Raw genomic sequence first — 72,089 nt, forward strand, 5'->3', positions numbered from 1 at the left:
ATCGAAGGTTGTTCGGCTCTAATTTCGAAATTGTCTTGCCCTTAGTGGTTGCTTGGCCTCGAGTCTTGTCTAGCTGCGCACTAGGAGGCGAAATGAAGACTGAACTGAATGAAATAGTTAAACTACGACTTCCTACTCTGCTCTACTCTCTGCTGTGCAGCGCTCTAATGAAACGCACGCAGCAACGGAAGCACCCATGCGATCAAGGACGGGCGCTCTTCGCTGGACCCTCCAGCAACGGACTGCGATCTCCGTTACAGGCGTCGACAACTTCGAGTCATCCGCTGTCGCAAAAGCCAAATCATTTTCATCTAAAGTCGAACTCTAGCTTATTTTTCGTCTGCAAAATCATCTAAGGCGATCTACTTGCGTAGGGTCACTTGTTGTCCTAATACCTTCGGTTGCTTAATCGCCATTTGCCCCGTGAGGTAGCGCAGTGCTGCTGGGTTGATAATTGCACGCTCGTGAGCAGGGGTGATTCCCTCCATCTGGCGATGACGAGAAGCGCGCGCATCACGAAGAAGGTGAGATAAGTCGACTCGACCGTGGCCTGGCGGCCATGTAGTATGATCTATCGAAGTTGCTGGGTCGACATCATTCAGGCTGATGTGGCGCGAAGGTTGCGCCAAGGAGAGTTACGCGCACGCAATTAATCCGTTGGGACTGCCCCCCCCCCCCTCATTTTTCGGGTGTTCCCAGTATAACTTTTTTTTTCTACTGTGAGTTGGCACTTGCTGTTTAGATATGTGTTTCAGACACCCTCAAGGAACATAGTTACGATGAGAAGTTTGCGGAGTTCGAGCTCTGAAGGGATGCTCCCATACAGAAAACCGTAGCTACGTGCACTCCTAGCGACGCGTTCAGCTAGATCGAGCAAAAAGAAGCACTGCAGCGACTGGAGTTGGCCTTCCATTGCATAGTTGGTTAGTGCTGTTCTCTGCGGGTTCTTGACTGACTCAAGACGGTGAACTCGCTCTCAACTGAGTGAGTGCCGGGCGATATCGCCGCCACTCCAGCGACGAATGAGAACAGTCACCTGTAATCGCCCTCGCGGTCCACATCAGACCACGCATCAAAAAACGAAGATCGCTCAACACTGTCAACGCGGCGATGAAAAGAAGTGTCGACCTTGTATCGCTCGATCATATCATGTCTCTGCTTCCAAATGTCATGACTTGCTGTCGGACCATACGCAGCGGTCAACCGAGCCTTGTGCGTCTCAATGAGATCGCGAAACTGGAGATCGTTGCAAGTCATCACATTTTTCGCGTTTCTGGCACGCGATCAGTAGTTTCTTGTTTCCTGGTCAATCTCGATTCTGATGCGGCTCACATTGCTGATCAATGCCTCTATTGCCCGGCTCATTCCTTCAATTAGAGCTTGTTTTGCAGACTCTTCCAGCACATCATACAACTCGTTCTTTGTCAATGGCCGGGGCGGTGCCGTCTTTCCTGTCTGATTTATATTTGAGCTGCAGTGCATTTACTAGGTTGGAGAGTGCAGAGTATTGGCCCCGCATGGTGATGTTCTCGTACTGCATTGTGCGGAAACAATGACGAATATGCTGGGTCATATCCGCTACCATAAACAAACACAGCCATCACGGTTCCGACGTGTGAGGAGGCTTCTTCTCGGTTTGCATCTTCAGCAATGATTCGTAGTGCTTGCTCAAAAACTGGCAGGAGTCGCGTTTTGCACCAGTGACTTTAGGCTGTGGTGCGGTCTGTTGGTCTCCACGAGCACCCTTCTTAGACCCTCGCATTGATCCTTTTGTCTTCCCCATTCGAGCTAAGAGGTGTAGAGCGCCGAAAGGTGGAATGCACAGGCAGCGACGCGAATAGACTGCCTGCTAGGGTGGTTTCAGGCATCTCCGGAATTAGGTATTTAAAAAAAATAGGATTAGGCGTTTTGCAATTTTTCTTCACACACTGCCTGATTTTGAGAGCGTGGCTACTCGGAGTATACAGTAGGTCGCTAAACCAGATATCGGTCTCGATCGCTACTGCATTATTGCAGACCAAAAGCTAGGCAGTCTACTATAGTACCGGCTATCTGATCATATAGCTTGCGAGATGGTGCGGTCCATGACATACAGTATTGTGGACATGCAGTAGAGCAATTGAGGCGCTGTTTATTAAGCAAACTAGTTTCTGATCGAAAGCTATTAGATCGCGTTTGGTAATATACAGCGAACCAATTATACCTCTAGTACGCGGTACTGTACTGCGTCATCAAGTCGTCGCTGCCGCTGCTGTTCCCTTCGTCGACAGCCGGCACTTCCATGGCAAGGCGGAGCAGGCGGCGTTCGCGAGTACGCCGATTGGCCTCGCGCCTCTTGTTCAGTCTCGTAGTTCCAATGTGGATTAGACGACGCAGATAGTTTTTGTAGTTCTCTCCGTCGTCTGCGCGGAGCGGATGCGCACGTACTTGCACATTGGTGAGCGCTACACAAGCGCGAAAGTACATATGGTGCTTCGCCTCTTTCCACCGATACTTGTCATTGCAAAGGGCCCACAGCGTGGATAGTCTTCCGAAGTAGTTTTCAACTACAATTCTGTCAGAGGATATATTGCGGTTGGTTGCTTCCTCCTCCAGCGTGAGCGGCACGGTGGGACGACGACGCGTTGGGTGGACAACACGATACGTGTCGGCAAGGCCCTGGTAGCCTTTATCCGCGAGGATGATCCACGATGACGGGAATCGTTCGAGGAGCGGGCCGTCATTCGGTATACCCTCTTCTGGGACCTCTTAGTTGCTGCAGCCTCGTGGAACGCCTTATTGTCGCGGAAGAATGAAATGTCCGCCGCTGATTCGCGCCTATAATGAAAGCAGTTGATAGCCAAACCCGTAGGAATGACAGAGATCTCGGTTTTGTAACCGTGTAACTTGTGCTTGGCGCTGTAGTACTCAGCCCGATCCGACTGGGTGCCGCTGATCATGCTGCTCTGCTGAAACGTGACATCTACGGCGTAGCGTGCAGCAGGGTAGTGGCCGAACGCATGTCCAAACAACACTACTTTCTTCAACGTGTCGGAGCGCGCACCTTGCTCCACGTACAGGCTGTAATGAGCCCTCCGTTTACATAAGTAGCTAGACCTATTTCTGATATTGCGTAAGGAGGCATGCTCGGCACACGACTAGTGTGTGCTGATTCGTCACCCCCTGATTGGCTGAAAGGTGGGGAAGCCAGACGCCACGGTCAGCTAATCAGCTGTCAACCTTTATTTGAGTGGTTCACATTAGTCCTAAGGGCTCGCGCCCCGGTCTAATAATAAATCAGAGTTGAATTTACATCGGACTTAATACTTAGTTCTCAGTCTTCCTGGGAACAAGACGCTTCCTCAACAGCTAGGTGTAAGCCAGTGACGGGCATACACCAGGCCCGTCACACCTGGTAGCACTTTGTAGTCCTTCCCATGACCAAGTTCGAGATGAGTGAGTACCAGCCCGCCGGACCTCCAGCCATGACGCTGGAGCATGCAGCCTTCACCCATCTCACGTCGATCGAGTGGCAGGCGCTGCACCGCCTTGCGGCGGTGTCAGGAGAAGTGGCCGTCACGTCGCTGCTGAGCTCAGCGACCCCCGACCGTCATCGCCAAGCCATCCAAGAGGTCATGGTCCGCGAGCTTGCCGAAGCAAAGCGGCGAGTACCAACTCCCTCGCAACCCTCAAGGAACGACGCGTGAAGATGGACCTCTTCATATTCTGGGACGGGCCCAGAATGTCTTCCTGTGAACCGTCGGTTCCGAGATATTGACATCGCGATCGCCTAGAGGTTAATCGAAGTGTCCTCGGCCAAAGTGAACTTCCTACTATCCCGCTTCTCCGGCAAGGCCAAGGAATGGACCCTCGGCAAGCTCGTCGTCAACCAACACGCGTTCCCGACTCTGGAGACACTCCAGAGTGACCTTCGTCTCGCATTTGAACCACCACAGGACGAGTCACGTGTTCAGACGACGTTCTTAGCCCTCAAGCAAGGCAAGATGTCCATGCGCGACTATGTCTAGAAGACGCGCCATCTCGCTTCTTGCATCGTCACGAAGCCGATCGACATGGCGTCCCTAGTCCATGTCTTCGTATCCGGGATGCGCGAAGGGATGACGCGATACTGTCTTACGCGGGCCGACCCCGCCACCCTGGAAGAAGCTTTCGCCCTCGCGTAACGCGAGGGCTATGTGGTGACATCGTCGTATGCAAGGACAACCCCCCACAAAGACTAGTCAGTCGGGTCCTGAACCCATGGAGATCGACGCCGTTGAGGCGTCGCAGCGTCAGCAGTGGCCGTCCTCGAGGCGAGGACGAAGCAGCCGAGACGACCGTCCGATGGTTTTCTTCCGGTGCCGGAAGCCTGGACATCGCGCGGCGGTGTACCGTGAGCCGGCTCCCGTCATTACCTACGTTGAACATTCCACGTCCGGCGAGGCAACCCCGGCCGCACAACGAAAAAACGGTCGGGACCAGTAGGGGCGGGGTGCCCTACTGGTTGGAACGGAGGCCTGGGTCCACCGGTGGCAGATCGACCTCCTAGCCCCTCCCCGTGCTTCACGCACACTTCAATGCCACAACTGCCAGCGGCGACTCGAGACTGATCATCGTCAGTCTGCTTGTCGCCGGCGCCCGGCGACCCCTCCGCGCGTTCCTGGATTCAGGCGCGACGAACAACGTCTTCCGCGCGTCGTGCCTGTCGGTGCTCCCCGATAGTGTTCGCGTCCGGAATGGTCCGGGCGAAGTGGTAATCGAGCTTGCTGACGGAAAGGCTCGCTGCGTTGCGCGGCGCGAGGTCTCATTGCCGTACACGTTCGACGGCTTTCACAGCAACGACGCTTTTCTCGTGATCGAGATGAATTACGCGTTTGACTGTATCCTGGGCATCCCATGGTTGACTCGGTATCAGCCCCAGAACGACTGGCTGGCTCGTTCAGTCAAGCGTCCCCAAGACTTCGACGTGAGCGAGGTATTCACACATCTCGTGGTTGCACCAAGAGACTGGCCCCACGTCACAGTCATGGACGGGGAATCCACGACGCACATTGTGCACAGAGCGAGCGATGGCCCTCTCTGCACGACCTGCGCAGTGCTGTTGACTGGCGAAGATGAAGAAGAACGCGCGCGGGTGGGCGCGCGTGAGAGACAAGCAAGCGATCACCCGCGCTTATCGTGGATGAAGAACGAGGAGGTAGAGCAGTGGCTCCCGCAAACTATTGAGGCGGTCGAGCAGCGGCCCCGGCACGACGATGCCGCGGTTGGTCCGCAGTTACCACCGCGCACGACCGGCGCGGTCGAGGACGAGATCTCGCGCCTAGAGGAGGGTGCATCATCGTCCAGCGGGAGCGAAACCTCAGCCTCGAGCAGGGGATCGAGGCGCACAAAGACCTCCCGCAGGTCGCGGTGACGATTGAAGCCTCGCCGGAGTTTCGCTGACCTACCTCCTGGACCGACTTAATCGGTCTGCGCAATCGAGTATGCGGACGGCGCTCCCAGCCAGACGCGCGTCATCGAAGTCGCGAGCCCACCTCGCGACGCCAAGTCCATCACCAGCCTCCCAGGCCTCTCCTGGAAGAAGTTCCTTCGAGACCTTAAGGCCGGGGACATCGAGCAAGTCTGTCTGATCACTGACGCTGACTTGGTGCTTCACGAGATTATCTCTGTTGAGCTCGAAGATGCGTCGGTAAGACCAAAGAGCGCTGAGCCAAAGTCAGCGTGCGAGGAGCGCTTCGACGCGCAGTCTTGGGAAACCCTGAAGGCGTCTGGTAACCCGGTCTACGAGACAGCCCCCGAGTTTGCCGACGTCTTCGCAGACAAGGTCCCTGCGGCTCTGCCAGCGGATCGTGGCGTTCGCCACGAGACAGACCTCGCACCCGGCGCGAAGTATTGCGTGACATGGCAGTGGCCACTGCAGCGCGATCAAGTCAAGGCCATCGACGACTTCTTCGAAGGTCGCCGACAAGCCGGCCACGTCCGCGAGAGTACCTCCCCACATTCGAGTCCGACCTTTTGTGTGAAGAAGGCCACGGGTGGGTGGTGCATCGTCCACGCTTTCAACAAGCTCAACGACGCCACCATCCCGGCACAGACTCCGATCCCTCGCAAGGACATGGCACTGGATTCCATGTCGGGCAGTGTCGTCTTCGGTGCCATCGACCTGACCGATGGCTTTTATCAGATACATATACGCGAGAGTGACATCCCTCTCACGGCCGTCAGTACTCCCAGCGGAATGCGCTGGGAGTGGCTCGTCATGCCCCAAGGTCTGAAGAGCGCACCCGCCACGTTCAATCGCATGATTTCCCATGTACTTCGCCCACTCCGCGACTTCGCGCCGAGTTACTTCGACGATATCTTCGTCCACAGTAGCGCTGAGGATGGTCTCAGCGAGTTCGAAGTCCATATCCGGCACTTGAGGCAAGTCTTTCAAGTGATGAGAGAGAACAAATTGTACGAGAAGTGTGTATTTTGTGCACCGGAGATTCCGGTGCTCGGCGGTTACGTGAGCAAGAAGGGAGTACGAGCTGACCCGGAGAAGGTTTCGTTCATTTGCTCATGGCCTACGCCCACAAGTTCCACTGAGCTCCGTCAGTGGCAGGGTCTCGCGAACTATATGCACAAATACACGAAAGACTACGCCGGACTGATCCAGCCTCTATCATCCCTGTTGAAGAAAGACGCCACGTGGTCTTGGCGTCCCGAGCACCAAGCCGCATTCGACTCGATGAAGCAGAGCTTAGCGTCTGCGCCAATACTGATGCTTCCGGACGATTCAAAGCCTTTCCACGTTGTGTGCGACGCTAGCGATTTCGCTATCTGGTGCGCGCTCATGCAGTTCGACGATGAAGGTCATGAGCGAGTCGTGAGTTACCAGTCAGGGACAGATGAAACCGGCTGGGCGCAACTACCCCGTACACGACAAGGAGCTCCTTGCGATGCGGTATGCCCTGATAAAATTCAGAGTGTACCTGCTGGGCGAACAGGCATTCGCCGTGTACACAAATCATGCATCCCTGCGGATAGCGATGAAGTCGCCGCATCTATCCCAGCGTATGGCGCGCTGGTTGGCGTTCTTCGCCGAGTACAACTTCGTCGTGCACTACAAGCCGGGCAAGAACAATATCCTCGCCGACGCGCTGTCTCGGCGACCCGATTACGATTCTCGAGTCGTGTTGGGTCATCAAGTGATTGGCGACGAGGATGAAGGTGATGATTACTGCGCAGTGTGCGCCGCGTCAGGTATCAACCTGACGTCTGTGTCCCCCGAGATAGATTTACGCGATGAGATCGTCGCGGTGTACGCAGACGATGCGGTCTACGCCAACATCTTGGCGTATCTCCGCTCTCCCAGCGACGAGACACTGGGAGCCCTCTCGCGCAATACGCGCAACCAGATCGACCGCTACCATCTTGTCAATGATCTGCTGTACTTCAACATCGATCGTTTCGATGCTCCGCGAGTCATCGTCCCCAACGACGATGATCGGCGAGTTCGCATCATTCACGAGTTCCATGATAGCCCCATGGGCGCACACTTGGGCCGCGAGAAGACCTTCGCGGCAGTATCCCGCAAGTTTTACTGGCCCCGCATGTACCAATGGGTGCGTAAGTGGGTCCGCACCTGTGAGACCTGCCAACGAGTGAAGCCGTCCCAGTCGTCACAAGTGCCCCTGCACCCACTGCCGATCGCAACTGAGGCCTGGCGCTCAGTTTCCATGGGCTGTGTCTTCAGGCTCCCTCCCGATGCCGACGGTCGGAACGGCGTCTTGGTTTTCGTGGATCGATTCACGAAGATGGTGCATCTCACCCCCGTGAGTGATACGGTCACCGCGGTTGAGACCGCGGCGCATTTCGTCGATTGCGTATTTCGCCACCACGGTTTACCGGAGTCGATCATCTCCGATCGTGACCCGCGGTTCACGTCCGCGTTCTGGACCGCCCTCTTCCAGCTTCTGGGGACGATGCTGTCGATGTCGACGGCGGCCCATCCGGAGACGGATGACCAGACAGAGCGGGTCAATAGGGTCCTCGAAGATGTTCTTCGGAGTTACTCAACTTCTTTCACGAGTTGGAACAAGTTCTTACCCCTCGCCGAGTTTGCACTCAACAACGCCGAGCACGCCTCGACGGGGCTAACCCCGTTCTTCACGAACAACGCGCCGCACCCGCGCGTACCAGCTCTCCTCGCGGTGGGCCATCCCACGGTGTCTGGCGCCTCCACTCTGGGTGGGGTGATGACGGTGGCAATGATGAATATGCTGTGACGAGTGGGGTTCACGACCCCGAGTCACTGAACGCGGTCACCCGCTCCAAGGTGAAACAGGCTCTCGCGACGCCGAGCTCCGCGGCGTCTCCTCTCGCAGCATGGACTGCGCGAACCCTAATTGACCCCGGTAATACCAGTACTCAAGTCGCGGCCAACTACGAGCCGAAGTCCCCGGCGCGCCAAGTCGATAACGCCGCCGTTTCGGCATTCGTTCACCGACGCGCGTCAATCGCCCGTTTTGTGCGCGATGCACTTCAACATGCAGTGGATAAAAAAAAGAGAACGCGGACAGGCGCGGACGCAAGAATATGGCTACCGGACAGCAGAGCAAGTCCTGTCGACCGACGGCATTCACTCTTCCGCAGTTACCAATCTTGGCGCGAGCAAACTCGCGCCTCGTTTTATTGGACCCTTCAGAGTCGTGAAGGTCAACGGTGAAGCCTACACGTTGGATATTCCTACGTCATTACGATTACACCCGACGTTCTACGTCGGGCGGCTCAAGAAGTACCACCCCGCTGCTATCCCGTCGACGCTGAATCCTCCGGTGCCGGCGCCGGAGCGTAGGGCGAACGCCCCTCTCGGCGCGCTGTCCGCGCCGTCCGCGCCGCCGACTGCCGCGGCTGTGCCCCCGTCCGCGGCGCTCCAAAGACGCACATCTCCAACACCCGAGTCCGCGCCAGTAACTCCCGGTCCGACTGGCGCGCCGCTTCAAGCTCCCTCCAGGTCTGCGCGATCTGCGCAGTCGTCTCCTAAGCCTCCACCTGAGCACGATTCGCTACAGCCTCCACATCCCCCTAGAACACCCAGGCGTACGCCCTATCGCCGCGAACCCCCTCCGCCGATTGTTGACTCGGCTGGCCAAAAGTGCTGGATCGTGGATCACCTCGTGGCGCACGAGGACCCTCCTCGTGCAACGCCTCGTACCCGCGCTCGTACGAGTAGAACATCCACCCGCGGGATTCCCCCCGCGCGGCGCTATCGAGTCCGCTGGCTTGGTTATCCGCCGGACGAGGATACGTGGAAACCACGTTCATCCCTCCTCCGGGATGTCTCGGATGTGGTCCTCGAGTACGAGAGCGAGATTGCGAACGAGAGCGCCGCTGTCGCCGACCACGCGGCGACCAAGATCGCGACCGAGAACTCCATCGACGCCGACCCTGCGGCGACCGAGATCGCAAACGACCACGAGCCGACGGGGATACACCCTGCCGCGAATAGAACCCACCGAGACCTCATTGAATGCGCGTCGATACTTAGCGATCCACGACTGCTCCGCTTCACCGAGCGGCCGCTCGGCGACCTCGCGCGTCCAGTCCACCTCGGAGTAATGCTCCGAGCTGCCGCAGACGACACAACCCTCGCACACTTGCACGTAACAGATCCGATCCTCATTCCACGCGTTGGTACACACGCGCGAACGAAGCTCCCGCAGCGAATGTTCACCAATGACTTCCTCGCGACCCGCGAGCTACGCCACGAAGTTGTCGCCCTCCCGAAGCATCCGATTCCATCGGATGATCATGGCACACCACGAGCGCTGGAGCGAATCATGCCCGACGCCATCAATACCTTTCCCCCGCAGCGCTCGAAATCGACGGAAGTAATCTTGCATCGTCGCCAGCGGTTCTGGCGACTCCGCGCCGGACAAGTCATACAAGTCCCACGGCTTCAGCTCTCGATCCATCACGCGCAACGATGATGGAGCTCGCAGCGCGGGCACGCCCGCGCTGATCATCGCCGTAGAAGCTTGTGTCGTCACTGTCGTTCTCGCGGAGCTCGTCCGCGTGTCTGCCTTCGTCCCCGTTGTCGTCGCCATCTCCGCAGACATCACACCCGATATTTCCGCCATCTTACTCGCACTTCGCTGCGTCCTGCCCCTCGCCGCGCAAGTCTGGTTGTGCTCCTGCGGTGCGCAGGGGCCATGGTCCGCACGCATCGTGATCTCCCAGTTAACGCCGCGCCAAATTCCAAGAATTTCCCGCTTGCACACACCTATCGTGAGTGCTGCCTCGAGAGGAGGGTGATGTAATGAGCCCTCCGTTTACATAAGTAGCTAGACCTATTTCTGATATTGCGTAAGGCGGCATGCTCGGCACACGACTAGTGTGTGCTGATTCGTCACCCTCTGATTGGCTGAAAGGTGGGGAAGCCAGACCCCACAGTCAGCCAATCAGCTGTCGACCTTTATTTGAGTGGTTCACATTAGTCCCAAGGGTTCGCGCCCCGGTATAATAATAAATCAGAGTTGAATTTACATCGGACTTAATACTTAGCTCTCAGTCTTCCTGAGAACAAGACGATTCCTCAACAGCTAGGTGTAAGCCAGTGACGGGCATACACCAGGCCCGTTACACAGGCGGTACAGGTGCGGGGAGAGCAGGTCTAGAAAGTTCACTATCATCTTCTCAAATGTAGGTGCCTTAATGCCAACAGAATTAGCCAGGACGGCTCAGTCGCCTCCGTTCTTCAAGACACTGAGCGTCATGAAGAACACGTCCACACCAGTAAGCTTGCTCTTTTTGCCGCGTCCGACATTCCACCTCGTCGCCATGTAGTCACCCACATAGCCGTAAATTCGTACGATCTCGGAGGGGGTGAAGTTTGTCAGGGTGAGCACGCCGCTGCTGCCTATGCTCTCTCAGAACATGTCGAGGACCGGGTGCGGCGTATCCTCCTCCCCATCGCTCGATGGCAGCGAGTCGTGGCGGTGGAGCGCGCGCTTGCTGACGCGGTCCGCCTCACGCTCCTCCAGTTGCAGGAACGCACGCCGAACATCCCGGCCGTCAAACTCGCGCTGAGTACCCTCCGAGGGGCGTGGAGGCGTACGTGCGGGGCGCGATTGAGCGGGGGCCCGACTCAACGATGGACGGGATGATGGGCGTGCGACACTGGCGCGTGTGGCTGCCGGGGATGAGCTTGAGGCAGGGGCGGAGGGCAAAGAGTGGGCGCGATGCATGGGGCTGATTCAGGAGGAGGCTAATTGCAAAATAAGCAGACTTTTTCACAGAAAAGCCGACTGAGTGCGCGTGATGCCAGGGCGCACTCACAGACTCGGCTCTATAGCATTTCCTAAGAAACGATTGGATAGTACTCAGTATATATGCACCTGTGCTTGTACCGACAAGACTGTCGTGCAATTGTGTCACAGGGGGTGCCCGTTCTTTGGCCGGTGTCAGACCTGGGCACCACTATTTAACAAAGAGGCCTAGTAAGAGTCCGATTTGGACAATCTGACTGAAAGGCGTAATAGGCACAGCGTAATGTTATTTACTGTACTTTTTTGCCCAATTTGTCCTAATCGACTTCTAATAAAAACGTGGTCCACAGGATATTTTAGGAAAAAATCTTAGGGTTAGGACGCTTTTAGGTGCGCATTAGTTTCTTCCCCTATTTCCTGTTATTAAAGAAAAGATGAGAGCAGTACTAAAGCAATAACCTACCAATTGTTGTCCGCAAATCAAAACCCGGCTGTCCCGGGCGAAGCGCGGCTTTGTCAGAGCTTGCTTGTGACCGCGTCCACGCCGCGTAGACTACGACAAATAATGACGTCGAGACAGGGCGTAGCTTTGTTTCACCTGCTTCTTCAAATTTATGTGACGAAATTTCAGAGCTGGCGCACAACTTTGTTTTCTTGGCCATTGTTGGGCTGCTTCGCCTGGTATCGTTGAAGGATGTTCCTTGTCTTGTTTCTGCAGTTTCGGCGCGCAATCTCGGTGTCGGCGCGACCTGGACTATCCTTGGGATAAACATCAGCATCCCTAGCCAGAAGAAACTCAATCGTTTATACGTGATCCCTGTATGCGGCTTTCATCAATGGGGTCTGGTTCTCTGCGTCAACAATATTTATGGCGGCACCATTATCCAAGAGAGCACGAACGACGTCGAAATGGCCTTCTTCCGCCGCAAGAAAAAGTGCCGTACGCCCATCGCTCGATTTTGGGTCTACCGCGGCGCCCTCTACAAGAAAAAAACTTGCAATCTCCATTTGGCCTCGTTGGGCTGCAGCAATCAAGGTGTCCACCCAACGCCGTTTTCTGCGTTTACGTTTTCGCCGTGATTCAGCAGAACGCGTGCCACCTCGGATTGACGCTGGTGAATGGCTTCACAGCGTGCAGTATCCCCGTCATTATCTCGACAATTCACGTTCGCCCCACGCGAGATTAACAGCTGGACTACCTCTATGTGACCAGGCGCAACAGTAAATTAGAGAGCTGAGCATCTGTTGTTTCCTGGTATGTCGACAGCTGCGCCATGATCCAGTAGCCATAATAGACACTTCGCATTTCCCTTTCTTGCAAGGACGTGAAGTGCGCAATCTTCGTTTTCAGCCTTAGCATTAACATCAGCGCCGGTCTTCAGCAGTTGCTCCATGGTCTCCATACGCTCGTTTTGAGCTGCCAGTATCAATAGAGTTCGCCCATACGAGTTTGGCAAATTCACATTGGCGCTGTGATTAATGAGAGCGAGGGCTGCGTCATTATGACCGAACATTATTGCGACCGCGAGAGGTGTAGAGCCATCATTTTATCCAACGTCAATGTTGGCTCTATTATCCAGAAGAGAGGTTACAACGTCATCGTGACCACTTTCCCTAGTATAAGCTAGAGCAGTGTGCCCTTCGTTGTCGAATTTGCCAGTATCAGCTCCTTTTTGTAGCAAACGCCTCACGATGTCAATACGACCAAACAACGACGCACGCATCGGAGCAGTACACCCTTCGTGTGTGGGCGGGTTGATGTCGGCTCCGTTCTCTAGTAGCACCTTAGCACCTTCTAAACGGCCCCATTCTGCTGCATAGCCGAGAGCAGAATAGCCTTCGGTATCGGTCATATCCATGTTAGCTCCATGCCTTTTCAGAACGCGCATGACATCGGTATGTCCGCTCTCAGCAGCTTCCAATAGTGGTGTTAAACCATCCTCTGCCGGTCTGTTAACACTTGCTCCGTTGTTCGGTAAGAGCTGCACGACTCCAGCTTCATCTTCACGGACAGCAGCAACTAGAGGTGAGCAAGTGGGCGGATCGACACAAGCCCCTTTCTTTAGCAAAAGTTTAACTGCTTCAAGATGACCCCACTCAGGCGCACAAACGAGAGCTGTGCACTTGTCCTTATTGGTTTTTATTGAGGAACACTTGTGGTGTTGGTGACAAATGCCGAAGCGAGTTGATTAAAGTTACCAAAGTTGGCCCACGTGTCCTTCTTGTTGTCGTTTCGCGTGGGCTTGTGCAAACACCGCTTCCTGCTCCCTCGAACCAACCAATCCGACAGACCCATGGTCGGCCAATAGAAAGCGTTCTAGGGCGGTTCAGAAGGGTGAACCGTTTTACACGTTCCGAACCATGCTAGCGGAGCACTTCAACACTCCCACTCACCGCTACTACACGGTGACCTTCGCCTTTATCCCGCTGGCGCCCCTCAAGTACTTGAGCATCTTCGTTCCGAGCGCCTTCGTCAACATGTCGACCGGCTGGTGCTTTGTGTCGATGTAGTTCACCTTGACCGTTCCGCGTTCCACGTTCTCGCGGATAATGTAACGGGGTTACACACACAAGTGACAACAGTCACTTGTGCATGACAACTGTCACTTGTGCATGACATTTGTCACTTACGGTTTAACAGATAAATATCTGTTAAAGGTTTTAGATACTTCCTCACATTGGTGTAAGGCACACCAATGGATACATTGAAGTGGGCCACCACACTGAGTGGTCCACACCTACCCAAAGATCCTATCCCCTACAACTGACCGAGTCTCCGGTGTGTTTGTCTGGTGTCCGTCGTATTCCGCCCTTGGGGCATCAGCCTGTCACAGAGCATCGTCCTACTGCCCTGCATTAGCGCATTAGTAGCCTGTCCTATGGCTTCTCACCATCTTCCGGACTGCCTTGTCTTTGCTCGATATTACAACGCATAGCCATGCATGATATCTATTCGTCCTGTGATTGGCCGATTTTGCCTCTGCGCTCACATTTCCTGTTTTGAATTTCCCGCGCCGCGGAGCGAGGAAGTGTTCGGACGTCGGGCGCCGATGCGAGCCCCACAGGACGCGAGCGCCGCACAGCGACGACGTGCGCTGTGTGTGCGGCATAGCAACCTGTACTTACGCTCTAAAGTTAATAGACGACTTTCTGTGCCTGAGCTAAATACATCATATATATTATTACTGCTCTGTGATTGGGCAAAACTCTCTCTGTTAGAATATATTGCTATTCGGGGTGCCACACACATTTCGCGATACAGCGCGCGAAATAGAAGACGTGCGCTGGTCAGGGGTAAACCCGGACCTTTAAGCACTCCATCCAGGACCTTCAAGCACGTCCGACCTTCCAGCACATCGGACCTTCAAGCACACCGGACCTTCAAGCACACAGGAATTTCAAGCCCGCCGAACCTTCAAGCATGCTGGACATTCAAGCACCGAACGCGATCTCGTAGTAGTGAAGCGAGCTGGCACAGCGAGACGAACAGTAGGCGACGTAGTCAAGAGAGCTGGCACAGCGAGCGTAACGGGTCGGGACGAAAGGTATGTATAGTAGTGGAGCGAGCTGGCACAGCGAGCGTAACAGGTTGCGAGCAACGATCTTAGAGAGCGTTCTGCAGGACCTTCAAGCACGCCGGACCTTCGAGCACCGAGCGCAATCATATCGTTGTCGAGCGAGCTGGTACAGCAAGCGTAACGGGTTAGGACAAACAGTATGTTTAGTAGTGGAGCGAGCTGGCACAGCGAGCGTAACGGGTTGCAACGAGCGGGATGTTAAGTAGTGTAACAGGTTGGGAGCAATAGTAGGCCAAGTAGTGGAGCGAGCTGGTACGGCGAACGTAACGGGTTGGGACGAACGGTACACCCACCGGAGCGATGCGGAGGTGTCATGACAAATAGTGGAGCGAGCTGGAACAGTGAACGTAACCGCCTGTAACTAACCACACACCCACCGCCGCGAAGCGGCGGCGATCGGCTAGTTGGTAGAAAGATGCTGTTTTCTACCAATTTGAGACGTGCATATTGGCGGAGCTCTGACAGCCAGCCGCTGTCAACCCCTTTCATAGATGATACACAGTTTTAGCAGATTTAGGAGGAAGATCAATTTACAAACTAGACAGTTCTGATTTTACCTTAAACTAGCTATTTGGTGTTTTATTTTATTTATATTTGTGTATTCAAATATAATTAACCTAAGCAATTACTAAGTACTTACGCTTCCTCATACACGTTGCGCAACGTGTAAGCTAAAGTAGTGAGTCAAGTTAGACCTACTACACCTGGTAGCACTTTTTGGTCCGTCGAACGACCGACTGCTTGACGTTCGTACGCGGTGTACGAACGCGGAGCCGAGAACCACATGAGCACGGAGGTGCCCATGGAGAGCTCCAACACGCCTGCAACGCATGTTGCACGCGCAGACTGCCCCCATCTGTCTGACCCAGAGTGGGAGGCTCTCCAACGACTGTCAACAGTCATTGGAGAAGCGGCGATAGCTACAATGCTGCGTACGCTATCGCCGACGGAGCAACATGGTGTTGCTCTGGGGTTCATCATGAAGGAGCAGCGTGGCGCTGCTTCCTCAGTGACGGCGTCGTCAGGGACGACACCGCGTGCTCAACCATTAAAGTTGAGCGTAAGCAATTACGTGGGAAGAGAGTGCGAGCCTCTCCTCCGATGGCTTGTCGAGCTCGACACAGCCATAGCGGCTCGACGTATCGTCGACCCGTTGTCATAGGTTGCGTTCGCCATGTCATGTGTTGGCGGACGAGCGAGGGGTTGGGCGTACGGACGCCGACTCTTAGATCCGACGTGCTTTAGCACGTACGAAGTATTCAAAGAGGAGCTCAGACAAGCGTTTGAGCCCCCGCAAAATGAGTTCCGGTCGAGGGCGGAATTCCTCGACCTGCAGCAGGGTAAGCATGACGTTCATGATTACGCGCAGCGTGCACGGTACTTGGTCTCGAACATCGTGACCAACCCGATCGACGAGGCGACTAAGGTCGTCACGTTCATGAAGGGACCGAGAGATGGGCCTGTGAAGACCTATCTCTTCCGAGAGTACCCGAGTACTCTCGAAGCTGCGATTACTCTCGCAATGCAAGAAACGTTTAGCCTGCGGCAGGGTAAACTGCATGCGGACGTGCCGAGGTCGCAACCGCGCCCGGTAGTGAGCACGGGAGGTCCGGAACCAATGGACCTCTCGAATGCAATGGCTGCTGGTCACCAACAGCACGGAGGTAATGTGCGCTGCTTCCGTTGCGGAAGGATCGGTCACTTTGACAGAGAGTGCACGGCTCCGGTGTACTACAATGGTGGCCGTCGTGGCGATGCCGGGCATCGCCGCGAACAAACAAAAAACGTGAACATCCAGTAGGTGCGGGGCGCCCTACTGGTAATGCAGTCACGCGTGCCGACATTGGGCACGCGACACTGAGGACTGCAGCCCCCAGTGAGACCAGATCTCGCTGCAAGAAGCAAGATAACAGGCCGAACCTGGTGACCTTGAAGGTAACGTCGAAGAGAGCGAGCGACTCACTTCGCGCTCTGGTAGATTCGGGCGCGTCGAGCAACTTTGTTCGACTACGGAGTTTACCGAGTCTTGACTTCGAGGAGGTAAAGGTACCTCGAAGTCTTCTGGAAGTTCGATTGGCAACAGGTGTCATCGTGAAGACCGAGAAGCGCGTCGTGAACGTGCGCTTCTCGTACAAACAACGGGTATTTGTCGAACACTTGGACCTGGATGATAAGTTCGACGTTATTATGGGCATGCCGTGGCTTGCACGGCATGATCCGGTGATAGACTGGAAGAAGCGCACGCTCGTGCGCTTCGGTCGCGACTGCGGAACAGAGAGCGATGGCCCTGTTACCACAGCGCACGCGCCAGCAGGTGCGCGCGACTCGCCGGTCGAGACAGCGCTCAATGCCGCTGCCCCGGAATGCCCAAGGGGTGCGCGAGGATGCGCACAAGTGGGACCCACGTCGGCGGTGCTGCCGACGCCGGAAGATGAGGACGTGTCGGTTCCGGGAACCAACACTCGCGTTCAAGTACGCATGCGACAGTCCCTGACCCGAAGAGGTCAGGTCAACGAAGACGCGTCGACTCCGGGAGTCGACGCACCCTCGGTGATGAGGGGCTCCGCCAATAACTGGCGTCGAGGTGACGAAAGCGTGTCAACTCCGGGAGTTGACGCTGCAAACAGTACGGACGGTTGCAAACGTCCCGTACTGACGCTATTTGTATGTTGTCGTGCAGCCGGGCTGCACGACGAAGCGCCATGCGATCAAGCCGGGCTTGGTATCGCGCGCCGGCGAACAACCGTCCATGACCGGGCCTGGACCAGAAGAACCACCGTGCGGAACCGGGCTCCGCACAACAAAAAGACGGCGCAGAACGCTGCGCAAGTCTCGGTCCGGGACCGAGACGCAGACAGAGGCAGTGACGCCGGGCATCGAGACGCTGAACGTCTTGACGCGTACCGATACTGGATTCCAGTATCAGGAAATGGGACTCGCTAATCCTCCGACATGGGCGTCGGAGTTGACCTCGCTTCCAGTCATGAGCTGGAAGCGCTTCACGCGCGACTTGCACGACGGACGCATCGAGCAGGTCTGCGTTCTTTCGAACAGCGAAAGAACGGAGAGCGAGAGTGAAGAGCTGAGACAGCTCTTCATGGGAAGTACCACTGAGAGTGAAGACACTCTCAGTGCGAAGACGAAGCGAGAGCGCTTCGAGGAACAAGGCTGGGACTCGCTGAAGTCGAGTCCCTAATACGAATTGTTGAGGGAGTACAAAGACGTACTCCCGGAAGAGATCCCTAAGGGCATTCTGCACGAGATTGATCTCATGCCGGGCACGAGATTGATCTCATGCCGGGCACGAAGTATTGTGTTACGCGGCAGCGGCCACTGCCGCGAGAGCAAGTGGAGGCGATCGACGACTTCTTTGAAAGTCGTCGTAACGCTGGACAAGTGCGGGAATCGAAGTCCCCGCACAGTGCTCCGACGTTCTGTGTCAAAAAGCCACAGGGCGGATGCCGCATCGTTCATGCCTACAACAAGCTGAACGATGCGACGGTACCGGCGCAGACGCCGATACCACGAAAAGATGTCAGCATCGATTCGATGGTCGGGAGCACCGTTTACAGTGCTCTCGACCTGCGAGATGGATTCTATCAGATCCTAATGCGTGAGAGCGATATCCCTCTCACGGTAGTGAGCACGCCAAGCGGCATGCTCTGGGAATGGCTAGTGATGCCACAGGGGCTTACGAACGCCCCTGCGACTTTCAACAGGTGCGTGACTTCGCGCCGAGCTACTTCGATGATGTATTCACCCACAGCCAGGCTGTGGGCGGGAAGACCGACGTAGAGATGCACAGGGTGCATCTCCGGAAGCTACTTGAGCTTATGCGAAAGCATAAGCTCTACGCGAACCTGAAGAAGTGTATCTTCGGGGCGAGCGAGATACCCGTCCTCGGGTGTCTCGTAGGAATGAATGATGTTCGCCCTGACCCGGAAAAGGTCAGAGTGATTAACGAATGGCCAACGCCTTCAAGTGTCAAGGAACTGAGGCAGTTCCTTGGCTTGGCCACGTACTTGTGCAAGTACGTGGAGGATTACGCGGGCAAGATTCGCCCGCTGTCACAGCTTCTTAAGAGGAAAGCTGTGTCGAATTGGACAACCGATTACCAAAAGGCGTTCGATGCAGTCAAGCGGGGCTTGACTGAGGCACCGATCTTGGCAGTGGCTGACCAACATCGTCCATTCCACGTCGTATGTGACGCATCCGACTTCGCGATCGGATGTGCGTTGATGCAGCACGATCACGAGGGCCGTGATCGTGTCGTCTATTACCAGTCGCGTTAGCTGAAGGCAGCTGAGCGTAATTATCCGGTAGATGACAAGGAACTCCTTGCCATGAAATATGCACTCGCAAAGTTCCAAGTGTATCTACTTGGAAGTAGACCACTCGTGGTCTACACCGACCATGCATCACTGCGCATCGCAGTGAAGTCGCCACACACATCACAAAGAATGTCGAGATGGCTCTCATTCTTTGCGGAATATAACTTCCGGGTCGAATACAAGCCCGGAAGATTGAATGTGGTGGCCGACGCGTTATCACCAGATTATGCAAATGCTGCTGACGTCAATGCCATTGACGCCATGCGAACGAGCACACCCACGTCGTCTCTGTTGGACGACGTGAAGACCGCGGACGCGCACGACGCGGACGCGAAACTCTAGCTCGTTTATGGCACAGCACCTTCTGACAAGTCCCGTCAGAAGCTGCCCAAGCACCTTCGAACGCGTGCACACCGCTTTCGGGTGCACGACGGACTGCTTCTTTATAATGCAGTCGACGACAATACGGATCGCGTTGTCGTGCCAAATGACCATGACCTGCGCCTTAGGATCATGTACGAGTATCACGATGCCCCGACTGCGGGACATCTCGGACGTGAGAAGACATACGTCCTTCTCACGCGTGACTTCTACTGGCACCACCAGTACAAGTGAGTGGGCAAGTACGTCCGTGCTTGCGAGGTGTGCCAACGCGTCAAGCCTGCGCCGTTTGCGCAGGCTCCATTGCAATCACAACCGACTCCGTCGGAGTGTTGGAAGTCCATGTCTTTGGACTTCATTTTTGGTCTTCCCCCGGACAGCGGAGGGAATACCGGTGTCGTGGTCTTCGTCGACCGGTTCAGCAAGATGGTACATCTTGCTGCGGTGCCGGCAGAAGTGACTGCGAAGCAGACGGCCCGTCTGTTCGTCGACATGGTGTTCAAACACCATGGCATGCCGACCGACATCGTGTCGGACAGAGACCCGCGCTTCACAGCGCATCTGTGGCAACAAGTGTTTACACTTCTTGGGAGCCAGCTTTCAATGTCGACTGCGGATCATCCGTAGACAGACGGTCAAAACGAGCGCGTGAATCGCGTGCTCGTCGAAATTTTGAAGAGCTACGCTCACTCGTTCCAATACTGGAGCGAGTGCTTATCGATGGCAGAGTTTGCCATCAATAACTCAGTGCATGCCTCGACCGGGCATACACCGTTCTACGTGAATGTCATGCGACATCCACGTCGACCGAGTTTACTCGGAGGGATGGCTCCCACTTTAAGTGGGGGAGGATCTACGACTGCAACACAGCATCGCAAAAAGCCGCTGACACCTGCACAGTGTCAGCCGCGACAACAAGGAACAAGACAACCAGTTCTGCGCGGGGCGCAGACCTTGGCAGGAAGAACCAAGTGTCAGCGCACTGCGCTGACCCCCAGAACAAGGAAAACGAGTCTGTGCAGAGCACAGACTCCACAAGGAACAAGGGCCACGGGTCTGCGCAGGGCGCAGACACCGCGAATAACCACGCAGAGGCCGGGCCTCTTGCGGAGAGCGAGCTGAACGAGTTCAGTTCGGATGCGATTGACTTCGTCAATAAAAGACAAGCCGTAATTCGGTTTGCCCAGGACACGATTGCAGCTTCTATGGATACACAGAAGCTGAACGCCGATGATATTGGCAGGGGCAACACAAGTGAATTCAAAGTGGATTCATTGGTTTTGTTATCTACTCAAAACCTGCCTAAACATGCAGTTTCGGATTTCGGAGCACGTAAGTTTGCTTCGCGCTTCATCGGGCCATTCACGGTGATGGCACGCCACGGTGATGCATACATGCTAGCCATACCGTCTAGCATGCGGCTCCACCCGACATTTTATGTCGGGCGGTTAAAGCCATACCTTCAGCACGAGCCAAGTGGCTCGTCTGACCCGAAGAGACAGACTCGGCAGGGGAAACCCTCCTCACTAGCGCGACTACGCGCTGGAGCAGTTAATACAGTCGGACCTACAGCCCGAACGGCACGTTCAAGGCGGTCTGGGAGACCGCCACAGCCGGGACACGATGGTACAGAGCGACAACCTCCGCGCTCTGAAGGTACTCCACGACCATCACCTGGTCGTGGAGCGACACGAGATGAAGGTCAACACGGCGTTGACCATCGGGGCGTATTTCCTCCACCTCCGCCACCGCTGCGAGCCGCACGCGAAGAAATTCGCTGGATCGTCCAGCTCAGTGTTGATCATAGGAAACAATCCGAGTCCGGATTGTTATCGCATTCGCTGGTGAGGTTTCCCTCCTCACCACGACACGTGGGAACCACGGAACGTCCTGATGGAAGACGTTCCGGACATGGTGAAGGAATACGAAACCCAACACGCACTACCAGCAAGAAGGTAGTGCGAGCGCTGTAGTAATCTACAACGCCTGACGACTCGCGTGCTAGATAATTAGCACGGAGATCATTGAAGCTTTCAGGTATACATATAGTATACCTGTTGTGGTCGCAGTTGCCAATGCGCACCGCCACCTGGACGGACAGTGCGCACGGCGGACGGACACCTGCCTCCACCGCAACAGCGTGGAGTTGCTAATACTTTCCTCGCTTCGAGAAGGACTCGAAGTGGTTTGGCGCTTGCTTACCCGATCACGGTAAGCAACAGAAATTCGCTTAGAGATGTCAACGCACAGACGCGGTCGACATCGAAGAATCGTACACAGACACTGTGTTGTCTGTTCCCGTGGTAGCGGCGCACCTTGCCCTGCCGCGCATGGTACTCAGCAACAGAGAGCTTACCCTCTGTTGCAACGGCAGTCTTCAGCTTGGCCGTGCTCATTGCGGATGAGCGCGGAAACCCCCAGCACAAACAATTGACAAGCAGTCAATATTAATTGACGTGTCGAGACCGACACGTCTAAGCTTAACGGGGGGATGGTGTAACGGGGTTACACACACAAGAGACAACAGTCACTTGTGCATGACATTTGTCACTCATGGTTTTAACAGATAAATATCTGTTAAAATTTTTAAATACTTCCTCACCTTGGTGTAAGTCACACCAATGGATACATTGAAGTGGGCCACCACACTGAATGGTCCACACCTACCCAAAGATCCTATTGGTAGAAAGCAGCATCTTTCTACCAAGTAGAGACGTGCATATTGGCGGGGCTGTGACAGCCAGCTGTCAACCCCTTTCATAGATGATAAACAGTTTAGCAGATTTAGGAGGAAGATCAATTTACAAACAAGACAGTTCTCATTTTACCTGAAACTAGCTATTTGGTGTATTATTTTATTTACATTATACTTGTGGATTCAAGTATAATTAATTCAAATTATTAATAAACTCCTACGCTTCCTCATACACGTAGCGCGACGTGTAAGCTAAAGTAGTGAGCCAAAGTAGGCCCACTACAGATAAAGTGGTGTCGAATATCCGCATGCTTCGTTCTAGCATGATACCCAGCGTTCTGCGCCAATGCAATCGCACCTTGATTATCCTCCCACATCTGCGTCGCATCCACTTGCTCCTTGCCCATGTCCTTTAACATCGTACGCGTCCAGAGCACCTCTTGAACGCATAGGCCATGTACTCAGCTTCCGCAGAGCTGAGCGCATCCGTTCTCTGGAACTTGGACTTGAACACTACCGGACCGTTCCCGATCCTCACCATGACTCCCGACACTGAACGCCTGTCATCAATGTTGCTTCCCCAATCGGCGTCCGTGAACGCTTCAACCGTGGCGTTGCCATCGCCGCGTTGGTACACAATACCGTGCTCCCGCGTTGTCTTCAAGTAGCGTAACACACGAATAGCATCTCCCCAATGCTGCAGACCGGGGTTTTCCAGGAACAGTGATAGCTGCGTCACCATATACGCGATGTCCGGTCTGGTGCATGTCATGACGTACAGCAGACACCCGATGATGGAACAGTACGGTCGCGACCGCATCTCAGCTCGCCCCTTGACCGTTCCAGGTGACTGTGTCTTCGTAAGGTTCGTTTCTGACAGGCATGGGTTGTCCGCAGGCTTAGCGTTCTGCTGACCGAAGCGTTCCACAACGTCATCAATGTACCTCGTTTGCTTGATTATGTGCGTTCCAGCAGTCTTGTCGTGATCAATCTCCATACCCAAGATGAACTTCGCCGTACCCAGCTCCTTCATCTCAAATGCGTTCTTCAGCGCATCCTTCACTTCACGGATCTCATTGCTCGTCTTCGCAGCGATTATCATGTCGTCAACGTACAAACACACGTAGACGTAACCGTACTTGGAACGCTTGACGTAGACACACTGATCCGCGCCACAGCTCGTGAAACCGTTCTTCAAAAACAAACGATGGATGGTCTTATTCCACGCGCTTGCCGCTTGCTTCCAACCGTAGATAGCTTTGTTCAGCACGCATACGTTGTTATCACTGTTGTCAATTCCAAGTGGTACTTCCATGTACGCACGGTCCGTCAGGTCACTGTTCAGGAACGCTGTATCCGCGTCCAACTGTTCCATCACGTAGCCATCTGCCACGCATCCAGCCAAAACGACCCTAATTGAGTTCATGTTCGCGACCGGGGAGTACGTCTCGAAGAAGTCAACACCGTACTTCTGCTTGAACCCCTTCGCGACCACCCGGTGAAAGGTTCTTCACCCACGGCGGACACTTCGTCGTTTGAAGCTCCGACGTTCTTGCCCGGGCAGTCCCGCTTCATGTGGCCCACTTGGTCACACTAGAAGCACTTGCCCTTGAAACCACCGTTCTTCCTCGGACCGTTCCCCTGTCGACCGTTGCCTCGGCCGCACTTGAACCGTCCAGCGTTCCGGTTGGCGCGGAAAGCTTTCACCGTGGTTGAATCCTTCTTCTCGAGCCGTTCATACTCCTTCAACAGCTTCTCCTTCACGTCATTCAGCGTGACATCCTTGACGTTCTCAAGGATGAACGCGATCAGCTCGTACTCTGACGGAAGGCTGCTCAGCAAATACCGCCAGCTGCCGTGTTTCGTCGATCGGCTGTCCCAGCGTCCGCAGACCGATGATCAACTCGTCGAAAGCCTCCAGATGCTTGACCATAACCGTTCCAGCTTCCATCTTGAACTCGTGCAGCTTCCGCGTCATCACGACACGGTTGTGCAGCATGGTACGGTTGTAGTACTCGCGTAAAGAGTTCCATGCCTGCATGGCACGTGTCACGGAACGGATCTTCGTCTGGTGTTGGATCTCCACACCGTGCGCGAGGATGCCCAGTGCCTTAGCATCGTTCGGGAGCCACGCCTCCGCGATCTCGTACTCCGCCTTGACGACCTCCACATGCGCGAGCAGCCCCTTCCGGGCGAGCGTCATGCGCATGTTATACCCCCAGTGGAAGTAGTTCCCTCTGCCCAGGATAACTTCGGCGAGCTTGGTTGTCATGTCTTGAGCGGAGCGTTCTTGCAGCGTGCGTTCTTGTGGCGAGCGTCCTTGCGGCTGTTAACCTACTGAGGAATGCTTGTAATGTTGGTGGCAAATGCCGAAGTGAGTTGATTAGAGTTGCCAAAGTTGGCCTACGTGTCCTTCTAAACTCTACTCCCCTCTTGTCCTTCTTGTTGTCCTGTCGCGTGGGCTTGTGCAAACACAACTTTCTGCTCCCTCGAACCAATCAATCCGACAGTCCCAGGATCGGCCAATAGCAAGCGTTCTAGGGTGGTTCAGGGTGAACCGTTTTACACGTTCCGAACCATGCTCGCGGTGCACTTCAACAGTTTTCTCGACAGCAGCCCCCCTCTCCAGTAAGAACTGTATAACTTCACTTTCTCCTTCGGACGCTGCAATAATCAGGGTGGTGTAGCCTCATTGGAGGTTTTCTTAATGTCAGCTCCATTGTTCACCAATGCCTCCACAACATCAAGGTGACTGCGTCCCGCAGCATAGATGAGAGCCGTGAATCCTTTGTCGTCAGGGAGTTCAATGATAGCTCCATTGACCACCAGCAGCTTTACAGTATCAGTATGTCCTGAAATGGCGGTGACGAGAAGGGAAGCCAATCCGAGTTGGTTTCTGTGTTCGATGTCAGCACTGTTCTCCAGCAAAAGCTTAATCGTATCGGTGTGGCCGTTCCGCGCCGCATCCAGTATAGCCGTGTTGCCTCCCTTAAGAGTCTTGGCGATATCTGCTTGTAACGGATATAAGAGCATATCCGTTGTGATTACACTTTCTGACCTTACAGCAGAAGAGCGACACTTACAATTGAAGAGCATCATACGGTGGAAGAACATGGTTACTCTTAACGGGCAAGAGCAGAGTAAACGTTGCCCTTAGCAGGCCACGGCAACGACAACCAGTAGCTGTAGGTAGCAGCAAGAGGTAGCGAGCTCAGGTCAATGCACTTTTCATTTTGCTATCCATTACACTGCTCCATTCTCCAGCAGCAAGCGAACAACATCGACGTGATCAGCAGCGGCAGTAAGAACGAGAAGAGTGACGCCGTCATTCGTAGCCACGTCGACAACAGCTCCATGCTCAATTGACTGCTTCACAATTTCGCGGTGGCGATATTTGGCAGCGATGAGAAGGGCGGTCGATCCAAACAGGTTGGTTCGGTCAACATTCGCCTCATTGGCCACAAGAATCACCGCCACCTCGTTGTGGCCGCTCTTAGCTGCGCACATCAAGGGCGCGTTGCCACGTTTGTTCGTCTTGGCCACGTTATCTCCTCTTCCCAGCAGAAGACGTACAACCCCTACGTTCCCCTTAGTAGTAGCTCGGGTGAGTGGCGTATCACCGTCTTCGTCTGCCAGGTCCAGGTCTGCACCATTCTCGATCAGAAGGCAGATTACGTCGACCTGTTCCTCTTCGAACGCGAAATGGAACGGAGACCTGCCAGCGTCGTCGGCAACGTTCACGTCGATGTCTTCACGCATCAAAATCTCCCTCACAGCGTCAACGTCTCCATCTCTTGCAGTCGCGAGAAAAACTACTCCTTTACATTGCTCATACTCATGCTGCGCTTGGCAAGTGCACAGCGTGTTCAGAAATGCGAGACGACATTCCATAGTTTGGATACTGCTGGCAGCGTTGTGTCAATTAAAATTGCATAAAAATATTGTGAAAATTGGAGTATACAATTATAATTAGAATATGGCTACAAATATAGAATCGATTTTCTAATTGTAATATTGCAGAGCAATGACTTTATTGCACTGGACCATGTTGCCAATACTGAACAATTACAATTGTAGCCCGACAGCAGTCGATTTCATACCTAAAGTAATATTAAGAATTCAGGAGTCGATTTTGATTTACTAAGTGTATTAATATTACTAATTGGGTGCATAGAAAAAATATAATCTTACTAAATATAGTTACTAATAGCAAAATCAAACTACTTAAACGAATTTATCGGATATCCCGCTCACATTTCCCCATCCACTCAATCTCTTCGTCGTTGTGATGAAGAATTAGCTGGTGCTTGGGCTCGCTCGTTGGGAGTAACGATGGCCAACGTAGGTAAGCTGAGGTGCGCATCATGACTTTCAATTTGGAATTGTCCGGTGAACTATACCTGTAGCTCTACAAATGGTTACTATATTATATTCTACTAAAAGAAGAATAATACCATACAGCCATAGCCGTAGGTGTAGGTGCGGAGGAGAACTAGAGTGCGCTCGATGTTATGCTGGAGCAAAGGTACCCCATGGTTTGGAAAAAAATGAGTGCTGTACAGTGTAGACCATGTTAACCCCTGAACTGGCATGTGCCATAATATGGCAGAGGTGCCATCTTATAACATCACATGGCAGATGGCAGAGATAATATCTCTTACATTATAATAGTATTATGAAATAGTATTATTACCGATACATATGCTATTAGGCCTTGTTCAAGTGTCAGCTCGTGTTCTTGGCCATACTGGGGTAGGTTTGCTGGGGTGTTCGCGTCCCGTGCTAGACTAGCGAGCTTGTAATGCCTTGCCTTGACCAAGTGAGTACCAACCACTCAGATAGTCGGCGATATAATCACTGGTCTGCAGACAGGCGGGTCCATTCTCTGTCATTCCGTTTCTCGATGGACAACGCAAACTACGCGCCGGGCAGCTCGCTGCGCTCGAACCCCTTCACTCCCGCAGAGCCGATGGAAGCCCAGTGTTTGCTCCATCATGTGAACTATTGCGGCGAAGCTGAGCTACCACACAAAACTTTCTCAACCACTGTGGGGACCAGCACTCTGCGCTCGGGCAAAATCATATCGGTAACGACAGATACGGTGCACTACGGTAAAATACAGCTATCGACGAGCTCTCCGCCCGGATTATCTGTCTTGTACGTTCTTAGATGTGTACGTGCTGTACATATAGGAGCTGCAGTGCACGGACAAGCTGCTCACAGTGAGCCGATCGAAGAAAAGGCGCCGACCGCGGTTGTCGGTGAGGATGTTGGCACTATCGAAAACGAAAGCACGACACTTAAGAAGAAGGAGGTGAAGTCATTAGAATCTGTGTCCATGAAGATGGCAGCACAGGAGGATCATGCTGCAGGAATGAGCCAGGCAAAGGCGTACACCGTGAAAGGCGAAGGAAAAGCAGGTACGAGAATGAAGTGGAGCAATGCAATGATTGCAGAGCTCCTGCGACTTCGTTTTAAGAATGGCGAAGTTAAGAACCGAATTGGCTCGGCCGATACAAAGATTAAGACAGCCTTGGCATGGCAGTTCTTCGCCAGCGTTCTCTCGCAGACATTGGGAGTGGTCATAATACAAGACAAGGTAACGGAATGCTGACAATGTACTACTAAGCTAATCGATTATGAACTTGGTTTTATACAGGTTTCTCAGAAGTACAGTAAGCTGAAGTGCCTCTACCAGGAGCAGAAACGCGAAATGAAGAAGACAGGCAACAATCCCTCCGTATTAAAAGAGATTGACGATCAGCTTTGGGCTATTCTCAGTGATGCTTTTTCTCTAAAGAAGGGTTAAGCGGTGATGTCCTCGCGGACACGAACGACGACATGGAAGCGGAAAGCTTGGACGAGAAGAGCTCAGAGGAGAGTAGCGATACCACCGACAACGCGAGAGGTCATGGTAAGGTTGCACCTGTTGCACAGCTAGCCCATGCGATGGAAACGGGTATGACGGCTATTGCTACGGGTATGGACAGTCGCCCTGCAAGCGATGAGAACTTTCGAGCTCTCGCCGCAGCGGTGGAGCATCAAATCCGCGCTTTTCAAGTGCAGCTGCAAGAAACACGCTGTTTCCAGGAACTGCAACTTCAGCTGCTGCAACGGTTGCTGGAGAAGGAAGAGTAGCGATTATCCACTGTAGATCGTAGATCGTAGGGAAAAGGTGTGAATCTACGTGAGGCAAGTATAAGATTAATACATGAACTTCAATATGTGAAATCGCTGCGAATAGGATGTTCTATTGCTTGATATTAAAAAAAATGCATATGATAGACCGTCACGTTTCGACATTCCCTGCAAGTTGGACAATGGCCGCTCAAGGTCTTCCAAATCCTCCACCGTTCTTAGACGCGGCTCGTGGACAAGTGGGTCTCGTCCTTCCACAACGACTGAGTCGCGAACGAGAATGAGAAGGTTGTACAGAACAGCACAGCCAATTACCACCTTGTAATTACGTGATGAGGATTTCTGCTCCAGCTTGCCTAACAACACCCTGAATCGGTTTTTTAAGCGCCCGAACGCGCATTCAACCACAAATCTGGTACGAGAATGTACTCGATTGTATATCCGCTTGCGACGGTCATCCACCGCCTCCGACTCTGGAAATGGGGTTAATAAATGTGCCCAGATTTTAAAATCTGCATCCACCAGCAAGTGTTTACCTGGTGGCATGTAAGACGACAATCTAGAGAGTATGTGAATATTTTAGAATCACAGCGTTTCCATTAACAAAAAGATCTTACCGCACCGGAACCATTCCACAGCGACTGTTCATTATTAGACCCCGCTCGAATTGATATTGACCGAAAGTGACGGCGATGGTCCACAATGGCTTGCACATTGACTGCAGGAAAGAAATCTGCAGTACCAGCCATCAAAGTCGTGGGGCCGCGAGATTCTCACCAGCGTTCCGTCGACCGCTCCAATAACGTCGGGGAACCCTGCAATCGCCTCGAAACCCTTCTCGATTTCAGGTATCTCGCTCGGCGGTACCATAGCAACATAGGGAGAAGCTAATTCGTTCACCACGTCTAATGTGTCGTTGATATACACTACAGCCCGCGGGCTTGAGATTCCAAGCATCGATGCGGCAGCGTCCATTGTACATCCTTGTGCTAAGTAAAGAATTGTCAAGGCTATCCTCTTAATCAGTTTTGTACGGCTATTTGCAGCGGGTTAGTGGGGCCAAGTATCACACAGAACCTTGTAAATGCGAATGAAGGACATCTTATCCATCCTTAGCTTCTTATGAAACCAGTTTGTACTTGTTGCGTCCATAGTTTCCTCGAAAGTTGTGTTCCGAAATGTTGAGGTTCCTGACGGCGGGGCTCGCACGCTGCGCTTGTCTACTGCGGCAATCATGGCGGCGCTCGCACATGCGCCAGTCACCACAGAAATGAGTGCTGCGGCTTCGTCGTCCGTAGCACTCTGGTACAAATGTGCTACGGCTGGCACGGCAAATTTTGGTGTTCTGAAAACTGGTGCTCTGGAACACCAACCAGCCAAAATGGTACGGTGTACCAGTTTCGTTGAGCAAATCAAATTGAATGTTGCGAATAGCTCAGAACGCGTGCTAGCATTTGACCAAGGGCCTTAATGACATGCAACGCGCGTGGAAGATCAACACCAGGGTTTTTCCACCAAAATATGCTAAGTAACTCACAAGTAATGATCATGGCCATTGTCGTAGCACAAATATTCGAAATCACGCACGAGCAGAAAATTTCTAGAAGCCCACGTCAACAATAGTGCTGCAACACGCTCCAACTTGACAGTTCTGCTGTTTACTGGTATGGCTTCGCTTAAGACGTTTTTGCGGTCTTAAACGAACAAGCTGCGGACTGGAGTGGCTTCATTTACCCTAGAAGACCAGTTCCAGGCAATATAGTTTGGCTAATTAGTGGGCAAACTGTCAGGCCCACCTCTGGCCTGCTGAGCAAGCAAGCCAGAGCGATGCGGCGCAAAGGCTCTGGCTTGCTTGCTCGCGGCCAGAGGCTTGAAGTTCCTGTGGCAGCTACCCGAGAGGGTCAGCCGTCACAGTGAACATGCATTTTGTAGGAAAAACATGAAAAAGAAACATGGAACATGCATTTAGTAGAAAGAAATGAAAAGAAAACAAAAAGACGCAGGGTAGTACATAGTCAAGGAAAACCCCAGAAATACGCAAAGAGAGCCCTGTGCTCGCGTAGGAGCACAGCGAGGCATGCATGTTAGGCTAGCAGTAGCAATTCAGTATTAAATAAACCGTCTACCCCGCACATCGACCACAACTACCGCGCTTCTCGACAGGACCAACACTCGCACCCACTTCAACGACAAACACTCTTCGGGCCCAACGCGACATCTGGTAGCACTTGCGGGGGGAAGGCTCGCTGCTGCACTGCACTAAAGGGGAGGCTTTTTCAGCTTGAGGTGTAAGTGTCACGTCAGCGTGACCAACCCAGCTGTTGGGGAGACTTTGGTACATTAATAGGGCAACCTATTATTGTACGCTGACCGTGGGAAATAACTGGAGGGCAGCCGTGGTGCAAATTTGTTTTGCATCTGACCCCGGTGACAGCCCATTTGCCAAAGTAGCTACTGTTCTCAAAAGACTGCACCGCATATAAATCGAGCATTGTAAGTCTCGAAGCCGGTTAGTCAGTTTTTGTTCTTGGTAGCCCGGCACAGCAAAATTTGGCGAAGCGAAGACCAGGACGACAACCGTCACCGCTCGACCTCTCACGCGTCATCGACCTCTCACGTGTCATCGACCTCTTCAAAGGCATCGAAGAAGTCCAAGACCTCCCACAGCGCATAACTCGGCCAATTTTAGGAAGTAGCATAGGCTATTTTCTTTAACAGGTTTTCTCTTTTACTTTCTTTTAGTCAGTGCCCCTAAAAGTAGATTGCTCCCACCGGTATCAAGTTTCAAGGGTGAACACACAAAGTACGAAGTTTTCGCGTGTTCAAGATGGCGGATCCGGCCCAACTAATGCATAGTATGTTGGCGGCCATGGAGAAGCAGACAGAATTGATCGACGAGCTGCGCAAGTCAAGGCAGCTGTCGCAAACTAAAGCTGGATGGGATAAAAATGCCCAGCTACGGGGGGGACGCTCAAGGAATCGTTCCAACTATACCGGGAGCAGGTGGAGCAGTACTTTTTAGCTAAGGGCATAGACTGGAAGGAGAGTAAGTTGAGTGGACGCATTTTGGCTGTGTTAGCGGGATCGCTGAAGTATGGAGCCGCTCAGTGGTACATCGTCAAGAAGGACGATGTGAAGAGTGTGGAAGACTTCATTTTGAAGCTGGAGGAAGAGTTCGAGCCTCCGGATCTGCAAGAACGTCTTCGGGACCAGATGAATGACTTGAAGGAGCGTCATTGTCGAGACTTGCCCGATTATATCAGTAAGTTCAGGCACTTGATTACTCAAGTCAAGGAGATGAGCGAACTGGACAAGATCATGTATTTTCTTGAGTGGTCTGCCGTCAAGTATTCGGGAGGAAGTCCAGTATCGCAGGGGTGCAACGTTGACCGACGCTATTACCGTAGCGGTCGACTACGACCAGTCTCACGCGCATCGTGGATGCTCGGAAGGAGCAGGCAATAGACCGAGGTACCGATCGTACGACAACAGACGATCGAAGAGCAACAACGATGGACCAGTGCCGATGGAGATCGACAACGTAAGGGTACCGTCGAAGGAGGAATGTATGCGCCGAAACCTGTGTTTCCGGTGCGGGAGTAGCGCCCATCGGGCTCGTCAATGTCCGATACAGCCGCAGCAGACAAAGAAGGCTAAGCGGAATGCGCCGAAGTACAACAACTCGGGCAGTAATCAAGGGCGTAAGCCGAGGATGAACATGGTCCTCAAGGATGACGAACAGGTGGATACTGTCGTCATGGATCGCGTGACTATGAGTGTGGCTGACATCCAGGAACAAGCGGATGAGTTACAGGCATTCATGGACAAGGCACGTGTACAAGTGGAAAAGACTGTCACTGCAGCGTCAGAAATGACGGAAGATGCTGGCTCGTGTGGACTACAGCCAGTTGAAGAACCGAGTTTGCATGCGATGCAACCGGAATTGGAGTCTGGTGTGTGCGGATCGCCGCCAGAGCAGGAAGCTGAGTTGCATGAGAAGCAGCCAGTGAAGTTGGTTCAGCAAGGATCGCAACCAACAAGTACAACGGAGACCTTGAAGGTGAACGCAGTGAAGTCCGAACGTACGAGTAACCTTTTCATCAGGAAGGGTCGCATCAATGGCAGAGATGTCCGAATTCTGTTGGACACGGGTGCAAGCACGAACATGATTATGCCAGGTTTGGCTAGTAATGTGCTTCTGTCAAGACGACATCAAGCGCAGCGCTTTGACGGCACGTTAACGCCGGCGACGGATGTCAAAAACGTGGAAGCGCCAGTGAGCATGGATGGGTACTTCTTTCCAGCGATCGAGTTCGTGGAATGGAAGTTGCCGGAGTCGCACGACGTCATTTTGGAGAAACCGTGGTTTAAGGACTACAACCCTCAAGTGGATTGGCAAAAGGAGGAGGTTGTCATACCTGACCGGATGCAATTCATCGACGTCGATGCACCGTCGTTCTCGCACAACTTGAAGGAAGGCGAGTATGAGCAGGTGTTTCGGGTAAAGATACAACTTGTGCCCGAAATGGAAGGAATTCCAGAACCGATCTTCAACGTAGTCGGTAAGGAGTTCAAGGATGTGTTTCCGGAGCAATTACCAGACGGATTGCCTCCGATGCGTGAAGTCAACTTCGAAGTGACGTTGAAGAAGGGAGCTCAGCCAAGCTCTCGTGCACCGTTCCGCATGTCGAAGATGGAACAGGATGCTTTCGAAGAATTTGTCAAAGACAAGTTGAAGAAAGGATGGATTGAAGTGTCGAACTCGCCGTGGGTTTCGAACATTTTCGCTATCCCGAAGAAGGACCCAGTCACAGGTCAAATGCCGAAAAGGGCTGAATGGTTGCGTAGCGGCAATTTGAAGATTCCGTTGCGTTGGGTGTTCGACTACCGCTATCTCAACAGCGTGACTGTCATGGCCAAGATCCCGTTGCCATTAATCGAGGAGTTGTTCGATAAGATGGTAGGTTGTGTCATCTACACGTTGATCGACCTTGCGCAGGGATATCATCAAATGCTGGTGGTGAAGTCAAGTCGTCCGTACACTGCGTTTCGAACGCACAAGGAAACGTATCAGTGGTGTGTAGCGCCCATGGGAGTGGCTGGAATGCCAGGGACATGGTCCAGGCTCATGCGCAAGCTGTTCGACAAGTACGAATTTGTCGTCGTGTATCTCGATGACATCTGCGTCTTCTCGAAGAGTATGGAGGAGCATGTGGAGCATCTGCGTGCAGTTTGTATGGTACTGCGTCGCGCGCTTTTTGCGCACATGGCAAAGTGTTCGTTTGGTCAGTCCGAAGTGGCTTTCCTAGGACATGTTGTCTCGCAGGCAGGAGTAAGCGTTGATCCGCGTAAAACGGAAGCGATAGCCAAGTATCCGACTCCGACGAATCGAAAGGAGTTGTTGAGTTTCTTGGGTTTGGCAGGATATTATCGCAGATTTATCTGTGATTTTGCCGAGATTGCTCGTCCGTTGAGGGATTTGACGAAGGGAGATGCCCCATGGAATTGGACGAAGCCTGTGGAAGACGCGTATTTGCATCTCAAGCTCGCACTTCAGCAAGCGCCGACGCTGAAGTTGCCGGACTTTGAGCGACCGTTTATCGTGACGACGGACGCGTCAGGACATTGTATTGGTGGAGTTCTGTCACAGAAATATGACGGAGCAGATCATCCGATTGCCTTCTATTCGAAGAAGTTGGATAAACATGAGCGTGGATGGCCTACGCATGAGAAGGAGCTACTAGCTATCAAAGTGGCTACGGAGAAGTGGAGACACTATCTGCATGGACGCCCATTCGACGTCTACACGGATAACGCAGCGTGTTCGTGGATGTTGCATCACCCACGAGTGTCACCAAAGATGGCTCGCTTTTTGACGCACTTTTCGCAATACACGTTTACTTTGCATCATGTGCGAGGTAAGATGAACGTTGTAGCGGATGCGCTCTCACGGCCTCCACCGGATGGGCTGGAAGACGAAGAGGAGAAAGAAGCACCTCTTCCGGATGTGACGTATACGGTTCATGACTGCGACGACGAATGCGCGAAGAATGCCGCACCAGTTCATGACCATCGTATTAAGTCTGCAGTGTTGCGCAACATGTCAACGGATGATACTCACCTGTTACTCGACGATGTCGACTTACGGGGGGAGGGTCGCCCGATTGGCGTAGCACAGCAGCAAGTCAACAGCGTCGACTATCATTTTGTAAGTCCGCACTTGGCCCCTGAGACGAAGAGAGTGTTTCAGGAAGGATACGAATCAGACCCTGCTTTCAAGCAACAGTGGTCTAATGTAGCAGGAAAGGAGAAGTTCGTCAAGCACAATGGGCTTCTGTTTTTCAAACAGACGAAAGGCGAAACTGTCTACCGACTTTGTGTGCCGAAGGTAAGAGAGCTTCGCACATATGTCATGATCGAATTTCATGATGGAAAGACGTCCGTGCATCCTGGAAGTCGACGTACGTACCTGAAAGCAGCGCAATGGTACTACTGGCCGACTATGGACCGCGACGTAAGGGAATACGTTCGCACATGTGAGACTTGTGCACGATGGAAGTCCAGTAGCCAGAAGAAAAAAGGACTACTGATGCCGATACCAGTGCCAAAGGAATGCTGGGAAGTGGTGTCAATGGATTTCATCACGGGTTTGCCAGTGTCGGAAGGGTTTGATGCAATACTAGTTGCAGTGGACAAGTTGTCCAAGCGAGCGAAGTATGCACCAACGTATTCGACAGCTGACGCGAAGGACACGGCTAAAGTGTTCTTTGATGCAGTTGTTCGGCATCACGGATTGCCGAAGGTCATCATCAGTGATCGCGACTCGAAGTTCATCTCGGACTTTTGGAAGTCATTGATGAAGTTGATGGGTATCAAACTCAGCATGACAACTGCGCACCGAGCTCAGGCAGATGGCCAGACGGAGCGCCAGAACCTCGTGCTCGAAGATGCATTGAGATGTATGATCTCGTATCACGGTGACGATTGGGTTAAGCACCTAGGGACTATCGAATATGCGCATTCGACCCTCGTCAACGCGTCTACGAAGTTCGCGCCATTCGAACTTGACACAGGACGTAAGGTGTCAAACATTGTGGCAGAGGAGATGCAAGACCTGCTGCAATCGGAGAATGATGTGACGCTCGCGGAGTTCGCGAAGAACTTTGTGAAGGAGCGACAGGAGATCGTAGAACGTGCTCAGAAGAATTTGGAAGAAGCTCAAGCAAGACAAAAGGAGTACTACGATCGCAAGCGCAGACAAGTTGTCTTTAAAAGAGGTGACTTAGTGCTGCTCGACACGAAGAACTTACCGCTGAAAACCGTAAACAAGAACACGAAATTGAAGAAAGCGAAATTAGCGGCTAAGAAGGTTGGACCGTTCGTGATTGAACGTATGGTGAACGACAACGTGGCGAAGTTGATACTTCCGCGCACGATGAAACGTCTTAATCCGACATTCAACGTGGAGCTACTGACCCATTACCAAACGAACCGTGAGGATTTTCCGAATCGACCGATTCCGAAGGCTGTACCTCTAATCTTGGACGAGGACACTGGAGAAGAACTCTACATTGTGGAGAAGCTGCTCAAGAAACGAACTAGACGTCGCAAACGTCAATGGCTCGTGAAGTGGCATGGGTTGCCGGAGCATGAGGCAACCTGGGAAAGCGAAGCGCAGATCAAGCACGTTTCGCATTGGCGTCAACTCCTGGATGGGTATCGACTCCGCCAACGCGAAGTCAACCAGGGGGAGATGTCAGGCCCACCTCTGGCCTGCTGAGCAAGCAAGCCAGAGGCTTGAAGTTCCTGTGGCAGCTACCCGAGAGGGTCAGCCGTCACAGTGAACATGCATTTTGTAGGAAAAACATGAAAAAGAAACATGGAACATGCATTTAGTAGAAAAGAAATGAAAAGAAAACAAAAAGACGCAGGGTAGTACATAGTCAAGGAAAACCCCAGAAATACGCAAAGAGAGCCCTGTGCTCGCGTAGGAGCACAGCGAGGCATGCATGTTAGGCTAGCAGTAGCAATTCAGTATTAAATAAACCGTCTACCCCGCACATCGACCACAACTACCGCGCTTCTCGACAGGACCAACACTCGCACCCACTTCAACGACAAACACTCTTCGGGCCCAACGCGACAGCAAACATTGCTTAAGCCCAGCAAGTGACGGGATATATAGATCTCTAAGGTACCGGGTTAAATCTAACCCGTGATAGCAGCATGCATATTGCCTGATATCAACAGAACAGACAGCAACGTGCGCTCCATAGCGACTTCCAAACATATTAGAATACGCGGGCATGTTGAAGAGACGTCATGTAGTTAGGGCTTCATTCGAACACTTGTATCGTGGCAGGTCATCGCTTACAATTGGAGATGTAAGTTTTTGAGGGCCTCTTTCGATCCGGCACTGCCGAGATCTCTTGCCTTTGCCGGATTTAGGGAAGTATGTTGTAGTGCCATTATCCGCTGAGTTCTTATCACCTACCGACAACTAACGGCAAAGAAGATTGGGCCACCCATGCAAAAACGTCACCAACGGGAGTAATTGGGTCACTAACCATGCCCGTTGGAAAATTGTTCAGTATCACGTAGAACACTACATTGCCAAAGTTGGTGTCTCCAAAACGTGGTGCATCAACTCGTTTGACATTTACGCTTTGAGATCGCGAGGGAGTTCACAACTACGATTGTAGAAGACGCCCATCGCGTTAAAGGGTTCAAGAAAACCTCGCAACTCGTACTTCTACAGTCATCGCAGAAAATTGCTTCGTCACATTTTAAGCTTTCAGAACAAGATCGCTATTATCGTGCTTGGTGAAACATTTATTTGGTTTTGCAGCTTTTGCGAGAAAAGAAGTGATTCCCATGCGTTCTTACTAAGCGTATTCGATTTTGTGTTTGTATCGGATATGCGTTGAGATGTATTCTGCCATCTCTTTTCTGCCTTGACGAGCAGGGGTTGACTGAAATAACTCCTCTTCACAGAGGGACTGTTGCTCTATCGAAGCCGCCGTGTTGCATCCTTACTGTGGTGTGACCAAAAGAAAAAAGTCTTCTTGAACCAACCCTTGAACCATGCCTTGAAATTAGGCCACCAAACCTGGTGACTCCCTTCCCCGGGTAATTTCGCCCCCTTTCTTCCTGGTCAGAGGTGGGAATGTATAGCGCGCGAGTTTCTCTTCTTGAATCCTCCTTCGTGATAGCGTAACTCGAATCAGTTTCTTCGGCGGTGACAATGGCGATAAGAGCTCCAAGTGCGAGGAAGCCGAAGCGCATGTTGGCTATTTGTCTGACTTGCGAGTACTGCCTTATCTATTTGGTCGTGCAAAACCCAGACCCGTGTAGTATGACGTGTGCGCTCTCGATAGTAACTTGCGAAGTGAGTTCATATAGCAGTTAGACCAAGCCCCTAGCGCCACTTGCGGTTGTCCCTGTAGCTCGCCCTCCAGCTAACAACTGGTGCTGAATCAGCGGTATTGCATAATCAGCACTCTGCTTATGCAGTGAACGTCTGCTACGTGATTTCGTACGTTTCTCTCTAAATATAATTGCTGCAGCGGTCGCTTTGTCCGTTCAGTTGCTTCAAAAGGGTGCGCTATACTCAAACCAAAATTAAACTTATGTTGTTGCCAAATCAGAGGGTAAGGCGTAAATATCGTCTGAATAAATATAAGCTTCTTAAAATCTCGATATGCGCGCGGTTACGATATATTCGGCAGACGCCCAGTGCCGCATTCGACGCGGCGTCGATTATGTAGATGTAGTGTTTACAGAGAAGTCATTGCATCTAAACCTAGAGTCCTTACATCTAAACAGCAGTTGTGAATATGAACTGAAGGGCTTATTCTTATCGCAAACTCCTAACAAGTAAAACAAATGTAACATAAATAGAGATCTTCTGCCCCGGCGTTCACCGGCCAGTTCTTCTGCTGCGAGAAGCTGCGTGGCGTTGCTGGGACATGGCAAGACAGCCTGGATACTGTACATGTAGCTGAGACGCCTGCTCATAGCCACGCAATCCTGGCGTAGCCTGGATAGGTGCGATGCCTGCTCATAGCCACGCAATTCTGGCATACTAAAACAGTATGGATAGTTGAGCGCGGAAACGCCTGCTCGCAGCTATGGGTGTACGGGAGATCGATCATCTATGACCGAACGACGTAGCCTCGGTATCGTAGGATTGTACCAACTTGATCTTTTTGTAGTGCGTCTGTTTTAGATGTCTCGTAACATGAGCCCCCCCCCCCCCCATGTTATGCGAAAATTAACTACAAGCAACATCCAGATTGTCTTGTCACGGGAATGTCGCCCCTAAAAGACTCAAGTAACGCGCTACTGGATAATATGCTATCCGCCCACGTATAAAACCTAACAGGTTCGTCCGGATACACTATTCGTTTGTGATTCAGGGATCTGAGGTTATATAGGGATCGGTACCTCCGCCACAATTACTCTGGATAAATTCCAGAGAATTTTGTTGCTACTTAGCTCACTTAGAGTCTAGGTGTAGTATACATGTAACTGATTACGCGAACGCACAAATCTTCATCACTATCGTCAAAATGTCGAAGGTTTGCACGCTCGATCATCATCACAAAGAGGATTACTTCCCTACAGATTCTGAAGAGGATATCGGCTATCTGTACAAAGCCAGGTCACGACTGTGAGACACCAAACGCGAAAACGCGACAGCTTGCACGGCAAACTTCCGTGTCTGTATACGCTACAGAGTCTAGGTGCATCATACCAATCAGTACCATTGTAACTGGTTACGCGAACACGTAAATCCTCATCACCATCATCGTGATAATGAAGATTTGCGCGTTAGCATAATCACCATGACAAAGAGGACTACCTCGCTACAGATTATGTACGCCTACCGTCACAAAGCCAGGTCACGACTGTGATACCAGCACGAAAGCTTGCATGGCAAACTTCCGTATCTGCGCAGTCTGTATCCACCGACCATTAGTGACCCATGGATAATAACCGGCTTACTCTGTTTACCCTTGCTGTCCAAGCTTAGCATTCCTGCAGCGTTGTGCCTACTGGTACTACCTGCCCTCCACGACCGCTCCGCTTGCCGTTATCGCCAGGTCTTGGTAAACCGAGTGGCAACCTTAGCTTCTTCATTCAACAATTCACCGCGCAATACTCAAGTCCCAGCAGCAGTAGTCACACCCATGCGCGCGTGCTCCATCCTTTTCGTCGCTGTGGCTGTTCTCCTTTATGGCAGCGGCGCTGTTGCAGTCACGTCCTCCGGCCAGACCCGGGTCACCGCCTCCTACGTTTCTCGCAGTGCTGCCCCCTCGGCCCGCTCACTATCCGCTCATGACCCCATAGGTGCCCACCAGCGATCACTGCGGGGCCGAGTTACGGAAGATGGAAACGATGAAGACGGCGTGCAAGACCCGGAAGATGGAAACGATGAAGACGGCGTGCAAGACTCGGAAGACTCGGGAAAAAATGAGGAGAGGAAGGGTGGCACGGAACTTGTCCAGTGGGCCCACGGTCTTTCGGATACTGACGCTAAAATGGTGCGCCAGATTGCAAAGGGCAGGTCGGCGGAGCATACTCTGGACAAACTCAACGTTCCGTACAATATCATGAATGGAGAGAGGGTCTATTCGATACACAACCCAGTTTATGCGAGGTACCGCGCTTGGGTGAAGCGCCAACGTGATAACCCCCTGACCTTCGACCGTCGCTAGGGTGCCTGGATCAACGATTTGTGAGGGCCAAGTCGCGCAACCTGAGATGGCTTGCTTTGAGCCAATCATGTAACGCGGGAGAAGCTTTGAGAACGAGATGCCCTCTTAATCAATATACATGCATCAGACTTCCTGCACGTAGCCCTTTTAACCCAAGGTGGAAGTCGCACCAAAACTGGTGTAATGTAAGACTAGACAATCGTTTGCACGTTATCCTTGCTGTCGCACAGACTGCACCATCGTGGTCGCACCGCTGGCTTGTGTTGACACCAAGCACCCCACGCAGAACTCATTGGACCTGCATATTATCCCAGTCACTGGTCGAATAATACACGAATAATACAAGAAAATAGATATAACTACGACATACTACGTAGTAGCAAGTAGAGAGGACAAATAGTGGGTAATCCCTGTTTTGAGTCTATTTGACAGGCGTCGACAACTTCGAGTCATCCGCTGTCGCAAAAGCCAAATCATTTTCATCTAAAGACGAATGCTAGCTTATTTTTCGTCTGCAAAATCATCTAAGGCGATCTCCTTGCGTAGGATCACTTGTTGTCCTAACACCTTCGGTTGCTTAATCACCATTTGCCCCGTGAGGTAGCGCAGTGCTGCTGGGTTGATAATTGCACGCTCGTGAGCAGGGGTGATTCCCTCCATCTGGCGATGACGAGAAGCGCGCGCATCACGAAGAAGGTGAGATAAGTCGACTCGACCGTGGCCTGGCGGCCATGTAGTATGATCTATCGAAGTTGCTGGGTCGACATCATTCAGGCTGATGTGGCGCGAAGGTTGCGCCAAGGAGAGTTACGCGCACGCAATTAATCCGTTGGGACTGCCCCCCCCCTCATTTTTCGGGTGTTCCCAGTATAACTTTTTTTTCTACTGTGAGTTGGCGCTTGCTGTTTAGATATGTGTTTCAGACACCCTCAAGAAACATAGTTGCGATGAGAAGTATGCGGAGTTCGAGCTCTGAAGGGAGGCTCATATACAGAAAACCGTAGCTACGTGCACTCCTAGCGACGCGTTCAGCTAGATCGAGCAAAAAGAAGCACTGCAGCGACTGGAGTTGGCCTTCCATTGCATAGTTGGTTAGTGCTGTTCTCTGCGGGTTCTTGACTGCCTCAAGACGGTGAACTCACTCTCAACTGAGTGAGTGCCGGGCGATATCGCCGCCACTCCAGCGACGAATGAGAACAGTCACCTGTAATCGCCCTCGCGGTCCACATCAGACCACGCATCTGTTGAGGTTGCACTTCGCTGTCTGATCGACTGGATCCCTACCGCGAGGCAGACGGCCTGCGCGTGCTGGCACGTGCCACCGGGGTCTGTGGTTGAAGATGGGAAGATCTCGCAACCTGTTTGGCTGGACTATCTCTGATACTGGAATGTGATTGGACGACAACTTCAATTTGGGTGCTTATGATTTGCATGTGTTGAGTCAACCGTTTTGAGCCGCAGCCGTGACTAGGCGGATCAGTCTTACGACTGGCAACTTCGTTTGGACCGCAGCCGAGATCGTTTGGACCACATCTACAAGCCTCACCTACTAGGGAACATTGCATACAGTAGGGACTGCTAGCTGGCAAACACACTAACCTAAATCGAGCTCGCTTTCGGATTTCCTTCCAACTACTCACTCGACTACCAAGCCTCATTCGCACACTCCCAATTGGTTATGAGCCCAGGCTACGCGGACACCGTCAAGCTCGTGGAAGATAACTACTTCCACTGGGAGTTCAACATGCGGATGAAGCTCTCGCGCAAGGGACTGCTGCCCCACATCATCAAGGCAGAGTTCGACCCGGTGAGCAACCGCACCACGGATGCATGGAAGACCGACGATCTGAAAGCCCTTGGAGTGATCGCTGGCGACGTCAGCCTCACATTCCAAGGCTACATCCGTGGTGCGATGACTGCGATGGATGCATGGACCATGCTCCAGGAGCAGTTCAACCGGAGCACGCTCAAGAACCGACTCCTCGTCACCAAGAAGCTGCATAACTTCAAGATGGAGCCCGGTACGCGGTTCACGACGCACGTGGACCGATTCAAGGAAATCGTGCTCCAAATGGAGACGATTGGTGAGCCTCTCGACGAGACCCGCCAACTCGTGCTGCTGCTCGGCAGTTTGACCGATGAGTACCGGATGATCAGTACCGTGCTCGAGAACACGCCGAACATGACGCTCTCGTACGCAATCCAAGCGCTAGCTGGTGTTGAAGCCTCGGATGAATCGTCATCGGCTCAAGAGAAGGCGTTTGCTACGAAGAAGAAGGAGAATTTCAAGCATCGGTTCAACGGTAAGTGCTTCTACTGCAAGAAGACTGGCCACAAGGAATTCGAGTGCCGCAAGAAGAAGGTCGACAACGAACGTGGGCAAGTCGCGCAAGCTGCGTCCGACTTCGCGTTTACGGCAACGGGTGCGATGGACAAGTCGGAGTGGCTCGTGGACTCCGGTGCCAGCTCGCACATGACCAGCGTCCGGGACAAGTTCGTGTCCATGAAGGAGCTGACGACGCCAGTCCGCATCACGATCGCGGATGGCACGAAGATCGACGCAGTTGCAAAGGGCACCGTCGGAATGAAGCTGATGGACGGAACGTCTGTCACGCCGTCGGATGTGCTATACATCCCTGAAGTTGATGGAAGCCTCATCTCGGTTGCGAAGCTGGCCGAGAAGGACGTCGTCGCGCAGTTCAGCAAGGACAAGTGTGTCTTTCGCTATGGCGATGCTACCGTCATGGAGGCCAAGCGTTTTGGAAACGTCTACAAGTTGAAGACAGTGGGGGGCGAGGTGTGTCGTGCGGCGACGGCATCTCGTAATGATCCATGGGCCGTTGTGCACGCCCGTCTCGGTTACATCCCGTTCAAACGTTACGAACAGCTGTTGACCATGGCAGACGGAGTGCCTTGCGTTTCGGATGGTGTCACAAGTGGTACCGTCTGCGCAGGCTGCTGCATGGGCAAGATGAGAGCGGACGACTATCCGCGACACCCGGAGAAGCTCGTCAAGAGTGCAGGCGTACTGGATCTGGTGCACACGGACGTGATGGGTCCGATGCAGACCAAGACACCCGGTGGTTGCACGTATGCGGTAACCTTCATCGATGACTACTCACGTCACGTGACCGTCTACTTCATGAAGGCCAAATCGGAAGTGCTGTCGAAGTTCAAGATCTTCAAGGCAGCAATGGAGAACGCAACAGGCAAGACGATCAAGCGCCTACGTTCTGACAATGGCGGCGAGTACACGGGCAAGCAGTTCAAGGCCTACCTCGACCGCAGTGGCATCAAGCATGAAAAGACGGTACCATACATGCCTCAGCAGAATGGACTGGCTGAGCGCATGAACCGAAGTTTGGTGGAGATGGCGCGCTGTATGCTCTACCACGAAGCCATCGAGAAAAAGTGGTGGGCCGAGGCCGTAAACACGGCTGCGTGGATCATCAACCGGCTCCCCAACTCGGTGAACGTCAAGACGCCCTACGAAATTGTGCATCGAACCAAGCCGCAGCTCAAGAAAATGAAAGTATTTGGTTCAGTTGGCTACGCGCACATTCCCGACGAGAAGCGCCGCAAGTTGGATGCTAAGGCCTTCAAGTGTCGATTCGTTGGCTACGAGGATGGTGTCAAGGGATACCGAGTACTCAACGTGGCGACGGGAAAGGTGCAAATCGTGCGCACAGTGAAGTTCGTGGAAACAACAAGTCTGGATGACATGGTGGAGAAAATGGAGCTGGATGACGATGAAGTCAAGGTGGAGCAGCCCAGCCATGGTGGGTATCAACCGGACGAGTCAGGACAAGTCGTGTCAATGGATTCTGAAGTTGGGGACGTTATCCCACTTCAACGTGACATGGGCGTAAACGATGCGATCGTGCCATACGGATCGACACATCATATGATTACCCGATCGCGTGCTCGCCACATTGACGAGACAACGGATCCTGAAGAGGCAGGTGCTCGCCAGAAGCAAGTCGTGGCACCCTCGACTACTGGCACGAAGCGCCAGAAGATGATTCAAGGCAGAGTTCAGGTTCACGAGGACCAATATGCAATTGAAGGTGGCCAAGCAATGGCTGCAACGGAAGAGGTCCCGACGTCATATGAAGAAGCTATGGCGAGTGCGGACCAAGTGGAATGGAAGAGGGCTATGCAGAGCGAGTTGAAGTCGCTCGTAGCAAACAAGACATGGAAGCTGGTGCCGAGACCAGCTCACCAACGACCGATCGGCTGTCGTTGGGTATTCGCATTGAAACGCAACGAGAAGGGACAAGTCATTCGTCACCAGGCCCGTCTCGTAGCCAAGGGTTACTCGCAACGTCACGGCGTGGACTACGAAGAGACGTACGCCCCGGTGGCTTATCTCAACTCGATTCGCGCCAAACTGGCGAAGTGTGTCGCAGATGGAGACGACATGCTGATCGCATCGCGGGACAATGCGGTGATTACATCGGTGAAGGCTGGAATCGCGGAGAAGTTTCGAATCAAGGACCTCGGGCGCGCACGTTTCATTCTTGGAATTGAGATCGACTACAACACGGATCGCAAGACACTGAGGATCTCTCAACAAGCGTACACCGAGTCGATCATCAAGAAGTTTGGGCAAGAGAACGCGAAGCCGTGCACATCACCTATGGAAGCTGGAGTTCATCTGACCAAGGCCGACGAACCGCAGGCGGAAGAAGAGAAGACCAAGATGAAGTCGAAGCCCTACCGATCGCTGGTGGGCAGCCTGATGTACCTGGCATGTGGAACACGACCTGACATTTCGGTCGCGGTTGCCAAGTTGAGTCGTTTCCTGGAGAACCCTGGCCAGAAGCACTGGGACGCCGGGATCAAGGTAGTGCGCTACCTACTGAAGACCAAGGACGTGGGCATCACGTACGATGGGTTATGTGGAACCGAGCTCGTCGCCTACTCGGATGCGGACTGGGCCGGCAGCCGCGACGACCGTCGTTCCGTAAGCGGGACGATGTTAATGATGTGCGGTGCTCCTGTGGTGTGACGTTCGACGTATCAGAAGACTATCGCGTTAAGTTCTACAGAGGCCGAGTATATGGCGCTGAGCGAATGCGTGAAGGAGTGCGTCTGGATGCGCCGTCTATTGAAGGACATTGGCACTGAACAAGTGGGGGCTACGGTGATCTATGAAGACAACCAAGGCGCGATGGCATTGGCGAAGAATGTTGGATACCAAGCTCGCACGAAACACATCGACATACGCTACCACTTCATTCGCGAGAAGGTGGTGAGCAACGAAGTCGCGCTGGAGTATGTGGAGACCAAGAACCAGCTCGCTGACTTCATGACAAAGGGTCTATCGTCGAAGACGCTCCGCTACTTGATGATGTGTAGCAACGTTGGACCCAAGCTCGAGACATCGAATTGAGTGGGGGTGTTGAGGTTGCACTTCGCTGTCTGATCGACTGGATCCCTACCGCGAGGCAGACGGCCTGCGCATGCTGGCACGTGCCACCGGGGTCTGTGGTTGAAGATGGGAAGATCTCGCAACCTGATTGGCTGGACTATCTCTGATACTGGAATGTGATTGGACGACAACTTCAATTTGGGTGCTTATGATTTGCATGTGTTGAGTCAACCGTTTTGAGCCGCAGCCGTGACTAGGCGGATCAGTCTTACGACTGGCAACTTCGTTTGGACCGCAGCCGAGATCGTTTGGACCACATCTACAAGCCTCACCTACTAGGGAACATTGCATACAGTAGGGACTGCTAGCTGGCAAACACACTAACCTAAATCGAGCTCACTTTCGGATTTCCTTCCAACTACTCACTCGACTACCAAGCCTCATTCGCACACTCTCAATTGCATCAAAAAACGAAGATCGCTCAACACTGTCACCGCGGCAATGAAAAGAAGTGTCGACCTTGTATCGCTCGATCATATCATGTCTCTGCTTCCAAATGTCATGACTTGCTGTCGGACCATACGCAGCGGTCAACCGAGCCTTGTGCGTCTCAATGAGATCGCGAAACTGGAGATCGTTGCAAGTCATCACATTTTTCGCGTTTCTGGCACGCGATCAGTAGTTTCTTGTTTCCTGGTCAATCTCGATTCTGATGCGGCTCACATTGCTGATCAATGCCTCTATTGCCCGGCTCATTCCGTCAATTAGAGCTTGTTGTGCAGACTCTTCCAGCACATCATACAACTCGTTCTTTGTCAATGGCCGGGGCGGTGCCGTCTTTCCTGTCTGATTTATATTTGAGCTGCAGTGCATTTACTAGGTTGGAGAGTGCAGAGTATTGGCCCCGCATGGTGATGTTCTCGTACTGCATTGTGCGGAAACAATGACGAATATGCTGGGTCATATCCGCCACCATAAATAAACACAGCCATCACGGTTCAGACGTGTTAGGAGGCTTCTTCTCGGTTTGCATCTTCAGCAATGATTCGTAGTGCTTGCTCAAAAACTGGCAGGAGTCGCGTTTTGCACCAGTGACTTTAGGCTGTGGTGCGGTCTGTTGGTCTCCACGAGCACCCTTCTTAGACCCTCGCATTGATCCTTTTGTCTTCCCCATTCGTGCTAAGAGGTGTAGAGCGCCGAAAGGTGGAATGCACAGGCAGCGACGCGAATAGACTGCCTGCTAGGGTGGTTTCAGGCATCTCCGGAATTGGGTATTTAAAAAAAATAGGATTAGGCGTTTTGCACTTTCTCTTCACACACTGCCTGATTTTGAGAGCCTGGCTACTCGGAGTATACAGTAGGTCGCTAAACCAGATATCGGTCTCGATCGCTACTGCATTATTGCAGACCAAAAGCTAGGCAGTCTACTATAGTACCGGCTATCTGATCATATAGCTTGCGAGATGGTGCGATCCATGACATACAGTATTGTGGACATGCAGTAGAGCAATTGAGGCGCTGTTTATTAAGCAAACTGGTTTCTGATCGAAAGCTATTAGACCGCGTTTGGTAATATACAGCGAACCAATTATACCTCTAGTACGCGGTACTGTACTGCGTCATCAAGTCGCCGCTGCCGCTGCTGTTCCCTTCGTCGACAGCCGGCACTTCCATGGCAAGGCGGAGCAGGCGGCGTTCGCGAGTACGCCGATTGGCCTCGCGCCTCTTGTTCAGTCTCGTAGTTCCAATGTGGATTAGACGACGCAGATAGTTTTTGTAGTTCTCTCCGTCGTCTGCGCGGAGCGGATGCGCACGTACTTGCACATTGGTGAGCGCTACACAAGCGCGAAAGTACATATGGTACTTCGCCTCTTTACACCGATACTTGTCACTGCAAAGGGCCCACAGCGTGCATAGTCTTCCGAAGTAGTTTTCAACTACAATTCTGTCAGAGGATATGTTGCGGTTGGTTGCTTCCTCCTCCAGCGTGAGCGGCACGGTGGGACGACGACGCGTTGGGTGGACAACACGATACGTGTCGGCAAGCCCCTGGTAGCCTTTATCCGCGAGGATGATCCACGATGACGGGAATCGTTCGGGGAGCGGGCCGTCATTCGGTATACCCTCTTCTGGGACCTCTTAGTTGCTGCAGCCTTGTGGAACGCCTTATTGTCGCGGAAGAATGAAATGTCCGCCGCTGATTCGCGCCTATAATGAGAGCAGTTGATAGCCAAACCCGTAGGAATGACAGAGATCTCGGTTTTGTAACCGTGTAACTTGTGCTTGGCACTGTAGTACTCAGCCCGATCCGACTGGGTGCCGCTGATCATGTTGCTCTGCTGAAACGTGACATCTACGGCGTAGTGTGCAGCAGGGTAGTGGCCAAACGCATGTCCAGACAACACTACTTTCTTCAACGTGTCGGAGCGCGCACCTTGCTCCACGTACAGGCTGTAATGAGCCCTCCGTTTACATAAGTAGCTAGACCTATTTCTGATATTGCGTAAGGAGGCATGCTCAGCACACGACTAGGTACGCGAACACCCCAGCAAACCTACCCCCAGTATGGCCAAGAACACGAGCTTACACTTGAACAAGGCCTAATAGCATATGTATCGGTAATAATACTATTATAATGTAAGAGATATTATCTCTGCCATGTGCCATGTGATGTTATAAGATGGCACCTCTGCCATATTATGGCACATGCCAGTTTCAGGGGTTAACATGGTCTACACTGTACAGCACTCATTTTTTTCCAAACCATGGGGTACCTTTGCTCCAGCATAACATCGAGCGCACTCTAGTTCTCCTCCGCACCTACACCTACGGCTATGGCTGTATGGTATTATTCTTCTTTTAGTAGAATATAATATAGTAACCATTTGTAGAGCTACAGGTATAGTTCACCGGACAATTCCAAATTGAAAGTCATGATGCGCACCTCAGCTTACCTACGTTGGCCATCGTTACTCCCAATGAGCGAGCCCAAGCACCAGCTAATTCTTCATCACAACGACGAAGAGATTGAGTGGATGGGGAAATGTGAGCGGGATATCCGATAAATTCGTTTAAGTAGTTTGATTTTGCTATTAGTAACTATATTTAGTAAGATTATATTTTTTCTATGCACCCAATTAGTAATATTAATACACTTAGTAAATCAAAATCGACTCCTGAATTCTTAATATTACTTTAGGTATGAAATCGACTGCTGTCGGGCTCCAATTGTAATTGTTCAGTATTGGCAACATGGTCCAGTGCAATAAAGTCATTGCTCTGCAATATTACAATTAGAAAATCAATTCTATATTTGTAGCCATATTCTAATTATAATTGTATACTCCAATTTTCACAATATTTTTATGCAATTTTAATTGACACAACGCTGCCAGCAGTATCCAAACTATGGAATGTCGTCTCGCATTTCTGAACACGCTGTGCACTTGCCAAGCGCAGCATGAGTATGAGCAATGTAAAGGAGTAGTTTTTCTCGCGACTGCAAGAGATGGAGACGTTGACGCTGTGAGGGAGATGTTGATGCGTGAAGACATCGACGTGAACGTTGCCGACGACGCTGGCAGGTCTCCGTTCCATTTCGCGTTCGAAGAGGAACAGGTCGACGTAATCTGCCTTCTGATCGAGAATGGTGCAGACCTGGACCTGGCAGACGAAGACGGTGATACGGAGCCACTCACTCACGAGCTACTACTAAGGGGAACGTAGGGGTTGTACGTCTTCTGCTGGGAAGAGGAGATAACGTGGACAAGACGAACAAACGTGGCAACACGCCCTTGATGTGCGCAGCTAAGAGCGGCCACAACGAGGTGGCGGAGCTTCTTGTGGCCAATGAGGCGAATGTTGACCGAACCAACCTGTTTGGATCGACCGCCCTTCTCATCGCTGCCAAATATCGCCACCGCGAAATTGTGAAGCAGTCAATTGAGCATGGAGCTGTTGTCGACGTGGCTACGAATGACGGCGTCACTCTTCTCGTTCTTACTGCCGCTGCTGATCACGTCGATGTTGTTCGCTTGCTGCTGGAGAGTGGAACGGATATCACCAAGACTCGTTAAGGGCAACGGCAACCACGGCTAATACGCTGCTGATCAGCGGATCACCGGAATATCGGACTCTTAAGGGAGGCACCGGCTATACGGATGAAACGGCCACACCGATGATGAAGCTTTGCTGGAGAACAGTGCTGACATCGAACACAGAAACCAACTCGGATTGGCTTCCCTTCTCGTCACCGCCATTTCAGGACACACTGATACTGTAAACCTGCTGCTGGTCAATGGAGCTATCATTGAACTCCCTGACGACAAAGGATTCACGGCTCTCATCTATGCTGCGGGGCGCAGTCACCTTGATGTTGTGGAGGCATTGGTGAACAATGGAGCTGACATTAAGAAAACCTCCAATGAAGGCTACACCACCCTGATTATTGCAGCGTCCGAAGGAGAAAGTGAAGTTATACAGTTCTTACTGGAGAGGGGGGCTGCTGTCGAGAAAACTGTTGAAGTGCACCGCGAGCATGGTTCGGAACGTGTAAAACGGTTCACCCTGAACCGCCCTAGAACGCTTTCTATTGGCCGATCCTGGGACTGTCGGATTGGTTGGTTCGAGGGAGCAGAAAGTGGTGTTTGCACAAGCCCACGCGGCAGGACAACAAGAAGGACAAGAGGGGAGTAGAGTTTAGAAGGACACGTAGGCCAACTTTGGCAACTCTAATCAACTCACTTCGGCATTTGCCACCAACATTACAAGCATTCCTCAGTAGGTTAACAGCCGCAAGGACGCTCGCCACAAGAACGCACGCTGCAAGAACGCTCCGCTCAAGGCATGACGACCAAGCGCGCCGAAGTCATCCTGGGCAGTGGGAACTACTTCCACTGGGAGTATAACATGCGCATGACGCTCGCCCGGAAGGGGCTGCTCGCGCATGTGGAGGTCGTCAAGGCGGAGTACGAGATCGCGGAGGCGTGGCTCCCGAACGATGCTAAGGTACTGGGCATCCTCGCGCACGGTGTGGAGATCCAACACCAGACGAAGATCCGTTCCGTGACACGTGCCATGAAGGCATGGAACACTTTACGCGAGTACTACAACCGTACCATGCTGCACAACCCTGTCGTGATGACGCAGAAGCTGCACGAGTTCAAGATGGAAGCTGGAACGGTTATGGTCGAGCATCTGGACGCTTTCGACGAGTTGATCATCGGTCTGCGGACGCTGGGAGAGCCGATCGATGAAGCGCGGCAGCTGGCGGTATTTGCTGAGCAGCCTTCCGTCAGAGTACATGCTGATCGCGTCCATCCTTGAGAACGTCAAGGATGTCACGCTGAATGACGTGAAGGAGAAACTGTTGAAGGAGTATGAACGGCTCGAGAAGAAGGATTCAACCACGGAGAAAGCTTTCCGCGCCAACGGGAACGCTGGACGGTTCAAGGGCGGCCGAGGCAACGGTCGAAAGGGGAACGGTCCGAGGAAGAACGGTGGTTTCAAGGGCAAGTGCTTCTAGTGTGACCAAGTGGGCCACATGAAGCGGGACTGCCCGGGCAAGAACGTCGGAGCTTCAAACGACGAAGTGTTCGCCGTGGGTGAGGAACCTTTCGCCGGATGGTTGATCGATAGCGGGGCGTCATCACACATGACCCCACACCGCGAAGACTTGTTCGACTACGAAGGAACGGATACGGGCATCGAAGCGACGATCGCGGACGGAAAGAGACTTCGGGTCGTCGGAAGAGGAACGGTCAAGCTGACCGGGATGGACGGTAAACACCTCAACAGGATGGACCTGTTGTACATACCGGGACTCGACAGACGGCTGCTGTCGGTGGGGAAGCTTGCGGAACGCGGTCTGAGCGTGGAATTTCGGCGTTCCTCGTGTGTTATCTGGGGGAAGACCAGCGCAGTCGCGTTGGCAACAAGGTGGACAAGGCGTACGTGCTCGACTGCGAGCAAGAATCGGCACGGTTCGTGGAGTACGCCGGAGCTGACAGTCAGTGGGAGCTTTGACACGCTCGCATGGGACACCCCGGTGAGAACGCTATGGCTGAGACTCAGCGTGCTACGAATGGTTTGCCAACCGTGGGGCGCAGTGTCAAGACTTTGTGCGGTGTATGCATGAAGGGAAAGCAGACTTTGAAACCGTTTCCGTCATGGTCGAAGACGAAGGCATCGCGTGTGTTGGAGCTAGTCCACCCGGATGTGATGGGGCCGATGAGAACGGTCTCCAAGGGAGGTGTGATGTACGTGTTGACGTTCGTGGACGACTACTCGAGGTACGTCGTAGCGTACTTCATGAAGAAGAAGAGCGAGGTGGCCCGTAAGCTGATTGAGTTCAAGGCGTTCTACGAAAACCAGTGGGGAGAACGCTTGAAGTGCCTGCGCTCGGACAATGGAATGGAGTTCGTAAACAAGACGGTCACGGAGCTGTGTCGTCGGAACGGTATCATGAACCTGCGAACTGTGCCCTACAGTCCGCAACAGAACGGTGTTGCGGAACGCATGAACCGAACGATCATGGAGAAGGCACGCAGCATGCTGCACTACAAGGGCGTGACGACAGAATGGTGGGCAGAAGCTGTGAGCACGGCGGTGTACCTGATTAACCGTTCCACCAACACGGAACGCTCGGATGTGACGCCGTACGAGGTCGGCGTCAAGGTGAAGACACAATTAGAACACTTGCGTGTGTTTGAGTCGCCAGGGTATGCTCACATTGACGATGCTAAGAGGACGAATCTCGAGTCCAAGAGCTTCAGGTGTGGTTTCCTCGGGTATGCGGAGAACGCTAAGGGATATCGTGTGTATGACATGGATGCGTCCAAGGTCAAGGTATCACGTTCGGTGAAGCTGGACGAGCGCGAGGTGGGCGGAATATATATCACGCACTCGCCGCAGTATGGTTCGGTTATCCATGTAACCAAGGACGGTGATGAACCAACCGTTCCAGTGGAGACGGATCACCAACCCGTCGAAGATGAACCCATGGAAGCGGTTGAAGAGCCCGTCCAAGACATCGAGATGGACGAGGCGGAGTTGGAGCAGGAGGTACTGCGGTTGCCACCGCCAGAACGCTCGGCTACAGGTTTGGAGTTGACTGCGTACCGTCCTCTACCGCAAGCGTTCCAGGACGATCGCTTGGTATTTCACCCCGAGCCGGTATGGACGAGGAGATCGCAGGAACCGGTGTCTCTCGTGGGAAACGGTGATGAAGATGATGAGGAACGGAAGTCGGAAGATAGCGATGGACCGCCATCTCCGAAGCGTCCGAGGATCGATGAGGACGGTCTCATCGCGGAAGCAGTCATGACGTACGCGACAAGGGTTACGGACGCAACGGATCTTCCAGAAACGTACGCACAGGCAATTGCTAGTGTTGAGGCTGCTGCCTGGAGGAATGCAATGGACGCTGACTTGCTCTCTCATGGACGGAACGGAACGGGGACGTTAGTGCCACATGGAACGGATAAGCGTACCACCGGGAGTCGATGGGTATTCGCAAAGAAGCGTGACGAGGATGGTCGCGTGATTCGGCACAAGGCACGGTTGGTCGCGAAGGGGTTCAAGCAGAAGTACGGTGTTGACTTCTTCGAGACGTACTCCCCGGTCGCGAATATGAACTCAATTAGGGTCGTTTTGGCTGGATGCGTGGCAGATGGCTACGTGATGGAACAGTTGGACGCGGATACAGCGTTCCTGAACAGTGACCTGACGGACCGTGCGTACATGGAAGTACCACTTGGAATTGACAACAGTGATAACAACGTATGCGTGCTGAACAAAGCTATCTACGGTTGGAAGCAAGCGGCAAGCGCGTGGAATAAGACCATCCATCGTGTGTTTTTGAAGAACGGTTTCACGAGCTGTGGCGCGGATCAGTGTGTCTACGTCAAGCGTTCCAAGTACGGTTACGTCTACGTGTGTTTGTACGTTGACGACATGATAATCGCTGCGAAGACGAGCAATGAGATCCGTGAAGTGAAGGATGCGCTGAAGAACGCATTTGAGATGAAGGAGCTGGGTACGGCGAAGTTCATCTTGGGTATGGAGATTGATCACGACAAGACTGCTGGAACGCTCATAATCAAGCAAACGAGGTACATTGATGACGTTGTGGAACGCTTCGGTCAGCAAAACGCTAAGCCTACGGACAACCCATGCCTGTCAGAAACGAACCTTACGAAGACACAGTCACCTGGAACGGTCAAGGGGCGAGCTGAGATGCGGTCGCGACCGTACTGTTCCATCATCGGGTGTCTGCTGTACGCCATGACATGCACCAGACCGGACATCGCGTATATGGTGACGCAGCTATCACTGTTCCTGGAAAACCCCGGTCTGCAGCATTGGGGAGATGCTATTCGTGTGTTACGCTACTTGAAGACAACGCGGGAGCACGGTATTGTGTACCAACGCGGCGATGGCAACGCCACGGTTGAAGCGTTCACGGACGCCGATTGGGGAAGCAACATTGATGACAGGCGTTCAGTGTCGGGCGTCGTGGTGAGGATCGAGAACGGTCCGGTAGTGTTCAAGTCCAAGTTCCAGAGAACGGATGCGCTCAGCTCTGCGGAAGCTGAGTACATGGCCTATGCGTTCAAGAGGTGCTCTGGACGCGTACGATGTTAACGGACATGGGCAAGGAGCAAGTGGATGCGACGCAGATGTGGGAGGATAATCAAGGTGCGATTGCATTGGCGCAGAACGCTGGGTACCATGCTAGAACGAAGCATGCGGATATTCGACACCACTTTATCTGTAGTGGGCCTACTTTGGCTCACCACTTTAGCTTACACGTCGCGCTACGTGTATGAGGAAGCGTAGGAGTTTATGAATAATTTGAATTAATTATACTTGAATCCACAAGTATAATGTAAATAAAATAAAACACCAAATAGCTAGTTTCAGGTAAAATCAGAACTGTATTGTTTGTAAATTGATCTTCCTCCTAAATCTGCTAAACTGTTTATCATCTATGAAAGGGGTTGACAGCTGGCTGTCACAGCCCCGCCAATATGCACGTCTCTACTTGGTAGAAAGATGCTGCTTTCTACCAATAGGATCTTTGGGTAGGTGTGGACCATTCAGTGTGGTGGCCCACTTCAATGTATCCATTGGCGTGACTTACACCAAGGTGAGGAAGTATTTAAAATTTTTAACAGATATTTATCTGTTAAAACCATTAGTGACAAATGTCATGCACAAGTGACAGTTGTCACTTGTGACCGTTGTCATGCACAAGTGACTGTTGTCTCTTGTGTGTGTAACCCCGTTACACCATCCCCCCGTTAAGCTTAGACGTGTCGGTCTCGACACGTCAATTAATATTGACTGCTTGTCAATTGTTTGTGCTGGGGGTTTCCGCGCTCATCCGCAATGAGCACGACCAAGCTGAAGACTGCCGTTGCAACAGAGGGTAAGCTCTCTGATGCTGAGTACCATGCGCGGCAGGGCAAGGTGCGCCGCTACCACGGGAACAGACAACACAGTGTCTGTGTACGATTCTTCGATGTCGACCGCGTCTGTGCGTTGACATCTATAAGCGAATTTCTGTTGCTTACCGTGATCGGGTAAGCAAGCGCCAAAGCACTTCGAGTCCTTCTCGAAGCGAGGAAAGTATTAGCAACTCCACGCTGTTGCGGTGGAGGCAGGTGTCCGTCCGCCGTGCGCACTGTCCGTCCAGGTGGCGGTGCGCATTGGCAACTGCGACCACAACAGGTATACTATATGTATACCTGAAAGCTTCAATGATCTCCGTGCTAATTATCTAGCACGCGAGGCGTCAGGCGTTGTAGATTACTACAGCGCTCGCACTACCTTCTTGCTGGTAGTGCGTGTTGGGTTTCGTATTCCTTCACCATGTCCGGAACGTCTTCCATCAGGTCGTGGTGGGGAGGGAAACCTCACCAGCGAATGTGAAAACAATCCGGACCTCAGATTGTTTCCTATGATCAACACTGCGCTGGACAATCCAGCGAATTTCTCCGCGTGCGTCTCGCAGCGGTGACGGAGGTGATGGAAACACGCCCCGATGGTCAACACCGTGTTGACCTTCATCTCGTGTTGCTCCACGACCAAGTGATGGTCGTGGAGTACCTTCAGAGCGCGGAGGTTGTCGCTCTGTACCATCGTGTCCCGGCTGTGGCGGTCTCCCAGACCGCCTTGAACGTGCCGTTCGGGCTGTAGGTCCGACTGTATTAACTGCTCCAGCGCGTAGTCGCGCTAGTGAGGAGGGTTTCCCCTGCCGAATCTGTCTCTTCGGGTCAGACGAGCCACTTGGCTCGTGCTGAAGGTATGGCTTTAACCGCCCGACATAAAATGTCGGGTGGAGCCGCACGCTAGACGGTATGGCTAGCATGTATGCGTTACCGTAGCGTGCCATCACCGTGAATGGCCCGATGAAGCGCGGAGCAAACTTACGTGCTCCGAAATCCGAAACTGCATGTTTAGGCAGGTTTTGAGTAGATAACAAAACCAATGAATCCACTTTGAATTCACTTGTGTTGCCCCTGCCAATATCATCGGCGTTCAGCTTCTGTGTATCCATAGAAGCTGCAATCGTGTCCTGGGAAACCGAATTACGGCTTGTCTTTTATTGATGAAGTCAATCGCATCCGAACTGAACTCGTTCAGCTCGCTCTCCGCAAGAGGCCCGGCCTCTGCGTGGTTATTCGCGGTGTCTGCGCCCTGCGCAGATCCGTGGTCCTTGTTCATTGTGGAGTCTGTGCTCTGCACAGACTCGTTTTCCTTGTTCTGGGGGTCAGCGCAGGGCACTGACCCTTGGTTCTTCCTGCCAAGGTCTGCGCGGGGCGCAGCCCTGGTTGTCTTGTTCCTTGTTGCCGCGGCTGACACTGTGCAGGTGTCAGCGGCTTTTTGCGATGCTGTGTTGCAGTCGTAGATCCTCCCCCGCTTAAAGTGGGAGCCGCCACTCCGAGTAAACTCGACAGACGGGGATGCCGCATGGCATTCACAAAAAACGGTGTATACCCGGTCGAGGCATGCGCCGAGTTGTTGATGGCGAATTCCGCCATCGACAAACACTCGCTCCAGTATTGGAACGAGTGAGCGTAGCTCTTCAGAATGTCGACGAGCACGCGGTTCACGCCCTCGGTTTGTCCGTCCTTCTGCGGATGTTCCGCAGTCGACATTGAAAGCTGGCTCCCAAGAAGTGTAAACACTTCTTGCCACAGATGCGCTGTGAAGCGCGGGTCTCTGTCCGACACGATGTCGGTCGGCATGCCATGGTGTTTGAACACCATGTCGACGAACAGACGGGCCGTCTGCTTCGCGGTCACCTCTGCCGGCACCGCAGCAAGATATACCATCTTGCTGAAGCGGTCTACGAAGACCACAACAACGGTGTTCCCTCCGCTGTCCGGGGGAAAACCAAAGATGAAGTCCAAAGACATGGACTTCCAACACTCCGACGGAGTCGGTAGTGATTGCAATGGAGCCTGCGCAAACGGCGCAGGCTTTACGCGTTGGCACACCTCGCAAGCACGGACGTACTTGCGCACCCACTTGTACTGGCGGTGCCAGTAGAAGTAGCGCGTGAGAAGGACGTATGTCTTCTCACGTCCGAGATGTCCCGCAGTCGGGGCATCGTGATACTCGTACATGATCCTAAGGCGCAGGTCATGGTCATTTGGCACGACAACGCGATCCGTGTTGTCGTCGACGGCATTATAAAGAAGCAGTCCGTCGTGCACGCGAAAGCGGTGTGCACGCGTTCGAAGGTGCTTGGGCAGCTTCTGACGGGACTTGTCAGAAGGTGTTGTGCCATAGACCAGCAAGAGTTTCGCGTCTGCGTCGTGCGCGTCCGCGGCCTTCACGTCGTCCAACAGAGACGTCGTGGGTGTGCTCGTTCGCATGGCGTCAATAGCATTGACGTCAGCAGCTTCTGCATAATCTGGTGATAACGCGTCGGCCACCACATTCAATCTTCCGGGCTTGTATTCAACCCGGAAGTTATATTCCGCAAAGAATGAGAGCCATCTCGACATTCTTTGTGATGTGTGTGGCGACTTCACTGCGGTGCGCAGTGATGCATGGTCGGTGTAGACCACAAATGGTCTACTTCCAAGCAAATACACTCGGAACTTTGCGAGTGCATACTTCATGGCAAGGAGTTCCTTGTCATGTACCGGATTGTTGCGCTCAGCTGCCTTCAGCTGACGCGATTGGTAGTAGACGACACGATCACGGCCCTCGCGATCGTGCTGCATCAATGCGCATCCGATCGCGAAGTCGGATGCGTCACATACGACGTGGAATGGACGATCTTGGTCAGCCACTGCCAAGATCGGTGCCTCAGTCAAGCCCCGCTTGACTGCATCGAATGCCTTTTGGCAATCGGTTGTCCAAATCCACACAGCTTTCTTCTTAAGAAGCTGTGACAACGGGCGGATCTTGCCCGCGTAATCCTCCACGTACTTGCACAAGTACGTGGCCAAGCCAAGGAACTGCCTCAGTTCCTTGACACTTGAAGGCGTTGGCCATTCATTAACCACTCTGACCTTTTCCGGGTCAGGGCGAACACCATTTTTTTCCCTACGAGACACCCGAGGACGGGTATCTCGCTCGCCCCGAAGATACACTTCTTCAGGTTCGCGTAGAGCTTATGCTTTCGCATAAGCTCAAGTAGCTTCCGGAGATGCACTCGGTGCATCTCAATGTCGGTCTTCCCGCCCACAGCCTGGCTGTGGGTGAACACATCATCGAAGTAGCTCGGTGCGAAGTCGCGCACCGAGCGCAACAAGTGCGTCACGCACCTGTTGAAGGTCGCAGGGGCGTTCTTGAGTCCCTGTGGCATCACTAGCCACTCCCAGAGCATGCCGCTTGGCGTGCTCACTGCCGTGAGAGGGATATCGCTCTCACGCATTAGGATCTGATAGAATCCGTCTCGCAAGTCGAGAGCACTGTAAACGGTGCTCCCGGCCATCGAATCGATGACAACATCTTTTCGCGGTATCGGCGTCTGCGCCGGTACCGTCGCATCGTTCAGCTTGTTGTAGGCATGAACGATGCGCCATCCGCCCTGTGCTGTTTTGACACAGAACGTCGGAGCACTGTGCGGGGACTTTGATTGCCGCACTTGGCCTGCGTTACGACGACTTTCAAAGAAGTCGTCGATCGCTTTCACTTGCTCTCGCGGCAGTGGCCACTGCCGCGTAACGCAATACTTCGTGCCCGGCACGAGATCAATCTCGTGCTGAATGCCCTTATCCTGCGGAAGCTCCGCAGGGATCTCTTCCGGGAGTACGTCTTTGTACTCCCTCAACAATTCGTAATAGGGACTCGACTTCAGCGAGTCCCAGCCTTGTTGCTTGAAGCGCTCTCGCTTCGTCTTCGCACTGAGCGTGTCTTCACTCTCAGTGGTACTTCCCATGAAGAGCTGCCTCAGCTCTTCACTCTCGCTCTTCGTTCTTTCGCTGTCCGAAAGAACGCAGACCTGCTCGATGCGTCCATCGTGCAAGTCGCGCGTGAAGCGCTTCCACCTCATGACTGGAAGCGAAGTCAACTCCGACGCCCATATCGGAGGATTAGCGAGTCCCATTTCCTGATACTGGAATCCAGTATCGGTACGCGTCAAGACGTTCAGCGTCTCGATGCCCGGTGTCACTGCCTCTGTCTGCGTCTCGGTCCCGGACTGAGCCTTGCGCAGCGTTCTGCGCCGTCTTTTTGTTGTGCGGAGCCCGGTTCCGCACGGTGGTTCTTCTGGTCCAGGCCCGGCCATGGACGGTTGTTCGCCGGTGGACCCTGTCCGCGGGCGCGTGATACCAAGCCCGGCTTGATCGCATGGCGCTTCGTCGTGCAGCCCGGCTGCACGACAGCATACAAATTGCGTCAGTACGGGACGTTTGCAACCGTCCGTACTGTTTGCAGCGTCAACTCCCGGAGTTGCCTCGCTTTCGTCACCTCGACACCAGTTATTGGCGGAGCCCCTCATCACCAAGGGTGCGTCGACTCCCGGAGTCGACGCGTCTTCGTCGACCTGACCTCTTCGGGTCAGGGACTGTCCCATGCGTACTTGAACGCGAGTGTTGGTTCCCGGAACCGACACGTCCTCATCTTCCGGCGTCGGCAGCACCGCCGACGTGGATCCCACTTGTGCGCATCCTCGCGCACCCCTTGGGCATTCCGGGGCAGCGGCATTGAGCGCTGTCTCGACTGGCGAGTCGCGCGCACCTGCTGGTGCGTGCGCTGTGGTAACAGGGCCATCGCTCTCTGTTCCGCAGTCGCGACCGAAGCGCACGAGCGTGCGCTTCTTCCAGTCTATCACCGGATCATGCCGCGCAAGCCACGGCATGCCCATAATAACGTCGAACTTATCGTCCAGGTCCAAGTGTTCGACAAACACCCGTTGTTTGTACGAGAAGCGCACGTTCACGACGCGCTTCTCGGTCTTCACGATGACACCTGTTGCCAATCGAACTTCCAGAAGACTTCGAGGTACCTTTACCTCCTCGAAGTCAAGACTCGGTAAACTCCGTAGTCGAACAAAGTTGCTCGACGCGCCTGAATCTACCAGAGCGCGAAGTGAGTCGCTCGCTCTCTTCGACGGTACCTTCAAGGTGACCAGGTTCGGCCTGTTATCTTGCTTCTTGCAGCGAGATCTGGTCTCACTGGGGGCTGCAGTCCTCAGTGTCGCGTGCCCAATGTCGGCACGCGTGACTGCATTACCAGTAGGGCGCCCCACGCCTACTGGATGTTCACGTTTTTTGTTTGTTCGCGGCGATGCCCGGCATCGCCACGACGGCCACCATTGTAGTACACCGGAGCCGTGCACTCTCTGTCAAAGTGACCGATCCTTCCGCAACGGAAGCAGCGCACATTACCTCCGTGCTGTTGGTGACCAGCAGCCATTGCATTCGAGAGGTCCATTGGTTTCGGACCTCCCGTGGTCACTACCGGGCGCGGTTGCGACCTCGGCACGTCCGCATGCAGTTTAGCCTGCCGCAGGCTAAACGTTTCTTGCATTGCGAGAGTAATCGCAGCTTCGAGAGCACTCGGGTACTCTCGGAAGAGATAGGTCTTCACAGGCCCATCTCTCGGTCCCTTCATGAACGTGACGACCTTAGTCGCCTCGTCGATCGGGTTGGTCACGATGTTCGAGACCAAGTACCGTGCACGCTGCGCGTAAGCATGGACGTCATGCTTACCCTGCTGCAGGTCGAGGAATTCCGCCCTCGACCGGAACTCATTTTGCGGGGGCTCAAACGCTTGTCTGAGCTCCTCTTTGAATACTTCGTACGTGCTAAAGCACGTCGGATCTAAGAGTCGGCGTCCGTACGCCCAACCCCTCGCTCGTCCGCCAAGACATGACATGGCGAACGCAACCTTTGACAACGGGTCGACGATACGTCGAGCCGCTATGGCTGTGTCGAGTTCGACAAGCCATCGGAGGAGAGGCTCTCCCTCTCTTCCTTCATAATTGCTCACGCTCAATTTTAATGATTGAGCACGCGGTGTCGTCCCCGACGACGCCGTCGCTGAGGAAGCAGCATCGCGCTGCTCCTTTATGATGAACCCCAGAGCAATACCATGTTGTTCTGTCGGCGATAGCGTACGCAACATCGTAGCTATCGCCGCCTCCCCAATGCCTGTTGACAGTCGTTGGAGGGCCTCCCACTCTGGGTCCGACATGTGGGGGCAGTCCGCGCCTGCAACGCATGTTGCAGGCGTATTTGAGCTCTCCATGGGCACCTCCGTGCTCATGGGGTTCTCGGCTCCGCGTTCGTACACCTCGTACGAACGTCACGGAGTCGATCGTTGGACGGACTACAAAGTGCTACCAGGTGTAGTGGGCCTACTTTAGCTTACACGTCGCGCTACGTGTATGAGGAAGCGTAGGAGTTTGTTAATAATTTGAATTAATTATACTTGAATCCACAAGTATAATATAAATAAAATTAAACACCAAATAGCTAGTTTAAGGTAAAATCAGAACTGTCTAGTTTGTAAATTGATCTTCCTCCTAAATCTGCTAAAACTGTTTATCATCTATGAAAGGGGTTGACAGCGGCTGGCTGTCAGAGCCCCGCCAATATGCACGTCTCAAATTGGTAGAAAACAGCATCTTTCTACCAACTAGCCGATCGCCGCCGCTTCGCGGTGGTGGGTGTGTGGTTAGTTACAGGCGGTTACGTTCACTGTTCCAGCTCGCTCCACTATTTGTCATGGCCCCCTCCGCATCGCTCCGGTGGGTGTACCGTTCGTCCCAACCCGTTACGTTCGCCGTACCAGCTCGCTCCACTACTTGGCCTACTATTGCTCCCAACCTGTTACACTACTTAACATCCCACTCGTTGCAACCCGTTACGCTCTGTGCCAGCTCACTCTACTACTAAACATACTGTTTGTCCTAACCCGTTACGCTTGCTGTACCAGCTCGCTCGACAACGACGTGATTGCGCTCGGTGCTCGAAGGTCCGGCGTGCTTGAAGGTCCTGCAGGACGCTCTCGAAGATTCGACTTGTTTGAAGGTCCGGGCGTACTTGAACGACCATTTATCGCAACCCGTTACGCTCGATGTGCCAGCTCGCTCCACTACTTGCCATACCGTTGCTCGCAACCTGTTACGCTCGCTGTGCCAGCTTGCTTCACTACTTGGCCTACTGTTCGTCCCAACCCGTTACGCTCGCTGTACCAGCTCGCTTCACTACTTGGCTTACTGTTCGCCCCAACCCGTTACGCTCGCTGTACCAGCTCGCTCCACTACTACGCGATCGCGTTCGGTGCTTGAATGTCCAGCATGCTTGAAGGTTCGGCGGGCTTGAAATTCCTGTGTGCTTGAAAGTCCAACGTGCCGGTAGGTCGAGCTTGCTTAAAGGTCCGGTGTGCTTGAAGGTCCGATGTGCTGGAAGGTCGGACGTGCTTGAAGGTCCTGGATGGAGTGCTTAAAGGTCCGGGTTTACCCCTGACCAGCGCACGTCTTCTATTTCGCGCGCTGTATCGCGAAATGTGTGTGGCACTCCGAATAGCAATATATTCTAACAGAGAGAGTTTTGCCCAATCACAGAGCAGTAATAATATATATGATGTATTTAGCTCAGGCACAGAAGGTCGTCTATTAACTTTAGAGCGTATGTACAGGTTGCTATGCCGCACACACAGCGCACCTTCGTCGCTGTGCGGCGCTCGCGTCCTGTGGGGCTCGCATCGGCGCCCGACGTCCGAACACTTCCTCGTTCCGCGGCGCGCGAAATTCAAAACAGGAAATGTGAGCGCAGAGGCAAAATCGGCCGATCACAGGACGAATAGATATCATGCATAGCTATGCGTTGTAATATCGAGCAAAGACAAGGCAGTCCGGAAGATGGTGAGAAGCCATAGGACAGGCTACTAATGCGCTAATGCAGGGCAGTAGGACGATGCTCTGTGACAGGCTGATGCCCCAAGGGCGGAATACGACGGACACCAGACAAACACACCGGAGACTCGGTCAGTTGTAGGGGATAGGATCTTTGGGTAGGTGTGGACCACTCAGTGTGGTGGCCCACTTCAATGTATCCATTGGTGTGCCTTACACCAATGTGAGGAAGTATCTAAAACCTTTAACAGATATTTATCTGTTAAACCGTAAGTGACAGTTGTCACTTGTGACCGTTGTCATGCACAAGTGACTGTTGTCACTTGTGTGTGTAACCCCGTTACATTATCCGCGAGAACGTGGAACGCGGAACGGTCAAGGTGGACTACATCGACACAAAGCACCAGCTGGTCGACATGTTGACGAAGGCGCTCGGAACGAAGATGCTCAAGTACTTGAGGGGCGCCAGCGGGATAAAGGCGAAGGTCACCGTGTAGTAGCGGTGAGTGGGAGTGTTGAAGTGCTCCGCTAGCATGGTTCGGAACGTGTAAAACGGTTCACCCTTCTGAACCGCCCTAGAACGCTTTCTATTGGCCGACCATGGGTCTGTCGGATTGGTTGGTTCGAGGGAGCAGGAAGCGGTGTTTGCACAAGCCCACGCGAAACGACAACAAGAAGGACACGTGGGCCAACTTTGGTAACTTTAATCAACTCGCTTCGGCGTTTGTCACCAACACCACAAGTGTTCCTCAATAAAAACCAATAAGGACAAGTGCACAGCTCTCGTTTGTGCGCCTGAGTGGGGTCATCTTGAAGCAGTTAAACGTTTGCTAAAGAAAGGGGCTTGTGTCGATCCGCCCACTTGCTCACCTCTAGTTGCTGCTGTCCGTGAAGATGAAGCTGGAGTCGTGCAGCTCTTACTGAACAACGGAGCAAGTGTTAACAGGCCGGCAGAGGATGGTTTAATACCACTATTGGAAGCTGCTGAGAGCGGACATACCAATGTCATGCGCGTTCTGAAAAGGCATGGATGGAGCTAACATCGATATGACCGATACCGAAGGCTATTCTGCTCTCGGCTATGCAGCAGAATGGGGCCGTTTAGAAGGTGCTAAGGTGCTACTAGAGAACGGAGCGGACATCAACCCGCCCACACACGAAGGGTGTACTGCTCCGATGCGTGCGTCGTTGTTTGGTCGTATTGACATCGTGAGGCGTTTGCTACAAAAAGGAGCTGATACTGGCAAGTTCGACAACGAAGGGCACACTGCTCTAGCTTATACTAGGGAAAGTGGTCACGCTGACGTTGTAACCTCTCTTCTGGATAATAGAGCTAACATTGACATTGGATAAAATGATGGCTCTACACCTCTCGCGGTCGCAATAATGTTCGGTCATAATGACGCAGCCGTCGCTCTCATTAATCACAGCGCCAATGTGAATTTGCCAAACTCGTATGGGCGAACTCCATTGATACTGGCAGCTCAAAACGAGCGTATGGAGACCATGGAGCAACTGCTGAAAACCGGCGCTGATGTTAATGCTAAGGCTGAAAACGAAGATTGCGCACTTCACGTCCTTGCAAGAAAGGGAAATGCGAAGTGTCTATTATGGCTACTGGATCATGGCGCAGCTGTCGACATACCAGGAAACAACAGATGCTCAGCTCTCTAATTTACTGTTGCGCCTGGTCACATAGAGGTAGTCCAGCTGTTAATCTCGCGTGGGGCGAACGTGAATTGTCGAGATAATGACGGGGATACTGCACTCTGTGAAGCCATTTACCAGAATCAAGCCGAGGTGGCACGCGTTCTGCTGAATCACGGCGAAAATGTAAACGCAGAAAACGGCGTTGGGTGGACACCTTGATTGCTGCAGCCCAACGAGGCCAAATGGAGATTGCAAGTTTTTTGCTTGTAGAGGGCGCCGCGGTAGACCCAAAATCGAGCGATGGGCGTACGGCACTTTTTCTTGCGGCGGAAGAAGGCCATTTCGACGTCGTTCGTGCTCTCTTGGATAATGGTGCCGCCATAAATATTGTTGACGCAGAGAACCAGACCCCATTGATGAAAGCCGCATACAGGGATCACGTAGAAACGATTGAGTTTCTTCTGGCTAGGGATGCTGATGTTTATCCCAAGGATAGTCCAGGTCGCGCCGACACCGAGATTGCGCGCCGAAACTGCAGAAACAAGACAAGGAACATCCTTCAACGATACCAGGCGAAGCAGCCCAACAATGGCCAAGAAAACAAAGTTGTGCGCCAGCTCTGAAATTTCGTCACATAAATTTGAAGAAGCAGGTGAAATAAAGCTACGCCCTGTCTCGACTTCATTATTTGTCGTAGTCTACGCGGCGTGGACGCGGTCACAAGCAAGCTCTGACAAAGCCGCGCTTCGCCCGGGACAGCCGGGTTTTAATTTGCGGACAACAATTGGTAGGTTATTGCTTTAGTACTGCTCTCATCTTTTCTTTAATAACAGGAAATAGGGGAAGAAACTAATGCGCACCTAAAAGCGTCCTAACCCTAAGATTTTTTCCTAAAATATCCTGTGGACCACGTTTTTATTAGAAGTCGATTAGGACAAATTGGGCAAAAAAGTACAGTAAATAACATTACGCTGTGCCTATTACGCCTTTCAGTCAGATTGTCCAAATCGGACTCTTACTAGGCCTCTTTGTTAAATAGTGGTGCCCAGGTCTGACACCGGCCAAAGAACGGGCACCCCCTGTGACACAATTGCACGACAGTCTTGTCGGTACAAGCACAGGTGTATATCTACTGAGTACTATCCAATCGTTTCTTAGGAAATGCTATAGAGCCGAGTCTGTGAGTGCGCCCTGGCATCACGCGCACTCAGTCGGCTTTTCTGTGAAAAAGTCTGCTTATTTTGCAATTAGCCTCCTCCTGAATCAGCCTCATGCATCGCGCCCACTCTTTGCCATCCGCCCCTGCCTCAAGCTCATCCCCGGCAGCCACACGCGCCAGTGTCGCACGCCCATCATCCCGTCCAGCGTTGGGTCGGGCCCCCGCTCAATCGCGCCCCGCACGTACGCCTCCACGCCCCTCGGAGGGTACTCAGCGCGAGTTTGACGGCCGGGATGTTCGGCGTGCGTTCCTGCAACTGGAGGAGCGTGAGGCGGACCGCGTCAGCAAGCGCGCGCGCCACCGCCACGACTCGCTGCCATCGAGCGATGGGGAGGAGGATACGCCGCACCCGGTCCTCGACATGTCCTGAGAGAACATAGGCAGCAGCGGCGTGCTCACCCTGACAAACTTCACCCCCTCCGAGATCGTACGAATTTACGGCTATGTGGGTGACTACATGGCGACGAGGTGGAATGTCGGACGCGGCAAAAAGAGCAAGCTTACTGGTGTGGACGTGTTCTTCATGACGCTCTGCGTCTTGAAGAACGGAGGCGACTGAGCCGTCCTGGCTGATTCTTTTGGCATTAAGGCACCTACATTTGAGAAGATGATAGTGAACTTTCTAGACCTGCTCTCCCCGCACCTGTACCGCCTGTGTAACGGGCCTGGTGTATGCCCGTCACTGGCTTACACCTAGCTGTTGAGGAATCGTCTTGTTCTCAGGAAGACTGAGAGCTAAGTATTAAGTCCGATGTAAATTCAACTCTGATTTATTATTATACCGGGGCGCGAACCCTTGGGACTAATGTGAACCACTCAAATAAAGGTCGACAGCTGATTGGCTGACTGTGGGGTCTGGCTTCCCCACCTTTCAGCCAATCAGAGGGTGACGAATCAGCACACACTAGTCGTGTGCTGAGCATGCCTCCTTACGCAATATCAGAAATAGGTCTAGCTACTTATGTAAACGGAGGGCTCATTACATCACCCTCCTCTCGAGGCAGCACTCACGATACGTGTGTGCAAGCGGGAAATTCTTGGAATTTGGCGCGGCGTTAACTGGGAGATCACGATGCGTGCGGACCATGGCCCCTGCGCACCGCAGGAGCACAACCAGACTTGCGCGGCGAGGGGCAGGACGCAGCGAAGTGCGAGTGAGACGGCGGAAAGATCGGGTATGATACCTGCGGAGATGGCGACGACAACGGGGACGACGGCAGACACGCGGACGAGCTCCGCGAGAACGACAGTGACGACACAAGCTTCTACGGCGGTGATCAGCGCGGGCGTGCCCGCGCTGCGAGCTCCATCATCGTTGCGCGTGATGGATCGAGAGCTGAAGCCGTGGGACTTGTATGACTTGTCCGGCGCGGAGTCGCCAGAACCGCTGGCGACGATGCAAGATTACTTCCGTCGATTTCGAGCGCTGCGGGGGAAAGGTATTGATGGCGTCGGGCATGATTCGCTCCAGCGCTCGTGGTGTGCCATGATCATCCGATGGAATCGGATGCTTCGGGGGGGCGACAACTTCGTGGCGTAGCTCGCGGGTCGCGAGGAAGTCATTGGTGAACATTCGCTGCGGGAGCTTCGTTCGCGCGTGTGTACCAACGCGTGGAATGAGGATCGGATCTGTTACGTGCAAGTGTGCGAGGGTTGTGTCGTCTGCGGCAGCTCGGAGCATTACTCCGAGGTGGACTGGACGCGCGAGGTCGCCGAGCGGCCGCTCGGTGAAGCGGAGCAGTCGTGGATCGCTAAGTATCGACGCGCATTCAATGAGGTCTCGGTGGGTTCTATTCGCGGCAGGGTGTATCCCCGTCGGCTCGTGGTCGTTTGCGATCTCGGTCGCCGCAGGGTCGGCGTCGATGGAGTTCTCGGTCGCGATCTTGGTCGCCGCGTGGTCGGCGACAGCGGCGCTCTAGTTCGCAATCTCGCTCTCGTACTCGAGGACCACATCCGAGACATCCCGGAGGAGGGATGAACGTGGTTTCCACGTATCCTCGTCCGGCGGATAACCAAGCCAGCGGACTCGATAGCGCCGCGCGGGGGGAATCCCGCGGGTGGATGTTCTACTCGTACGAGCGCGGGTACGAGGCGTTGCACGAGGAGGGTCCTCGTGCGCCACGAGGTGATCCACGATCCAGCACTTTTGGCCAGCCGAGTCAACAATCGGCGGAGGGGGTTCGCGGCGATAGGGCGTACGCTTGGGTGTTCTAGGGGGATGTGGAGGCTGTAGCGAATCGTGCTCAGGTGGAGGCTTAGGAGACGACTGCGCAGATCGCGCAGACCTGGAGGGAGCTTGAAGCGGCGCGCCAGTCGGACCGGGAGTTACTGGCGCGGACTCGGGTGTTGGAGATGTGCGTCTTTGGAGCGCCGCGGACGGGGGCACAGCCGCGGCAGTCGGCGGCGCGGACGGCGCGGACAGCGCGCCGAGAGGGGCGTTCGCCCTACGCTCCGGCGCCGGCACCGGAGGATTCAGCGTCGACGGGATAGCAGCGGGGTGGTACTTCTTGAGCCGCCCGACGTAGAACGTCGGGTGTAATCGTAATGACGTAGGAATATCCAACGTGTAGGCTTCACCGTTAACCTTCACGACTCTGAAGGGTCCATAAAACGAGCGCGAGTTTGCTCGCGCCAAGATTGGTAACTGCGGAAGACCGAATGCCGTCGGTCGACAGGAGGACTTGCTCTGCTATCCGGTAGCCATATTCTTGCGTCCGCGCCTGTCCGCGTTCTTTTTGTTTATCCACTGCATGTTGAAGTGCATCGCGCACAAAACGGGCGATTGACGCGCGTCGGTGAACGAACGCCGAAACGGCGGCGTTATCGACTTGGCGCGCCGGGGACTTCGGCTCGAAGTTGGCCGCGACTTGAGTACCGGTATTACCGGGGTCAATCAGGGTTCGCGCAGTCCATGCTGCGAGAGGAGACGCCGCGGAGCTCGGCGTCGCGAGAGCCTGTTTCACCTTGGAGCGGGTGACCGCGTTCAGTGACTCGGGGTCGTGAGCCCCACTCGTCACAACATATTCATCATTGCCACCGTCATCACCCCACCCAGAGTGGAGGCGCCAGACACCGTGGGATGGCCCACGGCGAGGAGAGCTGGGACGCGCGGGTGCGGCGCGTTGTTCGTGAAGAACGGGGTTAGCCCCGTCGAGGCGTGCTCGGCGTTGTTGAGTGCAAACTCGGCAAGGGGTAAGAACTTGTTTCAACTCGCGAAAGAAGTTGAGTAACTCCGAAGAACATCTTCGAGGACCTTGTTGACCCGCTCTGTCTGGTCATTCGTCTCCGGATGGGCCGCCGTCGACATCAACAGCTTCGTCCCCAGAAGCTGGAAGAGCGCGGTCCAGAGCGCGGTCCAGAACGCGGACGTGAACCGCGGGTCACGATCGGAGATGATCGACTCCGGTAAACCGTGGTGGCGAAATACGCAATCGACGAAATGCGCTGCGGTCTCAACCGCGGTGACCGTATCACTCACGGGGGTGAGATGCACCATCTTCGTGAATCGATCCGCGATAACCAAGACGCCGTTCCGACCGTCGGCATCGGGAGGGAGCCTGAAGACACAGCCCATGGAAACTGAGCGCCAGGCCTCAGTTGCGATCGGCAGTGGGTCAGGGGCGCTTGTGACGACTGGGACGGCTTTACTCGTTGGCAGGTCTCACAAGTGCGGACCCACTTACGCACCCATTGGTGCATGCGGGGCCAGTTAAACTTGCGGGATACTGCCGCGAAGGTCTTCTCGCGGCCCAAGTGTGCGCCCATGGGGCTATCATGGAACTCGTGAATGATGCGAACTCGCCGATCATCGTCGTTGGGGACGATGACTCGCGGAGCATCGAAACGATCGATGTTGAAGTACAGCAGATCATTGACAAGATGGTAGCGGTCGATCTGGTTGCGCGTATTGCGCGAGAGGGCTCCCAGTGTCTCGTCGCTGGGAGAGCGGAGATACGCCAAGATGTTGGCGTAGACCGCATCATCTGCGTACGCCGCGACGATCTCATCGCGTAAATCTATCTCGGGGGACACAGACGTCAGGTTGATACCTGACGCGGCGCACACTGCGCAGTAATCATCACCTTCATCCTCGTCGCCAATCACTTGATGACCCAACACGACTCGAGAATCGTAATCGGGTCGCCGAGACAGCGCGTCGGCGAGGATATTGTTCTTACCCGGCTTGTAGTGCACGACGAAGTTGTACTCGGCGAAGAACGCCAACCAGCGCGCCATACGCTGGGATAGATGCGGCGACTTCATCGCTATCCGCAGGGATGCATGATTTGTGTACACGGCGAATGCCTGTTCGCCCAGCAGGTACACTCTGAATTTTATCAGGGCATACCGCATCGCAAGGAGCTCCTTGTCGTGTACGGGGTAGTTGCGCCCAGCCGGTTTCATCTGTCCCTGACTGGTAACTCACGACTCGCTCATGACCTTCATCGTCGAACTGCATGAGCGCGCACCAGATAGCGAAATCGCTAGCGTCGCACACAACGTGGAAAGGCTTTGAATCGTCCGGAAGCATCAGTATTGGCGCAGACGCTAAGCTCTGCTTCATCGAGTCGAATGCGGCTTGGTGCTCGGGACGCCAAGACCACGTGGCGTCTTTCTTCAACAGGGATGATAGAGGCTGGATCAGTCCGGCGTAGTCTTTCGTGTATTTGTGCATATAGTTCGCGAGACCCTGCCACTATCGGAGCTCAGTGGAACTTGTGGGCGTAGGCCATGAGCAAATGAACGAAACCTTCTCCGGGTCAGCTCGCACTCCCTTCTTGCTCACGTAACCGCCGAGTATCGGAATCTCCGGTGCACAAAATACACACTTCTTGAGGCTGCCGTACAGTTTGTTCTCTCTCATCACTTGAAAGACTTGCCTCAAGTGCCGGATATGGACTTCGAGCTCGCTGAGACCATCTTCAGCGCTACTGTGGACGAAGATATCGTCGAAGTAACTCGGCACGAAGTCGCGGAGTGGGCGAAGTACATGGGAAACCATGCTATTGAACGTGGCGGGTGCGCTCTTCAGACCTTGGGGCATGACGAGCCACTCCCAGCGCATTCCGCTGGGAGTACTGACGGCCGTGAGAGGGATGTCACTCTCGCGTATATGTATCTGATAAAAGCCATCGGTCAGGTCGATGGCACCGAAGACGACACTGCCCGACATGGAATCCAGTACCATGTCCTTGCGGGGGATCGAAGTCTGTGTCGGGATGGTGGCGTCGTTGAGCTTGTTGAAAGCGTGGACGATGCACCAACCACTCGTGACCTTCTTCACACAAAAGGTCGGACTCGAATGTGGGGAGGTACTCTCGCGGACGTGGCCGGCTTGCCGGCGACCTTCAAAGAAGTCGTCGATGGCCTTGACTTGATCGCGCTGCAGTGGCCACTGCCATGTCACGCAATACTTCGCGCCGGGTGCGAGGTCTATCTCGTGGCGAACGCCACGATCCGCTGGCAGAGCCGCAGGGACCTTGTCTGCGAAGACGTCGGCAAACTCGTGGGCTGTCTCGTAGACCGGGTTACCAGACGCCTTCAGGGTTTCCCAAGACTGCGCGTCGAAGCGCTCCTCGCACGCTGATTTTGGCTCAGCGCTCTTTGGTCTTACCGACGCGTCGTCGAGCTCAACAGAGTTAATCTCGTGAGGCACCAAGTCAGCGTCAGTGATCAGACAGACTTGCTCGATGTCCCCGGCCTTAAGGTCTCGGAGGAACTTCTTCCAGGAGAGGCCTGGGAGGCTGGTGATGGACTTGGCGTCGCGAGGTGGGCTCGCGACTTCGATGACGCGCGTCTGGCTGGGAGCGCCGTCCGCATACTCGATTGCGCAGACCGATTAAGTCGGTCCAGGGGGTGGGTCAGCGAAACTCCGGCGAGGCTTCAATCGTCACCGCGACCTGCGGGAGGTCTTTGTGCGCCTCGATCCCCTGCTCGAGACTGAGGTGTCGCTCCCGCTGGACGATGATGCACCCTCCTCTAGGCGCGAGATCTCGTCCTCGACCGCGCCGGTCGTGCGCGGTGGTAACTGCGGACCAACCGCGGCATCGTCGTGCCGGGGCCGCTGCTCGACCGCCTCAATAGTTTGCGGGAGCCACTGCTCTACCTCCTCGTTCTTCATCCACGATAAGCGCGGGTGATCGCTTGCTTGTCTCTCACGCGCGCCCTCCCGCGCGCGTTCTTCTTCATCTTCGCCAGTCAACAGCACTGCGCAGGTCGTGCAGAGATGGCCATCGCTCGCTCTGTGCACAATGTGCGTCGTGGATTCCCCGTCCATGACTGTGACGTGGGGCCAGTCTCTTGGTGCAACCACGAGATGTGTGAATACCTCGCTCACGTCGAAGTCTTGGGGACGCTTGACTGAACGAGCCAGCCAGTCGTTCTGGGGCTGATACCGAGTCAACCATGGGATGCCCAGGATACAGTCAAACGCGTAATTCATCTCG

The 72,089-nt window shown here is 53.4% G+C and overlaps 3 protein-coding genes across 3 annotated transcripts; 2 read left to right on the forward strand and 1 right to left on the reverse strand.

The window, feature by feature from the left end:
* Positions 1-25,459: 25,459 nt before the first annotated feature.
* Positions 25,460-25,975, reverse strand: IUM83_01263 (TKL protein kinase; the record flags this gene model as incomplete). Its single annotated transcript, XM_067925105.1, has 1 exon — positions 25,460-25,975. One exon carries the CDS (start codon positions 25,973-25,975, stop codon positions 25,460-25,462), a length of 516 nt encoding a protein of 171 aa, XP_067797150.1.
* Positions 25,976-28,057: 2,082 nt separating this feature from the next.
* Positions 28,058-28,354, forward strand: IUM83_01264 (uncharacterized protein; the record flags this gene model as incomplete). The annotated part of the gene is made up of 1 exon (XM_067925106.1): positions 28,058-28,354. The coding sequence occupies one exon, from the start codon at positions 28,058-28,060 to the stop codon at positions 28,352-28,354; it is 297 nt and encodes a 98-aa protein (XP_067797146.1).
* Positions 28,355-48,982: 20,628 nt separating this feature from the next.
* IUM83_01265 (TKL protein kinase) lies at positions 48,983-49,524 on the forward strand (the record flags this gene model as incomplete). Its single annotated transcript, XM_067925107.1, has 2 exons — positions 48,983-49,127; positions 49,202-49,524. The coding sequence occupies 2 exons, from the start codon at positions 48,983-48,985 to the stop codon at positions 49,522-49,524; spliced, it is 468 nt and encodes a 155-aa protein (XP_067797145.1).
* Between the last annotated feature and the right edge of the window lie 22,565 nt (positions 49,525-72,089).

Source organism: Phytophthora cinnamomi, assembly GCF_018691715.1.
Source record: "Phytophthora cinnamomi strain GKB4 chromosome Unknown Contig14, whole genome shotgun sequence".
Lineage (NCBI taxonomy): Eukaryota > Oomycota > Peronosporomycetes > Peronosporales > Peronosporaceae > Phytophthora > Phytophthora cinnamomi.